General features: G+C 51.5%; 3 protein-coding genes across 8 annotated transcripts in view; 2 read left to right on the top strand and 1 right to left on the bottom strand.

Moving 5' to 3' along the window:
- Positions 1 to 180, top strand: part of RPL8 (ribosomal protein L8) — a 2,695-nt gene extending 2,515 nt beyond the window's left edge. The window contains exon 6 of the mRNA XM_079795903.1: positions 1 to 180. This exon is cut by the window's left edge and continues 14 nt beyond it. Within this exon, the coding sequence (XP_079652029.1) occupies positions 1 to 145 (145 nt within the window). The 3' untranslated portion in view covers positions 146 to 180.
- A 10,445-nt stretch (positions 181 to 10,625) lies between these two features.
- On the bottom strand, positions 10,626 to 30,018 carry LOC307114309 (uncharacterized protein). Of its 5 annotated transcripts, XM_079796619.1 has the most exons (6): positions 19,183 to 19,456; positions 18,376 to 18,525; positions 15,891 to 15,985; positions 15,291 to 15,417; positions 14,984 to 15,097; positions 10,626 to 13,677 (listed from the first exon to the last, which is right to left on the bottom strand). In XM_079796619.1, exons 3-6 carry the CDS (start codon positions 15,930 to 15,932, stop codon positions 12,362 to 12,364), a joined length of 1,599 nt encoding a protein of 532 aa, XP_079652745.1. In that variant the 5' UTR covers positions 15,933 to 15,985; positions 18,376 to 18,525; positions 19,183 to 19,456; the 3' UTR covers positions 10,626 to 12,361. The 5 variants fall into 5 exon arrangements, 2 of the variants coding, with proteins under 2 accessions (XP_079652745.1, XP_079652746.1); XM_079796620.1 differs by lacking the exons at positions 18,376 to 18,525; positions 19,183 to 19,456 and adding an exon at positions 16,867 to 18,367; XR_013814973.1 differs by lacking the exons at positions 10,626 to 13,677; positions 14,984 to 15,097; positions 15,291 to 15,417; positions 15,891 to 15,985; positions 19,183 to 19,456 and adding exons at positions 19,558 to 23,391; positions 26,314 to 26,518; positions 29,745 to 30,018 and having other exon boundaries at positions 18,377 to 18,525.
- A 2,009-nt stretch (positions 30,019 to 32,027) lies between these two features.
- Positions 32,028 to 34,677, top strand: LOC307114001 (UPF0488 protein C8orf33 homolog). Of its 2 annotated transcripts, none has more exons than XM_079796107.1 (6): positions 32,028 to 32,126; positions 32,215 to 32,260; positions 32,364 to 32,539; positions 32,685 to 32,769; positions 32,912 to 33,058; positions 33,345 to 34,677. In XM_079796107.1, exons 1-6 carry the CDS (start codon positions 32,121 to 32,123, stop codon positions 33,479 to 33,481), a joined length of 597 nt encoding a protein of 198 aa, XP_079652233.1. In that variant the 5' UTR covers positions 32,028 to 32,120; the 3' UTR covers positions 33,482 to 34,677. The 2 variants fall into 2 exon arrangements, with proteins under 2 accessions (XP_079652233.1, XP_079652232.1); XM_079796106.1 differs by having other exon boundaries at positions 33,342 to 34,677.
- The last annotated feature ends 34,312 nt before the right edge of the window (positions 34,678 to 68,989 follow it).

The following is a 68,989-nucleotide window of genomic DNA, read 5'->3' as shown; positions in this document are numbered from 1 at the left end:
ATTTGGAGGTGGCAACCATCAGCACATCGGCAAACCCTCCACCATCCGCAGAGATGCCCCTGCTGGCCGAAAAGTGGGTCTCATTGCTGCTCGCCGGACTGGGCGTCTACGGGGAACCAAGACTGTACAGGAGAAAGAGAACTAGGGTGGGGGGGCTCAATAAAGTTTGTTTTCCTGCCACTAAGCTGTTCTGCCTGGGGTTTCAGAGGGAGGTGTTCTGCTGGGAGGACCACTGAGCAGAGGCAGCTGGAGTGGAGGTGGGGGTGCTCAATCCAATCACACCTTCACGTTCCTGGAATCCCACCAGCATCCCAACACATGGACCTGTGTCCTGAGCCCTGGGAGAAAGTAGGTGAGAGTGTGGATGTCTGAAGCCACAGAACTCGAGTTTCTCAGAACAAATGGGCTTCCTGTTTGGCCACAGCTAATGACACCTTTTCCTACATTTTCTGACAGTTTTATCAAAGGTGTCAGAGGCTGCTAAGCAGGCACCAAAGTGAGACCCTAACCCATCAGCCATTAGGACCAGGACACTCCCAAGAATCTTGCCCTTGTGAGCCAGGGAAAAGGGCTGCAGGGCACTAACTGCAGACAGGTGCACTGGCTGGCACTCCATGATGACCACCTACCTGAACACGGTCACCTCAGCCATTCTGTGGGCTGTGCTGCTGGGACCCTCCTGGATGATAAGGCCTTCCTGTGACTGTCAGGTGGCTCCTTGTTCTCATGATCCAATCCATCTTCAGTGTGGACCTTGCCCCCATTTCTCAGCCTTTCCTTCCTTGGCCCTGGGCAGTCACCCAGCAGGGCTAGCATTCTCCTGTGCAGAGACACCTGAAGGGAAGAGCATGAGTCTTGGTTACCTACAGTTAAGTGACCTGCTACAGCGTTACTGCAGGGGCCTTGGCCATCAAGAAGGGATGCTGCAGAAGCTGTCTGGTGCTGGGGGAGGTCCTTTGTCTAGGTAGAGTGGACACGGCCCATTTACAGGGGTTGACTTTGACCCATAAGCCTCCTCTTGAACGTCCTGGGTGATATCGTCCTGGTGACCTGTATGATTCTCTGGCTTCCTCTGTAAAAGAAAGGCCTGGTCTTCTCTTGGTTGTAGCGCCTTTAGCAGCTCCCTAGAGAGTTTCACTGAAAAAGGGTTGCTGTAAAATGTTAGTCTTTTAAATTGGTCCACAAAGCCCCGCTCTGAACACAGGCTCCCAACTGCACCCAGTGGCAGCATCCCGACTTGTTGCACTCCAGTTCCAGTTCCTGGAGGAGTCCAGCCACCGAGATGTTGGAGCCGTTTCCCAGAGCGACCAGGGCGCAGGGGGCGGGGCTTGTATAACTTCCGGCGGGTTTCAATTGGCGGGGCGGGGGGCGGGAGGCGGGCGGTGCCTTCTCTGGCCTCTGCTCCTTGGCTGCGGGGAGGTGAGTGTGGGCCCTACTGGGCTGGGCGGGGGGCGGGCCTCCCTGGTGCGAACCTCCCCTCGCAACCGCCCAGGGGTCGGCCACACCTCCCGCATTTGGCCCCCAAACCCTGACCATCGTCTCCCGGTCCGGCGTCCCCTCTGCGTCCAGGGCTCGCGTCCACCTTGCCGACGTTTACCCGCCCCCAGCGAGGCCGGCCTTCCCCTTGCGAAGCTTCCCCCTCCGCCCGGGTCCTTCAGGGGCAGGGTCTGCGCATTTCCTTCTTCCTTTGGCCTCCAGCTCCGGGCATTTAATGCCAACACACCTCCTGGCCACTGCCACTGCCCTCTGTGCGCCTCCACTGACCCCCATTGCCATGGTCTGGGCGTCTTCGGGGAACCAAGACGCTCCCATTGCCGTGGTCTCCCTACGTCCCTCGTGGGCCCCCACTGCCGCCCGGAGGCAGTCCCCAAGCCCATCTGTGGCACCGCCTCCTCCCGTCCGCCTTGCATCGGGCAGCAACATTCCTGTTTCTCTTCTTTGTTTGCTTCATGGTTTTGAGCATAGATAGATTTATAATTTTAGAGCGAGAAAGGGAGAGGGATGGGGAGAGAAACATCAATGAGCTGCCTCCTTCATGCCCCCTACCTGGGATCAAACCTGCAACTCTTGGTTCATGGGTTGAGTCCAACCACTGAGCCACACCTGCCGAGTGGCTGCTTGTCTTTTAATTTTGTGGTATCTCGTATCGAAGTTTTTTTTTTTTTTTTTGATGGAGTGAAATTGAACATTTCTGTAATGGCTATAAGCATTTTTTGCAAATACTTAGGTCTTCAGCCTGAAATATACTTTTATGTGCCATGGAAGGTAGGGAGCTAATGGTTTTCCTGTGGAAACAATGGTGGCAGCACCATTTGTTGCATGCTACCCAGCTGCTCATGTGGCAAATGTGTCGTTAACGTGCACTCTGCAATGTCCTGTCACCTTCCCCCCAGGCTCACACCCACTCTGTTCCCACAGCCTCAGTAAGTCGTCATGCCTGGAAGGCACACCTCTGACTCCCTTACTGGTTTTTTGGCATTGCTGTGGTTAATCCTGGATCAATACTCTTGTGATACTTAGAGTCATTTTTTTTCAGATGTCCTGTTGCAGTTTTGATTGCACAGAAGTAATAGATTCATTGGAGGAGAGTTGACTTTGTTGTGGTATTGAGTCCTATTTATGAACATTGTCTTTCTCCATAGGTCTTTTTAATGTCCTTCAATAAAGTTTTATAATTTTGTCCATAAAGTCCTTACATATATTTTATTAGTCTTCTTAGGTGCCGGCTAGTAGTGTTTGTGGCTGTTGTCAGTGCAGGTTTCTGGTTTCTGACTATATCAGAGCGGTACTGACATGCTCTCCACTGCTCTCCTATGGGGCAGTCCTGTCGAATCGTTCCAGCCGTGGGTTGAACATCTTGGATATTCTCTATGGATGATCTTATCATTCTCTTAACAATGGGATTTTATCTATTCTCTTCCAGTCCTTATGGCTCAGATTTCTTTTTGGTCTTGGGCCACATTGGGAACCACTGCTGTGTGTGTGGTATGTACTTAGTTCCCATTTCCGTTCTTAAAAGCATTTCTTTTCTTTCTCTGTGGCCCCCAGATCCCCACATTGGCCTTGCCAGATGTTTGTGTATTATTAGCAATTTCAAGGAACCAATGTTGAGATTATTTACTTATTGACATTGTTTTCTTTTCTTTCATCATCTTTTCCTGAATTGCTTTCTTATACTGTGCCTGATTTCTTGTTAAATGTTTAGATCATTTATTTGAGTCTCTCTTGTGTTCAAATTAGTGTGTTAAGGATGCACATTTTTCTTTAGGGAGCCTTTTTTGACATTTCCACCTTATTTTATGTTTTTGTTTTTCTTGGTGGGGGTACTTTTTTAATTATGTATTTCTAGTATAAAAACAGTATGGTCAGAGAATATTTTGCCAAATAATCCAGCCTTTGTAATTTGTTGACACTGTCTTTGTTGTCTGGCATGTGTGTGTTTTTAAATAATAACATGCATCTTGAAAAAATGTGTATTCTTCGTGGTTTAGGTAAAATTGTTAATCCACGGTTTTCTGAGGGAAGTGTGGTAAAATCTCTCATTCTCAGGACGGTTGCCAGCTCCTCTTTGATGCTTCAGTTAGCTTTGGATTTTTACAGTTTGAGCGTTTGTTGGTAGTTACATGTTTGCAATGACAGTTTTGGTTTTTTTTTTCTTTTTTTAATATGCAGTGTTCATTTTTGCACCTGTCCACCACGCCCCAGGTGAGCATCCATCCTCCCTTGGAGGTATGAGGTCTCCACCCAGGGCTTCCCTTTCTGCTCTGCCTCAGCAAGCTCTGTCCAGTGTGTAGGGTCCAGTGTGTGCAGCTAATGACTGAGGAGTTTGGGGGAAGATGTTTATGGGCCAGCACTGCAGCCCTGGAGGCGGCCTCTGCTGAAACCCAGGTCCACTCCATCAGCCTGAGTGTTTCGATGGGATGATTACTGAGCTGAATCTTCTACGTGGGAGAGGAGCAGTGTTGACGGACAAGAAGAGGGAAGGGCATTTTGGTGAACTGTGACCCCTGGGAGCTCTGCTCCCGAGAGCAAGCAGGGTCAGACAGTGCCAGTCACTTCATCACCCCCTGCCTCTGCCAATTCCAGACCATGAAGGGGAGTGCTGAGGGAAGACACATCCCCCCGTCAACAGCTGGCACATGAGCTCCAGCCCTGTCTGGTCCATGTCTGTGCACAGGAGGCTCGGTCACCCAGTTACCGGAAGTGCCCGCAGGGAGGCGCTCTCCACTTCACTGCCATAGACGGTCCTGCCCTTCTTTTTTTAAATATATTTTATTGATTTCTTACAGAGAGGAAAGGAGAGTTATAGAGAGTTAGAAACATTGATGAGAGAGAAACATCGATCAGCTGCCTCCTGCACATTCCCTACTGGGTATGTGCCCGCAACCAAGGTAGATGCCCTTGACCGGAATCCAACCTGGGACCCTTTAGACCACAGGCCGACGCTCTATCCACTGAGCCAAAACCAGTTAGGGGTGGTCCTGCCCTTCTTGATGATGTCCTGGGAAGGAACACCTGGCTCAAAGGACTTGAATTCTCTTATGTAAATGTGTATATTTGAATATAAATACTTACAGAAATGGGACAAACCCTAAATTTATACAGCTCAGTATATATATATATATATTTAAATATGTTTTTATTGATTTCAGAGGGAGGAAGGAAGGGGGAGGGAGAGAGAGATACAAACATCAATGTTGATAGAGAATCATTGATTAGTTGCATCCTGCACACCCCCACTGGGGACCGAGCCCACAACCCAGGCATGTGCCCTGACCAGGAATCAAACTGTGACATCCTGGTTCATAGGTCCCCACTCAACCACTGAGCCACGCAGGCCAGGACAGCTCAGTATATTTTTATAAAAATAACACCCTTGCCCTGGCTGGTTTGGCTCAGTGGATAGAGCGTCAGGCCTCAGACCGAAGAGTCCCAGGTTTGATTCTGGTCAAGGGCACATACCTTGGTTGCAGGCTCATTCCCCAGACCTAGGTCAGGACAAGAGCAGGAGGCAACCAATCAATGTGTTTCTCTCACATTGATGTTTCTCTCTCTCTCCCTTCTTTCCACTCTCTAAAAATCAATGGAAAAATATCCTTAGTTTTTTATTTCACTATTTTTTAAATATACTTTTATTGACTTCAGAAAGGAAGGGAGAAAGAGACAGAAACATTAATGATGAGAAAGAATCATGGATCGGCTGCATCCTGCACACCCTACACTGGGCATCAAGCACGCAACCCAAGCAAGTGCCCTGACTTGGAATGGAACCGTGAACTCCTGGTTCATAGGTCGACACTCAACCACTGAACCACCCTGGCTGGGCAAGAGATGTCTAATTATTTTAAAGAAAATACTGTTGTGCTTGTCATTGCAGCAAAACACCTTTGCTACTGTCACCGTTGCTATTTCCTCAATATGAGAAAATTCGCACTGTAAAGAATTCTACATTTTTATATATTGTAAATGTTAAAAATTAACATCATTCATACTTGTTTTGCGTACCTAATAGAGTGGATGATTGCTTTTCTATTGTGCTAAAGTACATATAACGAAATTTATCATTTTAACCATGTAAGGTGTACAATTCAGTGGTATTAAACACATTCACAATGTTGTGTAACCATTACCACTATCTACAGAACTGTTTTATTATCCCAAACAGAAACTCTGTACCCATTAAACAGTAACTCTCCATCCTCCCCTTGCCCATGCAGCTGGCATCCCTCTATTCTGTTTCTGTCTGTATGAATGTTCTTATTCTAGGTACACATATAAATGGAATCATATAATATTTGCCCTTTATGTCTGTTTTATATCACTTAGCATTATAAATGTTCTCAAGGTTCATCCATGTTGTAGTCTGTATCAGAAAGTTATTTTTTATGGCTGAGTAGTATACCATCCTTTGTAGATACCACATTTTGTTTTTACATTTATATTTACGTACACTGGAGTGTTTCTACCTTTAGGCTAGTGTGCATAATGCTGTGAACATTGGTGTACAAGTATCTGTTTGAATTATTACTTGCAATATATCTGGATATAATCCCAGGAGTGAAAATGATGGATTACATAGTGACTCTATGTTTAACTTTTTTTTTTAAATATATATTTTATTGATTTTTTACAGAGAGGAAGGGAGAGAGAGAAAGAGAGAGTTAGAAACATCGATGAGAGAGAAACATCGATCAGCTGCCTCCCGCATGCCCCCCACTGGGGATGTGCCCGCAACCAAGGTACGTGCCCTTAACCGGAATCGAACCTGGGACCCTTCAGTCCGCAAGCTGACGCTCTATCCACTGAGCCAAACCGGTTTTGGCATATGTTTAACTTTTTGAGTAATAGCCAAACTGTTTTCCACAGTAGCTGTACCAATTTTGAATCTCTACTAACAATGAAGTTTTCAATTTCTCCACATCTTTGCCAACACTTGCTATTATTTTCTTTTTCTTTTTTTTGTATTAGCCGTCTTAAAAGGTTTGAACTGGTACCTCACTGTGGTTTTGGTTTGCATTTTTCTAATGACTTAAGATGTTGGGCATGTTTTCACGTGCTGATTGACCACCATTCATATGTCTATTCAGTTCCTTTGCCCATTTTTGAATTGGGTTATTTTGTTTTTTTGTTGTTGAGTAGTTCTTTATATATTTTGCGTAGTAAGTCCTTATCAGATATATGATTTGCAAATATTTTCCCTCATTCTGTGACTTGTCTGTCTACTCTCTTTTTTTCTGTGTCTACTCTCTCTCTTAAATAACATGCACAGTTGTGTGTGTGTGTTTTAATGGAGGCAGAGTTTATTGAGGGCAGCACTTCTGGAAAAGGTGTATCTGGAGTTCCAGGAGCAGGCCAGTGTCTAGAGTTTCCTTGCCATGTTGAAGTGTACTAGTCCATGTTTAAGTCCCACATGGCCATACGCCACATGGGCACAGGAGATGTGTTCCCCACCACAGTCACGTCAGGAACCATTGTGTGCTGGGGGTAGAGAGAGAGGGGGCCCATAGTTCTTTTTAAAAAAATGTTTTTATTGATCATGAGGGAGAGAGGGAGACAGAAACATCAATGATGAGAATCATTGATTGGCTGCCTCCTGCACTCTCTCTACTGGGGATGGAGTCTGCAACCCAGGCATGTGCCCTAACCAGGAATCGAACCAGTGACCTCTTGGTTCATAGGTCAACACCCAAACACTGAGCACACCAGCTGAGCTCTGTATACTCTCATGATAATGTCCTTTGATGTACAAAAGTTTTTAATTTAATGAAGTTCAATTTATCTATTTTTTTCTTTTGTTGCTTGTGGTTTGTGTATCATATCTAAGAAATCATTGCTAAATCCAAGGTTCTGAAGGTTTCCCCCATGTTTTCCTCGGAGTTTTATAGTTTTATTTATTTATTTATTTCTTAATCGACACCTAAGGATGCTTTTTTTTCCCCATTGATTTTCAGAAAAAAGGGAGAGAAAGAGAGGAGAGAGAAACATCGATGTGAGAAAGACACCTCAATTGGTTGCCTCCTGCACGCACTCCAGACCAGGCTCAGGGATTGAACTTGCAACTCAGGTACATGTCCTTGACTGGGAATCTTTATGCTGGCTTCAGTGGAATCATGCCTGACACTGCTTTGGCCCAGATGGTCTTCCTTCAGATTGTTAAGAACTCCTGCTCTGAGCTTCATACCATCAGTCTGGATGTCCCCTGAGCAAATAGCACCCCAAGTGACTGGCCTCCTTGAAGAGAGCACAAAAACCCTCTATGGGAGGATTGGAGAGGCGGGTGGGCAGCACCATCTGAAGAAGCATATTTAATGATACAGTGTCCCCGGAAGAAGAAAATGCTGGTTGTTTCCATTGTGCAAAACTAGGGAACATGGTTTGACAAGTTTTCTGGTCTGCTTTATTTTGGCTCAACAAGGCATGTAACGTGAGTTGGTGACACTTTCACAAGGGCCAAGATCCAGCCCATCTAGGGAGAGGGCAGCATGGACGAAGGGCCCCATGGATTCCAGATGTTTCCACTGGGCCATCTCAGGCTGTTAGCCCTGGGCATCTGGTGGGCTGACTCCTTGCAGCTGTTCTGTTGCCTCTCGGGTCACAAGAGGGCCTTTGGGAGGGGCAGTGTCTGACAGTGGCTGCCTGTGGACTGGTGATTGTGGATAGCTCTGAGCAGCTGGCAGTGATTCAGATCAGCCGTTGGGTCAGAGGGTCAGACAGCTGAAGCCCTTGGCCCACGTACAGTCAGCATCCCCAGATGAGAGGTGACAGCGCCCATCCCGATGGGCACCATGAGGCCAGGTTGAGTCATGCTCAGTGTGCATGCTTGGTGCCATGACCTAGCATTGTGGCTGACCCTGTGCACATCCTTGGACAGAGACCAAGGCAGGACATCAGATCTGAGCCAGTGTCACTGGGAGCTGTCCTTGGGGCTGGCCCAGTCCGAGTGTACCCCCGAGGCTCTCCTTGAGTCCCCCCCTGGAGGTGGCTGTGTAGCCTGTGCCCCACCCCACTCTGTCCGTTTTCTGCATCCTTCCTTCCTGTAGCTGAGGACTGAGCCTGTCCTAGACCCACTGGGGTTGTGGGATGTTTGGATGCCCGCCTCATAGCAGTGAACGGCTCCCTGGTGGCTGTACCTGTGCAGAGTTCTGTGAGCACACAACACAGTCACACAGAAACTGAGTCCTAGGCAGGTCTTCCTGCTGTGATTTCATGTCATTTATGCAATGAGCCTATGACATGGACGATAACCTGGAGGGAAGTGACTGAAGTCAGAGCAGTTTGAGGCAGGCCTGGGCTCCCCCCCCCCCCCCACTCTTAACCCCCGTGCAAAAAGGGCTAACCTGACCCCAGGAGGGGGCTGGCTTTTTCCTGGTGGTGTTTACTTGTACCCAGGACACAGCCCATCGTTTGCTAGCAGTGTGATTTATGGCTGGACCTCTGGCAGGGCTGGAGTCTGAGGTCAGTCATGCAGGCAGTCAGTAATGTCACCAAGCCAGTAAAAACTCCGGATGCCAAGGATCAAGTAAGCTTCCTTGGGTGGCAATACCCCTTGAACATTGTTACATAAGGGTGCCCAGAAGGAAAAGCTGTGACTTCCCAGGGATAAGACAACAAAATCCCTGCATTTGGTATTTTTCCTGGATTCTCCCCCATGCAATCCCTTGGCTGATCGATTTTAATGTCTGTTCCCTGTAATACACTGTAGTCAGCTTTCAGGGTGAGTTCTGAGTCAATGTTGCAAAAAATTATTGAAATTGAGGGTGATGTTGGCGACCTCTGAACTTTTGATTGGTATTAGAAGTGAGGGCAAGTCTTGGGGAACCCCTGAACTCCACACCATGTCAACTTCATTTCTCAGGTTGAGAACTTTTATGCATGACAAGCATTTCCCATACTCACCTGGGTGGGCGATGGCAGAGACCCCCAGTGTTCCCAGTACCATACCTGTGACCTTCCTCTGCTCTTGGCCAAATCCACGCCTGGGAAAGTTCATCCTGGGCCTCTGCCACCAGGCCCCCTGCATGGAGTGGCCCAGCTTCCCCCGCGTGTCCTCCAGGAGTGCCCGCCTCTTAGGGCCACCTCAGGCTCATCATCTGCTCCAGAAGTGGATCATGCGTTGTGTCCCCACACCTGGTGAGTCTGATTTTATTAGTAACAGTAGCAGCCAGCACCAAAGCACCCCGTCCCCACACCTTCACAGCTCCCTGTGTTACAGGATACATATTCCTAATTGTTTGGAATTGGCACACGAGCCTCTTTCATGTTTTCCTGGCAGTGTTTTCCCTTATTTATAGAAATTCCTTATGCCAGTTACTGTTTTTTCTTCACCCACAAATATATTCTGCTCATTGTTTTTTTATTGGAAGGTATGTCAGGTTATAGTTACACAGAAACAAATTTCAGGTGGACTAAAATGTTCTCCAATAGAAAATCTGAAAAGAACTGTCAAATTCTTGCTAGCTGTAAGGAGAAATACTATAGATTTAAATACATAAAATGTGCAGACTTTGAAATAAGTGTGGAATGCTGCCGACAAGTCAGAGCTGGGAAGTAATGGCTGAGAAGGCAGTTATCAGGGTGAGGGGAACCCCAGATCATTTTGGTCTTTGATGCTAGGGCCACTTCATGACCCAGCAGGTGGTGTGTCACCTCCCACTCCTGGGGCAGAAATGCACAGCCCAGGAGCCTCCCTAGGGGGAGGGCACTGTGCTCACTCCCAGCTCCATGGACATTGAGCCTGATGCTCACCAAGAGGTCCATGGCATCTGATCAAGAAAAGGCATAATGAGCCGAAACCGGTTTGGCTCAGTGGATAGACCATCGGCCTGTGGACTCAAGGGTCCCAGGTTCGATTCCGGTCAAGGGCATGTACCTTGGTTGCGGGCACATCCCCGGTGGGGGGTGTGCAAGAGGCAGCTGATCGATGTTTCTAACTCTCTCTTCCTCTCTGTAAAAAATCAATAAAATATATTAAAAAAGAAAAGAAAAAAGAAAAGGCATAATGGGCTCTAGCCAGTTTGGCTCAGTGGATAGAGCAGTGGACTGGGGGGTCGCAAGTTCGATTCCGGTCAGGGGCACATGCCTGGGTTGCAAGCTCGATCCCCAGTGGGGGCGGGGGGGGGGGGGCGTGCAGGAGGCAGCCGATCAATGAGGCTCTCTCATCATTGATGTTTCTGTCTGTCTCTCCCTCTCTGAAATCAATAAAATATATATATATATATATATATATATTTAAAAGGCATAATGGTATTCTCTACACTGAACAGCACAACGTAACTGAACTTATTCTCATGCTGCCGTCAACATGTCTCGCTCTTAAAAAAATAAAAAAAATAACAAACAAAAAAAACCATGTCTCGCTCTTACTCTAACTCTCCCACAGAATTAGGACTTGTGTCTGAGTAGGGCTCCATGAGGGAGGGCTAGAGCTGCGCTTGGAAGGGCGGATGGTACCATCTGTGATCAGCTCCTCAGGAGGGTCTGCACAGGGGAACGGGCATTGCTATGGACTTAAGGACCGATGGCACAGTGCTTCCTTTCTCCTGAGAAATGGATAAAATTTTAGAGAAAAAACTGTGAAAAATTATTAATAAACCAGATTCATGACAATACATGACAATGGGTAATAAACTCTCTTGGAACCAGGAATAAAAACAATGAAAAACAAAGTCTCTTAAACTTAGGAACAGAAATATTTGATAGGAAAAGGAGCTATTTGAATTTGAGAAGTTTGTTTTAAAAACAGGCACCAAAGAAGTCTTGTCACACCTTTTGGAAACAGCAGTGTGTGGCGGCACTCACTAGGTGCAGCAACTGTGTCTGGGGCTGAGCAGAGCTTCCCACCTCCTCCCAAATGGGGTCCCGACACCCAAGACAGCCCATGATTTCTGGGGCACAGGGTCTGTTGGTCATAAGGATGGGTTTTTGAGAAAAAGATTCATTTTTGAGATGAGATTTTTAATAAAAAGTTAGGATATTTCTGCTGATCTTGAATAAATTTAAAGCCCCAGATAAAGGTTTTCCTAAATTTGTATAATTTCTCACTAATGTTTACTTTTTTTTCTCCATACAAAACAGAAGATTCCACACACTTATGATTTCCAGCCATATTACATGATGCTACTTGGTGACACTTTCTAATATCATTTCATCCAGACACTTAAGTGTTTTAACAGAAAATAGTCCAACATTCTAATTCTAAGTGCAATAATTAGAATAATCATTGTGTTTAGGAAAGGCATGAAATGTTCCAAGAAGAAACCTTTATTTGGGATGTAAGCAAGTTTTATTGACAGTAATCCTTATGCTTTAGTTTCCTTTAGTTTCTCAATTTATTTTATTTTATTATTTTTTAAAACTTATTTTTATTGATTTCAGAGAGTGAGGGAGAGATAGAAACGTCAATAAGAGAAATCATTGATTGGCTGCCTTCTGCACGCCACCCCCACTCCTCCCCTCCTCCTTCTGCACTGGGGATCGAGCCTGCAACCCAGGCATGTGCCCTTGACCGGAATCAAACCTGGGGACCCTTCAGTCCGCAGCTGATGCTCTATCCACTGAGCCAAACCAGCTGGGGCTTAGTTTCTCAATTTAAACAAACTGTCTAATGTTAAAGAATTATGACTGTCTTTACCAAAATCCACTACAACTGTGATTACTCTCCAATATAACTTCAGGATGTTGAAAAAAATAAAATGGGCACCTCTGAAGTTCTTCCCCAGGAGTGATGAGCTCAGTGCTTCTCCCTGGAATTACTGTGACCCTCAGTTACCAAAGGGCTTCCTATGCAGCTGACAGAAGCTTCTCCTGAGCTGGGGGCTTCCCGAGTGTGTGCCCAAGTGTGAGCGACTTGTGGCTGCCGAGGTCACAGCTTCTGGTGCACCTTCTGGTGCTGGATCAGGTGCCCGTGCTGGTTGAAGGCTCGACCGCACTCAGCGCACTCATAGGGCCGCTCGCCGGTGTGGATCCTCTGGTGCTGGATGAGCACAGAGTACTGGCTGAAGGCCTTCCCGCAGCGGCTGCACTCATAGGGCCTCTCGCCCGTGTGCGTCCTCAGGTGCACGATCAGCGTGGCTTTCAGGCTGAACGCCTTGTCGCACTGTGTGCAGCGGAAGGGCCGCTCACCTGTGTGTATCCTCTCGTGCTGGACCAGAGACCTCCGGGCACTGAAGGCGTGCCCGCACTCGCTGCAAACATAGGGCTTCTCTCCGGTGTGCACCCGCTGGTGCTGGATCAGGTGGGAGTGCTGCACGAAGGCCTTGCCGCAGGCGTAGCAGCCGTAGGGCTTCTCCTCCGTGTGGATCCGCTCGTGGTTCATCAGAGTGGAGCGGTGGCTGAAGGCCTTGCCACACTCCCCACACTCGTAGGGCTTCTCGCCCGTGTGCACGTTGTGGTGCTGGATGAGGACCGAGCGGTCACTGAAGGCGCGCCCACACTCGCTGCAGGAGTAAGGCTTCTCCCCGGTGTGCACCCGCTGGTGCTGCAGCAGAGTCCTCTTAACGCTGAAGGCCCGGCCACACTCGGCACACTCGTGGGGCTTTTCCCCCGTGTGCACCCGCTGGTGGCTGCGCAGCACAGTGCTGTGGTTGAAGGCCTTCCCGCACAGTGGGCACACGTAGGGCCGCTCCCCTGTGTGGATCCGCTGGTGCTGAATGAGGTGCGAGAGCTGAGTGAAGGCCTTGCGGCACTCGAGACACTCATGGGGCTTCTCTCCCGTGTGGATCTTGTGATGCTGAGCGAGGTCTGAGCTCACACGGAACGCCTTTCCGCACTCGTTACACTCATAGGGCTTCTCGCCTGTGTGGATCCTCCTGTGTTTGCTGAGGACCGAGCTCTGGCTGAAGGCCTTCCCACAGACCCCACACACGTAGGGCTTCTCCCCGGTGTGGGTCCTCTGATGCTGGAGGAGGTGGGAGCTCCGGCCAAAGCATTTCCCACACTCGATGCACTTGTAAGGTTTCTCCCCCCCGGAAGCAGCCGGCTGCTGATCGAGTGGCTTGCTTGGGCGGGAGACCTGAACTTCAGGGGGGGCCGTGGGACTTGGACTCAGACAGAAGCTCTGTTCAGGTTTGTAGTTTCCTTGATCAATCCACTCTGGGGGAGTTTTCTCCAGAATCACGGATAATTCCTCTGAAGTGAATGGCTTCAAACTACTTTGGTTCCTTCCCTTGTTCTCATATTCTGAAACCACACATCCAAAGGGAAAATGTTAACTCAACTATTAACCCACTCAAATTGCAGCTCAGGTGTACCCCTGAATGTGGCTGCCCAGGGACGGCCACAGAGGTGTGGGGCGCTCGGCTGTGTGGGCGGAGAAGATGGGACTGCACAGTGGTATCAAACAAGAGGTGTCCAGGCTGAAAGGGAACCCTCTAGTCTGAGGTCACTCCTGTGTGAGGTACACGTGCCCATGGCAGCAGGTGACAGCCCAGCGCAGCCTGAGCCCTGCTCTCCCTGGAGTCCTCTGTACGCTGGGCTCCCAGAGGCCATTTGAAGCAGAAATAAATGCAGGATCATCTATGACTTCAGGGAGCCCCGCCGGGCACACAGCAACATACTAGTACATGCACTGCACAGACTAATCCCACAGACACAAGACCACAGACTTGTGCTCGAGGAGCTGTGAGCTCTTAATGTAGATTGTGCTGGGGAGCAAGACCGCAGAGACAAGTCTAGGCCAGAGATGGAGCCTCTGGGGCAGCTGTGAGGACAGCAGAGAAGTTTTATCTCAATAAAACTGGTGAAAATATCACACCTTTGTTGCTGATGAATAAAGTAAAACTGAGTTTGTCCCTAATTGATTGTGAATTCTAATCAACCTTTTTCCAAGTAGACAATCATAAATACCTTTCTTTTTCTTCCCAATTTTTTTTTAGCTTCAGTCTTGTGTGTGTGTGTTTGTGTGTGTGTGTGTGCGCGTGCATCATGTCTTAATGTGGGGGCCCCAGCACAACATTACACAGACATGGGGATGGCGGGTTCCCTTTTCATCACCTCAAAGTGTACTTCAGCCTCACCACAGGGTCAGGTTAACCTCCCTTCCACACTAGGGTGCTTCGCTGTTTTCTTTGTTTTGTTTTTTTAAATATATTTTATTGATTTTTTACAGAGAGGAAGGGAGAGGGAGAGAGAAACATCGATCAGCTGCCTCCTGCACACCCCCTACTGGGGATGTGCCCGCAACCAAGGTACATGCCCTTGACCGGAATCGAATCTGGGACCCTTCAGTCCGCAGGCCGACGCTCTATCCACTGAGCCAAACCGATTAGGGCCGCTCTTTTCTAAATGAACCAGGTAACCTTCACATTCTGCACATCCCATAAGTACGTGCTGGCAGGCAGAATCACAAGTGTGCACTCATCTCTGGCTCAGTCCCGCCAACCCAGACTCCTTTCCTGGGAGAGGCCCCAGGAGGAAGCCATCTGCTTACTCCCAGCCACTGGGACGTGCTCAGCCCTCAGGGCAGGTGCGCCAGCTCCTCACTCACCTGAACTGTCCTTGCCCAGGCCCCGGCTCTCCTTGGCCCCATGCCCGTCCAGGACCCAGGGCTCCTCTCCTCGCTCCAGCTGGCAGATCACATTGGGCTTGGTTCCTGGAAGTCCTGCTCGTGAGGAAGGAAGATCTTTTGTCTAGAGTGTCCCACCCCACCTGAACAGCCTGCAGGTGGGGTAGCACCAACCTCCCTCTGGAGCTGAGCACCCTGAGGAAACGCCAAGGCCCCCTCCCCCCCCGCCCCACACGGCCCCGCCCCCGGGAAGCTCACAGACACAGACTGGCCTGCTGAGGGGCCTTACCCAGGGAAACCACGTTCCCATAGGTCTCCATCATCACGTGTCGGTAAAGGCCCCTCTGAGCAGGGCCCAGCTGGTCCCACTCCTCCTGGGAGAGGAGCACAGCCACATCCTCGAAGGTCACCTTCACCTGAAATGACAGGGGCTGCTGTAGGTCAGGCCAAGCCTCCACGCCTAAGAAAGAGTGGGTGCGCCCTAGCCGGTGTGGCTCAGTGGATAGAGCATTGGCCTGTGGACTGAAGGGTCCCGGGTTCGATTCTGGTCAAGGGCATGTGCCCGGGTTGCGGGCTGGATCCCCAGTAGGGGGCGTGCAGGAGGCAGCTGATCAGTGGTTCTCTCTCATCATTGATGTTTCTCTCTCTCTCCCTTTCTCTCTGAAATCAATAAAAATATATTTTTAAAAAAAGAGTGGGTGCAAGCAACATGTGGTGAGGTATACCCCAAAATTGGGGAAAGCCCTATGACACATGGGGGTACCCTGGGAGCTAATGGGGTGACAGAAAGGGGCCATGGACTTCAGGGAATGTGCTGATGCTCAGGCTGCCACTGGGAGCCCTGGGCAAGAGAGAAAATGCAGCGACACAGGCCTCAGGGGCAGCTCACCTGGGGTCCTGCTGCTGGTGGCAGGAGACTGGCGGCTGCCATCGCCTGGTCCCTGGAGTCTCTTATGAAGGTGGAACTCAAAGAACCCTGTGGGGCTGAGAAAGAGGAGGGAGCACATGAGGAGCCTGGCCTTGCCCTGCAGAGCCTGACTTCTGGGGAGCCCTGCCCTCTGTGAGGTCTGACCTGACTCTTCAAGAGTCAAAGAAACACACCATTCCTGGGAGGTAAAGGCCCTGGGAAGCTGGGCACACTTGTGCACCTGAGGACTGTGGGCATCTGCCCCCGCACCAGGCCCGGCCCACAGTCTGCCGACAAGGGCCTATGCAAGACAGAGAGGTGCCAGTGGTCTTCTGGTCTGGTGTGGGTGCCAGGCCAGGCTGCCCCAGAGACAACCCCCCAAAGAGGAGAGGCTGGGGAGGGATGGCTCTGCTCACGGCCGACACTCCTGCAGGGACCCCACCCCAGGCCCTGCATGCTTGGCTTGACCACGACCCTCCATGGCTACTACTGACACTGCAGCTATGCCTAGTTGTGCCTGGCAGCCTTGGTGCCTCGTGGGAGGTTGGGTTCTGATAAAGCGAGTCTGGAGTGACTCGGGAATTTGGTCTAAGCATCTGCCCCGGAGGCCCAGGCGTAGGCAGGTTCTGGACAAGTGAAGCTGAGATATCCGTCACACTGACGTGCTGGACAAAAGGAGGGACCAGGAGATATCCTGACAGGAATGGGGTTCCCATTTTCTGAGTGCTGACAGGGGTCTGCAACAGACACAGAAGCCCAGCAGGCAGACCACACCAGGAACAGAGGCACCCATCTGGAGAATGCACTCTAGGCCACCTGGAGGGGGCGCCATAACCCTGCTTTCTCTTTAAAACAAGAGCTGTGCGCGCCTGTTTATCCTGACACCTTTCCAGAAGGTACACACTGAACTCACTGCATCCGCCCCTCTATTCACCCAAAATGCCCATTTCCCCCAAACCTGTGTGTATAAGTGCGATGCAACTCTAATGGAATCCAATGACTCTTTTGCAGGATGAATAAGAACACGGACAAGACCTAAAAAGGGGACTGCAGAGAAGCAAAGAGCTTGGAACTTAACTTTTATTATTATTTTGTTTTGTAAGCTAAGCTTTAGGAACCTAACACCCTTGTTGGAATTCATTATTGTCTTTTTTTTTAAAGAGTTTAAAGCAAAAGTGAGTTTATTAGTGAAGCACTGAGGCAGAGCAGCCATTTCTGATGGTCTTGATGCCAGCATGCCTGTCCTTCCAAAGTCACGTGACAAGCTGTGACAGACACCTTCCGAGTCCTGGGCTGGGCTGGGCGGCTCTTAGCACTCCCTTCCTCCCCTTCCCCTCTCAACCCCGTGTTTTCATGCAGGAATGCCTTGCCCCATCATGTCCATGGAGACTGCCTTCCAGGGTGGAAACACCTTCGGAAGAGGCAGCTCTGAGCCGCGTAAGTGACCACAAATAGACATGTGAGCCACTAGATTCCTTACACTAACAACCCATAACAGAAAACATGGCGAAAAGATTCTAGTCACAAAGGGCAAGGAAACATGCTGCTGATCCTGCCCACTGCACCCACAAAGCCTGGGCAAGAGCCAGATGGGCCTGGATGAAGAGGCGGCTCAGAACCGCAGTGCAGGGCCTGTCTAGGATTCGGGTCGCTGTGGGAAGATGATTCAGGACATGGTGCCAGGACAAAGGGCTCAGTGCTCTGAGAAAAATGAAACCACCGTTACACAAAGCTCAACAAATCTCTCAGAAAAACGAGCCAAGGCAAAGAAACAAAAAAATAGGACAAAACAGTTAGGTCATCTCCTACCTTATACGGAAAGTCTATTTCAAATTACATCATAAAATAACTAGAATAAAAACGCAGGTAAGTTTTCATTAATTTCAGTAGGAAGGTCCTTTCTAAATACCCAAAAGAGAATGCCTGGGGTGCAGATCTGCTCGCAAAATAAAAATTTTATGTACATGAAAACCGCCACAAAATCCAGAAATGGGCCCAAAGACATGTAAGAATTTAATACACAATAGCAGTGGTTTTCCAAATCAATGAAAATATGTATTATTCAGTAAGTAGACTTAGAAATAGCATGATTTGGGGGGGGGGGGGGGGCGGGGAGGTTGGTGGAGAATGAAGCTGGATTCCCAGGTCACCCACACCAAAACAAATTCCAGATGGATCCAACATTTTACAAGGATCAGAGAAAAACAAGAGTGTATTGTAAAAATAATTGTGGATTGGGGAGAGCCCTTAAAACAACACAAAGCCTTAAAGGTAAACATTTGACCATTAAAAACCTGAGGTTTTCCATCTCAAAGAACCCCAAACCAGAACAGAACGACCATTTGAGAAGAATGTTTTCAACGTATATGGAAAATATGAACTGGCATATCACAAAGAAAACACAGAGGCCAGAACACACCAAAGTGTCCACCTCATCTACCTCCAGAACGGAAATTAAGACACTGACCTGGCGAGAATGCGGAACGTCGGGGAGGAGGCCCCGGCCTCGACCTTGTCCAGCGCCCAGTCGCTGTGCAGGGAGCCGGGGGTCACAGCCGATCGGGCGGAGAAGGCGGTCTGCAGCAGAGAAAACGCAAGCGCCGCGCGCCGGAGCCTCCTTTTAAATTAAAAACAAAAAAGCGCAGGTATATCCGGAAAGGACACAAAGCACACCAGCCAGGGCCTCCTCCGCGCGCATGGACTTCCACTTTTTATATTTACGGCATGCTTGTATTTTCCGAAAATTATTGCATATTATTGTCTACTACAATATTAAGCAAGTGATAAACAAGGGGGATATCTGCAAACTATGTTAGAAAACGTTGGTCCCATTCATTGAAAAAGGACTCCGTTACAAAGTAACAGGAAAAAGACGGCGTCGGTAGAAAAACGCAGGGAGGGTGTGAGATGCGGCGAGCACTTTCGTTCCGGGCCCCTCAGGCGGTTTCCGGGGAGCCCGGCGCCCCCGAGGCCGACCGCCCTCCCCGCCGGGACCCGCTGCACCCGTCCTACCCCGGCAAGGCCCGCCGTCCGCGGGAGAGGGGGCCGGGGAAGGGCCTGAACGCGCAGGGGAGGGGAGGGGTGCCGGGGCGGGGCCCGCTGGGGTCCGGGGAAGGGAGCGGGCTCCGGCGCGTCCTCGCAGGAGGGGACCGGCGCGAAGGGAGGGGGCAGTGCGCGTTCGCGGGGAAGCGCCGGATTCGTGCGGGGCCGGGCCGGATCCCGCTCCAGTGAGGAAGAAGTCCCGGCTCGCCCGCGCCAATCAGGCCTCACTCACCGTCCACACCGCAGCCCCACACCGAGGGGCGGCCGTCCGCCGCGCTTGGGAACAAAGGGGACGCCCCGCCTCGCACGTGCTTCCACCAATCCCCGGGGGCCCCGCCTCCTAGTCACCGCCCACTCGCCTGGATCACCAATCCTAGAGCGACATCTCCCAGGCCAGACCTCGGCCCCGACTCCCCCTCCCTCCGCCTTTCTCCCAAGTGACAGCGGGGCGCGCGTTCTGGAGCCACCGAGACCGGAGGTCTCTGTGCTGCCTAGAGAGGCCACCCCGCGCGCGGGCCTCGTACTGGCCACACTTCCGACGGCCTCCTAGGAGCTTCCGGTGCCCCCACCCCACCCCGCCCAGCTCCGTCCCGGGGGTCTAAGGTACCTCGCTCGCGCCCGGCTTTCGCCCTCTGCGCTGGCAGGTCTCTACTCCGCTTGTGCGGGTTGCCATTCCCTCCGTGGCGGAGCTTCTGCCCGCTGATCCGGTACCGAGCGAGGGCCTGGCGGTGGCTGTGATGGGTGACAGTGACCGCCTCACCGGTGCTTACGGATTGGGGGTATGTGTGTGAGACGTGCGCCCCGGAGGCGTGGGCGGCACCGCGGTGCCTACACGCACTTGGGAGAGGAGTCCCGAGGGGGACGGTCCTGGCTGCCTGGGAGGAGCCGTGGGCCTGTGACCCTCCATCTGGCACAGGTGGCGTGGGGCTCAGAGGTCTCAGGAGGAACTCAGCAGGTCAGGTCGGTGCTGGAGGGGTTCGGTCTAGCCGAGGCCGAGGCAGGTCAGAGGGAGGACGTGCGCGATTAGGCAGCCGGGGACACCGAGCCAGTGCTGCGTCCTCCTGAGTCGTGAAAGCAGCTTTCTCCAGGGGACTCCGTTTATCAGCCCCCGCCCCGCCGTGGAGCAAGGTCTCTAAGTGGAGCAAGGTCTCTACCGAGGACTGTGAAGCTCGGGGCTAAGGTCGTCCCAGACCCCATTCCCTGCTTTACACTGCCTCATAGTAGACCACTGTGTCATGTCCTCACTCACTAGATGTTAACTCCTCAAGCACAACCATTTCTGTCTGTCCTTTCCTGCTGTATCCCAGTGAGGGCCAGCAAGCACTCGCTGAAAAAAGCAAGGATCGAATTCAGGCAGGAGGAGGAGAAATGGGATACCAGAGAGTGAGCACGTGGGTCAGCAGATTGGAGGCCTCCAGGAGGCAGAGAGACCAAGTGAGTTAGAGGTAACAGGGCAGCATTTTCTAGAGTGCTACCTCGTGAACACGGGTTGGGGGCTGTTGGGGTGAAGAGAACCTGTGTCTCTGAGTGAGCAATGAGGGGCTACTTTTGATGGTCTCTGGGGCAGCCCATTCTGGCCCACGTCCATGTGACTGACCTTTTGCAAGCCTCCTACAACCTCTTTCCTCATTGAAAACAGAAGCCAAACCCTTATTTCCCCACCATAGTTAGAGACGTGACTACACCTATCCATTTCCTCCTCTCCTCCTGGAACAATGCAGGAGGGGCCTGTCCACCCATCTACCCTATGATACCACCAGGTTGAGACCTGGCAGCTGGTGACCAGGGGCGTCCTGGTAGCAAAAATGTTCCTTTTCGATCAAGTCCCCCCTGCTCAGGGAGCGTGAACACAGCTCTGGGAAACTGAGGGCCAGTCTCCACCTAGGGGCACCTAGCAGGTGCTTTATAAATGTCTGGCGATGAATGGACCTGGGGGAAAGCCCGGGAGCTTGTAGGGAGAACAGGTGGGGCAAGGAGAGAGCCGTCCTCTGTGGGGCTGACAGCCAGGATGTAAAGCACAGAACTGGAGGCAGGAAACAGCTGTATGTGTCATTGTACAGTGGCCCTAAGCAGGGGCTTGAGTCACAGCAGAGCCGTGAGGAAAAAGCATGGGGTCAGACTACAGATAGGCACAAAGGAAAGGGAGCAGCAGTGGACAGGAAGGCGAGGGATTGCTGGTATGAGTACACACCACATGGGAGAGGGTGACAGCAGTCAGACCTGACGTACTCTCAACCTGATTTAATGTAAACAGAACATGGATTACAGCCACTGACAAAGGACTCCCTCCTTGTGACTAATTACTAAACAAAAGAATTACCTTGAAGCAAATGCCTACATTTTTGGTTATATTTGATTGCAGTAATAAATTCTTCATAAATATGTAGCCTCTATCATCTTTTCCCTCCCAACAAACATGGCTCATAACATGTAAAGACAAAACGAAAAAGAACCAAAAGGTCACCTCAGGTGGCTGCAATGGCAGGAGGGAGGCAGGAGAAAGTGTGTGAAAAACACCCCCCTGGAGGGTCGCAGACTTTGTGAACAGATTGTGGGTGGAGGGCAGGGAGTGAGCCTCACGGCAAGTCGGGGTGGCTTCACTCCCTGGTGTGGGTCAGCTGGTGCTTGAGCAGCTTTGAGCGCTGGCTGAAGGCCTTCCCACAGGCAGTGCAGTCGTAGGGCTTCACTCCAGTGTGAATCCTCTGGTGCTGGATAAGGACTGAGCGCTGACTGAAGGATTTCCCACACTCGATGCACTTGTAGGGCCTCTCTCCAGTGTGGATGATCTGATGTTGAATGAGATGTGAGCTCTGGCTGAAGCCCTTACCACATTCAATGCATGTGTATGGCTTCTCTCCAGTGTGAACTTTCTGGTGGTGAATGAGGTTTGAGCTTCGGTTGAAGGCTTTACCACACTGGTTGCACTCATGGGGTTTCAATCCATTATGGATTCTCTGATGCTGAATGAGAGTTGAGCTCTGGCTGAAGGTTTTTCCACATTCAGTACATTCATAGGGTTTCTCTCCAGTGTGAACTCGTTGGTGAAGGATAAGGTTAGAGCTGCGGCCAAAGGTCTTCCCACATTCCCGACACTCGTAGGGCTTGTCACCTGTGTGCACACCCTGGTGCTGAATGAGGGCGGAGCTGTGGCTGAAGGCCTTCCCGCAGACACCACACACATAGGGCTTTTCTCCCGTGTGGATTATCTGGTGCTTTCTGAGCACTGAGCTGTAACTAAAGGCTTTTCCACACACATCACACACATGAGGCTTCTCTCCAGTGTGAATTCTCCGATGTTGAATGAGGCTTGAACTCTGACTGAAGGCCTTCCCGCAATCACCACATTTATAGGGCTTCTCTCCTGTGTGAACCCGGTGATGCTTAATGAGGTTGGATACTCGGCTGAATGGCTTGCCGCACTCATTACACTCATAAGGTCTCTCTCCAGTGTGAACCCTCTGGTGCTTCCTCAGATGTGAGCTCTGGCTGAATGCCTTCCCACACTCTTTACACTCAAAAGGCTTCTCACCTGTGTGAATCCTATGGTGTTTGATGAGGTTGGAGCTCCGCCTAAAGGCTTTCCCACAATCGTTGCACACATAAGGCTTCTCCCCAGAATGAATTCTCTGGTGTTGGATAAGGTTTGAGCTCCGCCTAAAAGCCTTCCCACACTCACTGCATTCATAGGGCTTCTTGTTCATGTGAGACTTCTGGTGCTTCTTAAGGCTGGAATTCTGGCTGAAGGCTTTTCCACAGTCACTGCAAACGTAAGGCTTCTCTCCACCATGGGTGACCTGATGCCTAATGAGGTTTGCGTGCACACGGAAGGCTCTTCCACATTCGCTGCACTGGTAGGGCTCGCTCACATGAGATCTCCCATGACTTTTAAGAACTGAATTCTGGCTGAAGGCTTTTCCGCATTCACTGCCTATGCAGGACTTCTGTCCCGTGTGGATGATCTGATGCTGAATGAGATCAGTGTTTCCTCGGAAGGTTTTTCCACACTCATTACATATGAAGGTGCTTTCAGCTGTGTGGGGACCCTCGTGGCTAGTTAGGTCCATGCTGTGTTGGAAGCTTTGGCCACACGTGTACAGATGTGGCCTCTCTTCCACAGAGATTCCTTGAAATGCCGCTGGGTGTGGGCTCCGACTAAAGCCGCTCTCAAAATCATCACAGTACATCTCTCTCTCCCCTACGGGGCTGGTAAGGAGCACTGCCACTGGTGTGAGGTCCTCCTCTCCGCAGAGGGGCTGCACCTGTCTGGTGTCACCAGGGACTCCCCAGTCTCTTTCTAATACGTCCTCACAGAGTTCTCCGAGCTCAGGTGCCAGGGAAACATCACTGGTACAGTTTTCTAATATTTCTGCCTGTGAGTCTAAATCCTCAGAAACTTCTTCCTTCTGAAGAAACTCCTTGCCCTCAATCCTGGTGTCCCAATCTGAAATGACAAAGTAACTTAGAAGGAAAATACAGCCTGTGAGTGTGGGACCCACTGGGGGTGTTAGTCCCAGCTCTCTCGAGGGGACCAGGTAGGGGCAGGGAAGTTCCAAAGGGACAAGGTAGTATGGCAAGTGAACACCAACCTTCAGCCACCTGCCCCAGTACCCACATCTCAGGAAATCACCTGCAGTCTATCTATTGGTTTAGGCCAAGCATGTCAAACTCAAAGGCGAACACAGGCCAAGTAAACAAGGTTTAAGTTTATGTGGGCCGCAAAAAAAACTTCAATTTTCATAGAAACATAGGTTTATTTCGGTAGAGACATGCTGAATACAAAGGGCTGAAATAAATGAGTAATCGTTAACATAAAATAATAGAACATTTTAAGAAAAAATTTTTTTTTCTTGAACATTAACTTACCAGACACTGAATAACTGCACAAATTAATATGCGTAATGCAAATAAACCCCTTTTTCTTGTTCTCCGAAAGCGAAATATTTCCTGTTTCAAACACCAAACAAGTCAGTATAAGACTCATGATGTGGCAATCGGTTGCTAAAATATTTGCTGCTAGCATTAGTGGAGAGAAATGGTGTGCCTGCGCGTAAGGCATATAAGGGAAATGAATGCAACATGATTATAGTAATCAATCATTAATGAACGTTGTAGTTCGCTATTAGTAATTATGTATAGCCTGGCCGACGTGGCTCAGTGGTTGAGCGTTGACCTATGAACCAGGATGTCATGGCTCGATCCCCAGAGGGGGGCGTGAAGGAGGCAGCCGATCCATGATTCTCTCTCATCATGGATGTTTCTCTCTTTCCCTCTCCCTTCCTCTCTGAAATCAATAAAGAAATATGTTTAAAAAAATAATTATGTATAACAGGATATTGTAGAAATTAAGCTATGAAATTTTTATTAAAATGTTCCTTACATACCGTTATATTGGCTGGGCTGCAAAAAATATTCGTTGTGGGCTGCATGCGGCCTGTGGGCCGCAAGTTTGACATGCTTGGTTTAGGCCAAAGTCCCAGATGCCCCTTGCCTGCCCTTCTTCTCACCCACAGCAGGTCATCAGCAAGTCCTGTTGACTGTATCTTGGCATGTGTCCCAAACCCAGGCACTCACCCCTCCCACCTATACAAGGAAAACAGTACATGCCCTGCATGACAATCGGTAAGCATTCTACCCATTTTTCTTTTCCATGATGCACGCTGTAAGCTTCTTGGGCCCATCTGTTGTTCACTGAGTGCTAACTAGTGGCTTCTGGGCTTTGCTGTGGGAAGTCGCTATGGGGGGAGGTGGGCCCAGAGAAGCAAAGTTGGTTCCAACTGTGTGGTGTGGACTCCAGTGCAATGTCAGATTCTGTCCTGCTCAACACAGAGCCTTCAGAGACCGTGTCCTGTCCTGCCAGAGCCACCTTTACCTGCTAAAACCTGCAAATGTGACTGTGTCAGCTGAACACTTTCTTGCCCTGGGACACTGTCTAGGTGGCTGTGTCCATCTTTCTGAAGGTTCCATGGCACATGGCCAGGAGGGTTTGGGCACCTCCCTCTTGTCTCTTCATGCCTGAAGGAACAAGGAAACCCTCGTTCCCCTGAATCTCTCATTTGAATGAAGATCTTGAGTCTCTGTCTCATTCAAATTGTGACACCCAGGCCATACTGCTGCTGTCTTCTCCTGCCTGGACATTGAGCCACACCCCTGGCCTCCCACCTTCCCCCCTGCCCATAGGCAGCCTGGTGAAGGCAGACCACTTCATCCTCCTAGTCCCTCCCCAAACTCACCCCAACTCTGCTCTTGTTGTTTCCCAAGCATGGTAGATACGCTCCCCTAGGGTCTGCCTTGTGTGGAACACACCTCACTGGAAAGGCCTTCTATGACCACCACTCCTTCTTGTTGTCTCCTGCACAGCCCAGACTGTGCCCCAGCAGGGCTCACGTCCCAGGACTGGGGCAACCCCTTGTCTGGCCATAGTCAGCGGTGCTGAGTGGATAGGTAAAGGACACTCCTCTTGTACTTCCCAGCATCCTTGGGCCTGTCACCTTCCAACCTGTCTCTCAATTCAGGTCACCACCACCTGGAACTTTAGGATTTGCTACCACAATAGCACTGTCTCCCTGGCTCGTCTGGATGCTTCTGTTGTTCTCAATGCAGACCTGGCATGGCCACGTGCTCAGCTTGTCTGCCCACCACAGCCATGCGTCATCCAACCCATGGTCCAGACACACTATGCTGCGGCAACCCCAGGTTTGGGAGCCCCGAGGTGTCTAGGGAATGTCCACATGCCACTGGCCCCGCCTCTCCCATCTGACACACACAGGACTGCCCCACACCATCTCTGCCCTTAGCCCAGCCTTCCTTGGCCACAAAGTTTCTGACTAGGGTACTCCGCCCAGATGTCCCAAGTATAACAGTCCCACGTAGGACACAAGAGTGTCCTCTTGCACAACAGCCCTCATCAGGTCCCAGTGAAGAAAGCTAATACTGAGTAACCATCCTGATCACCACTGAGGGCCACAGAAGAGCAAAGCTAGTGAGTGGTTAGGAAGGACTCGGCCAGGCTCTAAAGGGGATGGAAGCAGCTGGGCAGAGTGAAGGAAGACAGAGTGGGCAGGGCCAAGACCTGCAGAGCTCTGAGGGAGGAGGACTATCACCACTGGTGGTTGGGCCAGACAGGGATCAGCTGGCAACCATCACACTACACTCCTCTATGTCAGGCAGGGAAACCAAAGTGCCACACTCAGGACACCAGTGCAGCCGGGGTCCAGGCCAACTTCCTTTGTGGCCTCTAGCGTTGGCCCCTCGAGTTCATGAAGCACTCCACCCCTAATTATACCACAGACAACTAATGGGGATCGCTGGGTGACACAAAGCCCCCTCAGAATGAGGGTTCCAGTGGGGAACTCGGTCCCAGTACCTGGCTGCTGGTGGGGAGGGGGGGTGGTTCCCAGCTCAGTGTCACTGCAGTCGAGTGGGTCACAGAATGCAGATGCAGGGTGGTTCGCGGTGGTAGCATCACTCACACAGGCCTGGGCTGAAGGGGTCCAAGGGGACGGTCCAGGAACCGAGGGCTCCATTTCTGCCTCTTCGGGGCGAGCTCTGAGGCTGGGCATGACTGGGACCTGGAGGCCAGAAAGGACACTGTTGAGTGTGCAGGAGGGCTAGCCCCAGGGACCCATCCTCCACCCCTGCAGCCCAAGGCCTGAGGAGAACCTGATGCTGAGTCTCGGGGATCACCACCACATTCCCTGATCCTGGATCCAAGTAGAGTGTCAGCCAGCCACAGGGACACAGACTCCTGAGCCAGAGCCCCAGGTGGGTAAGGGGGGTACACAATACGCTGTGGGCACACTGTGGAAGACCTCAGGCCTGCCATGACAGGAAGAGAGCAACCCCCACAGAGCCTTCACCCACTGTGGGCCCGCCCTCATTCCTGACAATGCCCTGAGGGTGGACCACCTGGCCCCCTCACAGGACCAGCAGCCCCAGAGTTTGGGTAGCTAGGGGCAGCCTGTGCTGTCATGGTGGCATCCTAGTGGTCAGTTCTGTGCCCTCCCGGCAGCATCCACAGCAGATATCCTCATCTCCTCCCTCCCCTCCTTAGCCATCCTCTCTCTGCACCAGCGGCTCCCTCCAAGGCTCTTCTTCTCCCTCTTCGTGTTGGTGCTCCAGGGTTCACTTCTGTGCCCACACCAACTTCCTCGGTTAATTTGTCCAGGCCCGAGTCATCAGCAACCCTGACCGGTGTGGCTCAGTGGATGGAGCGTTGGCCTGTGGACTGAAGGGTCCCGGGTTCGATTCCGGTCAATGGCACGTACCTTGGTTGCAGGCACATCCCCAGTGGGTGGTGTGCAGGAGGCAGCTGGTCCATGTTTCTCTCTCATCAATATTTCTAACTCTATCCCTCTCCCTTCCTCTCTGTTAAAAATCAATAAAATATATTAAAAACAAACAAACAAAAACAACCCTTATCCTGTAAAGACTCCCAAACTGGGCTCATCTCTCCAGCCCTAACTGTTTTCTCTGAGCAGGAAGACAAAACGTTCCCACCTGGATATACGACAAAGTGTCACACTCAGGACACCAGGGCAGCCAGTCCAGGCCAACTTCCTTTCTGGCCTCTAGCCTTGGTCCCTCAAGTTCATGAAGCACTCTGCCTCTAATTGTAACACAGACAACTAATGGGATCGCAGGGTGACGCAGACCAAGTCCCTCCAGAAGCAGGGCTCCAATGGGGAACTCGGTCCCAGGACCTGGCTGCTGACGTTGAGAGGCGTGGTTCCCAGCTCAGTGTCACTGCATAGAGTGACACTGATCCCCCACCCATCCTAGTGCTCCATCTTTGTGCAAATCCACTTTGTCCAGTGGCTCACCCAGGAGTTGGGTAACACCCCTTCCTTAGCCTCTTTTTCACACTGTACCATCAATAGGTACAATGACCCCTCTACCACTGCCTGCCAAGCTATGGACTGGATTTTTTAAAACTTCTTTTGATTGATTTGAGAGAGGAAGGAAGAAGGGGGGGAGAAACTGTTGTTCCACTTATTTATGCATTCCATTGTTGATTCTTGCATGTGCTTTTACACGAGCCTTTTGTATCAGGACGATGCTCTAATTGAGCTGCCTGGCCAAGTTGGATTTTTCATATTGGAAACATCTTTTCAGTGTTTCCCCAACAACCACCACATGCCAATCAGGACTTGTTCTGGGATGTTGTGTAGCTACAGCAGTGAGAGTGACACTCAGGGACTCAGTGGGGAGACAGATCACAGCAAATGCATCAGTGAGATGGGCACGTGTTCTGGGCAGAGGCAGCAGGGGAGGGGCGGAGCCCTAGGGCTGGGGAGCATTTAAACCAGGCGCAGAGAAGGGTTTTAGGCTAGACCTGCTTAGAAAGGTGGGAGAAGGCATGGGTGCGATGGGGTAGAGGTGTGGATGGGGCTCAGAGGCAGGGTTACCGGGGAGGCAGCCTACAAGAAGCCTTGGCTGTCTATGAAGGTGAGGCACCAGCCACATTTCTGTTACAAAAGAGACAGAACGAACGAACCATGCCAGGAAGATCAGCCTGGTAAAAGTGGTAAGCAGGCGGCACAGACGAAATTCAAAGCAGGGAGAGCACTGACCTAAGGCACCTGTCCACGTGGCAGCAGAACAGAGCAGATGGCGCTTTCATGGTGTGTGTGTGGGGGGAGGTGTGGGGGGGGGTCACGCTCCCTCTCCCGAGGGGAGACTCAGTCATTTGCAATATTCAGGCAGTTCATTTAATTTTAAGATTCTTGAAATCATTATCACTGCCACCAAATGGGCACAACCATATGACTCAAAATTCAAAAGGTAGAAAAGGACTTATGAGGTATCTCCCAGCCAGCCATTCAGCCCCCTTCCCAGTTTCTAATGTAGCCTTCCAGATTATTCTAAGCTACATTTTGTCTTTTCATTATAAAGTGTAACAAACTGTCCTCATTTTAGATCTTGTTCTTCTCATCCCAGTATATGTGGGACCTTGGCCAGGAGGACATAGACCCAATCGGCGGTAGCCAGAACCCCCGTCCCACCCGTGTCCACATCTGAATGCCTGGAATCTGTGGGTATGCTACATTACACAGTAAAACACACTGCAGAGGGAATTGAGGTTATGCGCCTGGGTTAGCCTCCTGAATTCTAAGAAATGACATGTGTTGTCGCTGACTCTGAGACACAGGGGTCACGTGCAAGGACCGGGGCCTCCAGGAGATAAAGGAGTCAGCAAGGAAACATGCACTCGGTGCAACAACCTCAAGAAACTGGATCCTGCCAATGAACCTGGAAGCCAGTTCTCATGGTTCAGGGCTCAACCTGGTGCTGAACAGGGACAAGTGGAAGGACAAGCAGTCACCAGTCCACGGCAGGCATCCACAGGAAGGGCATGACCCACCCCTCACCCCACTCCCAAGAGAGAGCAAACTCCCCCGACTCCCCAGAACCCCTCCACCCGGAGCGCGAATCCACCACGGAGGAGGCCTCCAAGCAGTCAATCCAGTGCTGCGCGACAGCCCCACCTTTCCCCCGGCCCTACGTTCCCACCGAGTTCCTGAGGCCCTTCCTCCCCCCAACCCCACGCTCCAGGACAGCACTCACCGCACAGCTGCCCCGTCACCCTGCTGCAGCTGCGCCCGGCGGCCCCGCGGCCAGGCTCCGGGCAGGAGCAGGTCGGCCCCTGCGGTGCACCATCGGAAAACGCCCCCCGCCCCCCGCCCTTCCCCGCCCCAGGGCTCGGACCTGCCCGGGCTCAGCAGACCCCGCCCCTCCGCCCGCGGTTCCCACGACCCCCCTCCAGTCTGCGCTAGGTAGTCCGGGGCCAGCACCCACCGCGTGGGCACGGACATCACGCGGGAGGGTGGTCGGCAAGGTACAGGTTTCGCCCTCGCGCTCTGGGGTCGCCCAGGGAAGGGGCAATGCTGCAGCCGCTAAGTGGCTCGGCCCGGAGGCGGACTCCGGAAGTCCCGCCCCAACTTCCTGTCGGAGGGCCCAACCGGCCCGGGCCAGCGTAGCCGCTCTAGGTGACTGGAGGCCGCAGCGACTCGGTGGGTCCGCCCAGGACCCCAGCGTAGACGGAGTTCCCAGCCGGATCGCCATAGTTAGAATCGGTCCATGCCACTAACGGGGTGGTAACTAAATAGAAAAAAACAACCGATTAGAAATGCAGGTAGAATTAGATATACCTCTGTGTGGACTTTGATACGCAACTTCTAAAATCTGAACAGACTGTAGCTTGATAAAAAAATAAGACTGCACGTGTAAGACCTGAATCCCCTCAATCAAATGATTACAACCAATAGATGGAAAAACCAATTAGAAGAATTTATACACCTCTAAGTTCATAGCAGCACAATATATATATTATTGATTTCAGAGAGGAAGGGAGAGAGAAATAGAAACATCAATGATGAGAGAAAATCACTGACCGGCTGTCTCCCGCACGCCCCTCATTGGGGACCGAGCCTGCAACCTGGGCATGTGCCCTTGGCCAGAATTGAACACGGGACCCTTCAGTCCAGAGGCCGATGCTTTATCCACTGAGCCAAACCAGCTAGGGCAGCAGCACAAATTTTGATAGCTAGGATCTGGAAACAGCCCAAGTGCCTATCAGCAGATGAGTGGACAAAAAAGCTGTGGTACATTTACACCATGAAATACTATGCAACAGTAAAAAAAAAGAGGGATCTCTTACCCTTTGAAACAGCCTGGAGGAGCCTGGAGAGTATTACGCTAAGCGAAATTGTTGGAAGCTGCCAATTACCTTTGCTAGCAGAAAGGGGTGGACAAGGAGTCCGGAAGGCTGGTCAACCTTGAGGCTCTGGCAGGGGTCAAAGCCAAACACCCACTGTGTGGTGGAGACAAAGGTAGCTGAAGCAACTTCCACCTTTTAGTCTCATGTAAATCCTTCCTGATAGGATAGTTTGCCTGTTACTGGGAATTGCCTGCCTAAGGGCTGTAGGTGGATCCCAAACCCAATAAAAGGGATGGCAAGGCCAGAGCAAAGCATAGTCCTCTCTTGGGCTTCCACCTGGCCCCCAATTCCTAAATTAGTATTTTCTTGTCTTGTCTCTTTCATTTTTGTGCGGCCTCCTCCAGAGCCCGAACCCTGAACCATGCGGGACATGGGGGGTACACTCGCACGAAATAAGCCAGTCAGAGAAAGACAAGTATCACATGATCTCACTCATACGTGAAGTCTAACGAATAAAATAAACTGATGAACAAAATAGATCCAGAGACATAGAAGCCTAGAACAGACTGAGGAAGCTCAGAGGGAAGATGGGGTAGGGTGAGTGGCTGGGAAGAAATCAACCAAAGAACTTGTATGCATATATGCATAACCCATGGACACAGACAACAGGGTGGTGAAGGTCTGAGGAGGGGGGTGTGGGGTAGGGGTAGGCTAGAAGGGGTCAAGGGGGGGAGGAAAGAGGGACATATGTAATACTTTTAATAAAAAAGATTTAAAAAAACAAAACAGGTATTTTTATTGGATTTTGTTAAGTTTTTTATAGGTTTATTTTGAGGAAAATTAATACACTTATAATAGCAAATTTTCCAATACAGTAATATAGAATTTCTCTCCATTCATTCAAATCATCTATTTTTGTTGTTGTTAATCCTCACCCAAGAATATTTTTCCCATTAATTTTTAGAGAGAGTGGGAGGGAGGGCGAGAGAGAGAGATGAAGAGGGAGACATCGATTTCAGACACATAGTTTGCCTCCCCCACGTGCACTAACTGGGGCTTGGGATGGAACCTGCAGCCCAGGTACATGCCCTTGACGGGGAATCGAACCCACGATCCTTGGCTGCACGGACAGATGCTCTAACCATCGAGGGACAGCCCTTCACGTTTGTTCGCCTGCTGTTGCTCCACTGGACACAGAGCTTGGTGAGCTTGGAGAGCCAGCGGGCTCCTCTCCGGCTGTCCTTTCATCCACCACGGCGTCTGCACCTGGCGGGTGCGCGTCAACACGTGTTCCAGGGGGCGTCACGCCTGCAGCCGCCCACCCACCGCACGCCCCGCCCACTTCCACCCCGCCCATCTCATGGGCCCCGCCCACCGCCGCGCAGGTCCCGCCCACCTCACTGACCCCCGCCCACCTCCCGGGCCGCGCTGCGGACCGTTTCTGGAGGAGGAGGAGGAGCGGATCACGCCGCGGACTCCTGCTACGTAGGTTCCGGCGGCAGCGACTGCAGCGCATGGCGGTGAGCGGTGTCGAGAGGATGCGTGGGTGGCGGGGCCTCGGGCCGTGGGCTGCCCCTCGTGAACCTCTTGCTGCCCCCTTTTCTCCAGACCCTGGGACATCCTGCTCGGGAGACACCGGCGGCCCCCGCCCCAGGTACCGCCCGCGCGCCACGCAGTCCCTGGTTCCTCGGGCCGCTCCCCCCCCCCCCCCACCCGGCCTTCCACTGTCCGGTTTCACCCCGTCCGTCCCTGTTCAGGACACCCCGTGTGCAGTGACGACACCCCCAGGGCGCAACCCGTAGGCGGTGAAGGCGGCGCAGCTTCCAGGAAGCAAAAGAAGAAAAGTCGTAAAGGGGCCTCTGTGTCGAATGGAGCCGGGAAGGCTTGCGAAAAGCCGGCCCCAGAGGAACCCCCTCCAAGCCCGGAGGCCCAGGCAAGGACGGCCCTGCGTCGGGGGTGGAGGCCCCGGGTGCATTGTGGGTGCGAGGCCGCCCGGATTTGCGGGAGTTGAGGCAGGGAGGGCGGCGGGGCCTCAGGGCCCTGGTAGCCTCTCACACCCACTGTCTCTGATCTCTCAGGCGGAGCAGCTGGCTCGGGAACTGGCCTGGTGCGTGGAGCAGCTGGAACTGGGCCTCAGGATGCAGAGACCCAGCCCGAAACAGAGTGAGCGGCGCTTTGGTAGAGTTGCGGGGAGGTGAACTGTGACAGGACGGTGTCCTGCAGGTGCTGCCAGGAGTTGGACTTGTTGCTTTTGCGGAGGAGGTGAGGATGGAGGAGGTCTCTAGTCCTTCGTTTTTATCTGCAGAAGAGCAGGCTATTGGGGCAATCCGAACCCTGCGCAGCGAGAGAACCCCTCTGCCCCGGAAGAGGCAGCTGATGCGCTCCTTGTTCGGGGATTACAGGGCGCAGATGGAAGCCGAGTGGCGCGAAGCCCTGCGGGCTCTCAAGACCGGTGAGGAGCTGGGAAGGGGCTGATGGGCTAAAAGCCTAGGGAGCGAAAGGAAGAGGCCCAGAGCAGCGGGGCTGCCGAGGGGAAGCCTGTGCTTCCGGAGACAGAACTCAGGCCTCTCGGAGGGCGGCAAGGGTGGAGAGATTCTGTGCTGCTCAGTGGGGTGGGGTGATGACCCTGTAACTTTGAGAAGTAAATCCGTTAATTTATACAAAGTGGTTCTAGTCGTATGGGCCCAGTTGGCGTTAGCTGCTGTTACCGGCTGACACTCTCCCCTCTCCCACAGCAGCCCATTCCGCCCACGTGCAGCCTGTGGGTGAGGCCGCCAGGAAGAAGAGCCGAAGGGTCTGCAGGCCCCGCCTGGAAAGGGGAACTAAGGCCACCCTGGACATTCCAGATGAAGAGTTTAGGTTCAATTTCTTTTAGCCTCTCCTCCCATCCTGCCCCTGCCCCCTCCTCCCAGGGTGGAGGGGTTTGCCGGGAGTGCACTCAGTCAGAGGGATGTGGGGTGGGTCTGCCCCTGGACGGTCAGTGAACCTGGTCCATGGCGGCTGGGCAGATGTGAGGCCAGCGTAGTGAATACTGTCTGACAAGCACAGACCCCGTTTGTGGGTTTTCAGATGAATGGTGCCTGCTGCTGGAAGACGGAGGTCCATTTAAGAGATTGCTGCAGTAAACTGGTTTCAGCATGTGGCAGGAACATCTTGCTCAGTGTTTAGGGTTAGACTATGGCTGAGGGTGAGGGGGAAGCTGCATAATTGCACATTGGTGCTCACTTAGGAAAGGCATGCTGTTACACCGGATGGTACTTAAGTAAAGAAAAAAATAGTAAAAACAGAAAGAAACAAAACAACAAAAATGGGTGAGAGTGTGTGCGAATTGCCTGTGTTAGAGGAAGCACAGATGAGGCCAGGTCGGGCACTGGAGTCCAGGTTCCTCCCCGCGCTCAGTCCTCTGTGTGGTCCTCCTGGGAGCAGTGTGCCCTGCAGCCAGCCTTTGTTCCTAGTGACCAGGCCGGAGTCCCAGGGCTGGTGCTGCCCTGAACCAGGTTTTGCAGTTTCTCAATCAGTGGCTTTGATGCTGTCTTTGCTGGTGTCTCTCAAATGTGCATCCCATACTGGATAGGTACCTGGAGCCCACCTACCTAGTCAGCATCTCTACTTTGATGTTTGGTAGGCATTTATTTTTTATTTTTTATTTTTTTGGTAGGCATTTCAAACTTGTTCAAAACGTTCAGTTAGCGCCCGGCCGTGGTTGCGCATCAACCTATGAACCAGGAGGTTGCGGTTTGATGCCTGGTCAGGGCACATGCCCAGCTTGCAGGCTGGATCCCCAGTAGGGGGCATGTAGGAGGCAGTCAATCAATGATTCTCATCATTAATGTTTCTATCTCTCCCTCTTCCCGTCTCTGAAATCAATAAAAATATATTTTAAAAAATACTAAAGAACATTCAGTTAGCCCCCAGAGTCTCTGTTTTCTGTCTACCAAAAATGTTTTTTGGAATTTATTGTGGTAATACTGGTTAATGAAATTATACAGCTTTTTAGGTGCACAATTCTGTAACTCATCAGTACAACTGTATTGTTTACCACCCCAAGTCAAATCTCCACCATCATTTATCTCCCCCTCTCCATACTCTTCCACCTTCCTCCATCCCTCCTCGCCCTGGCAATGACCACACGGTTGTCTGTCCAGGAGTTTTTTTTGTTTGTTTTTTTGCTCAATACCACCCACCTCACCCCCCCCCCCCCCAGCCTCCTCCCCATCTCTTTTCTTTTTTTAAAATATATTTTATTGATTTTTACAGGGAGGAAGAGAAAGGGATTGAGAGCTGGAAACATCGATGAGAGAGAAACATCAATCAGCTGCCTCCTGCACACCCCCCACTGTGAATGCGCCCGCAACCAAGGTACATGCCTTTGACTGGAATCGAACCTGGGACTCTTCAGTCCGCAGGCCAATGCTCTGTCCACTGAGCCAAACCGGTCAGGGCATCCTCCCCATCTTTTATCCTGACCGATGCTTGAGCCTCCAAGGTTAGTCCCAACACTCGTGGAGTGATCCTCCTTACGTGTTGGGTACTATTTCTCTCATCAGTCACTTTATTGTGCCCAGGACAATGTGAAGGCTGGTGGGTGAGGCCTCACAGAGGGCCTGCACATTTTTATGCTCCTGGCTGGCTATCTGATGTGGCCCCCTCCCCCTGTTCCATCTTGCTGCTCCTGAAGTAACCACATTAATCCTGCATCAAGGTCTCACTGGCTTCTGGGAGAGTAAACAGCCTTAAGAAAGTAACTGCCCTGGCCAGAGTGGCTCAGTGGTGAGTGCTCGCACACTAAAGGGTGGCTGGTTTGATTGCCAGTCAAGGGCATGTACCTGGGTTTCAGGTTCACCCCAGGCCTTGTAGGGGCCTGTGCTCAGGAAGCAGCCAATCAGTGTCTCACATGGATGTTTTCCTCCCACTCTTACGGAGGACACACAGCTGAGTGCTGTGTCATGCTGCTGGGCTTCACAGAAAGTCCCTGGAGCAGGTTGGACTTGGGAAGCACAACACACTGGGGAAGACGCATTTGAAGACCAGGGATGGGAGTGTGCTGTCTGCCCTCTGAGCCACCATCCAGCTGCCCTATCCATTCTTTTTGTTATATATTTTTCCATTGATTTTTAGAGAGAGTAGAAGAGAGAGGGAAAGACATAAACATTGATGTGAGAGAAACACATCCATTGGTTGCCTCCTGTACAAGCTAGGAGGATAGGGGCTACCCTTCAACACACAGTTCTAAGCACCCCCAGAATCCTGGGCCAGTACACCAGGGAGGTAGGGGCAGGGGAACCTGCAGGCACTCCTGCCATCCCTGGAGCTCTTGGAGCCTCTCTAGGGTTCTCACCACCATCCTTAGTGAGGGCCCTGCCTTAACCAGGGCCGACAGCCGATGAGGGAGGTGGCACCCCGGAAACAGACCAACCAAGGTCACCCCGGGACTCAGCAGGCTAAGCTGCACATCACTTTGTGGACACAGACACAGCCCCCGCCCTGCGCAGGCCAACTTGTGCCACCAACACGTGCCACCAACACACGGCAGCATTGGCCCAAGGCAGACAAGGCATTGCTGTCGTCGCTGAAGGGGAACCAGGGCCCTGAGCCACGGGAGGGGTGCCTCTGCAGGAGGGACTGGGTGTGGAGAGAGCATGGTTTTGGATGCCTGGCCTAGAACCTGGGGTACCTCCAGTCTCCCCAAATGAACTTGGCCCAGGAGGGGCCTGGCTGCTGAGAGCTGGACCCCTAGGCCCTACTGTGTGTGAGCCTGCACCTGTCCAGCTCTGGGGCCTCTCCAGTTTCTGGGAAGGGGCAGGAGGAAGATGCTGCAGATCCCAGAGGAGGGAAGCAGGAATGTGTGTGAGCCGGGATCTGCCTGTTCTCAGAGTTCCACTGAGAGGACCCAGAACCTGGAACGGGAGGGAAGTGGGAGGGGCCCAAACAGACAAAGGGGACTGGACAGCAGGGGAGGGGACAGCAGTGGGGAAGGGGAGGTTCTGCCTCCAGGAAGAGGCTGTTTCAACACTTGCTGCCTGGATTGTGGAAGGGGAGGGTGGTGGTTTGCACGACTGGCTTCAGGGCGCGGTCAGTGTGAGTGTGATAGGGCACGTGTGGATGAGTGTGAGCAAGTAAGCCTGAGCACACATGTGCTTGGGCGGGGGCAGAGTTGGGGGTGTGTAGTCCATAGGGACCAAGAGCCTGACTTCAGTGCAAGCCCGGCCTTCCCAAGGGGCCTGGGACTCCAGGGCCAGCCTGTGAGGACCAGAAGTGTGTGCCTGGACTGCTTCTGGGGCACAAGTCTCAGGTGCCAGTTTAGGTGAGGGATTCCTGTGGGACCACCTTTCCATGAGCACATCCTCTAGACTGGACACGGGACTTAGGAGTGTACAGTTTACGTGAGCATTGCTGGGGCCAACCTCACAGCCTCTCAGGAGCAGAGCTGAATCTTAAGCTTAGGTCTTTCAACAATGACTGGAAGTTATAAACATGATAAGTTTATTAGTAATAAAAGACCCTAAGAGGTTTGTTCCCTGTCCAAAAGAACATTGTTTGTAAATGCATACCCAGCCCAAGATCAGTTTTTGATAATTTCCTCTATCAGAACTGCTGCAATTACGCACGAGGAAGTGCAAATTAGAAAGGGGGTGAATTTGGTTGAAAACGTTTGGAATAATTTCCCCCTCTGAGCGTCAGAGACTGAACTAGGTGACCAAAGAAAAGGCCTCTAGAACCACAATCTGTGTTCTTATGCTTTTTAAACTATTTTTAAACTATTCCATGTTTTCCTCTAGTCCTTTTTTTATAAATTGAAAATAGCTTTTGTTTGTTGCAGTTTACTTAAACTATTCAGAATACTACAATTAACTCAAAATACTAACACAAGAGTTAAAAACTGCTTCAAGTATATAACTTTCCAGACAACTGTACATGCACAGTTCCTTCTAATTTCTGTGGGTTTAATTTACTATTCTCGGTTCTAAGAAGGGTGTAAAACTTGTAAATACAGGCAGTCCTCCGGTTATATCGGGCTCGAGGTACGTCGTTTTGTGGTTACGTCGCCATCTCACATTTATTTATTTAAAAAAACACGTTCTGTCATTTCGATGTATATGCAAATGTGCTTTATGTTTTTTATTATTTATTTACCACAAGTAAAGGTCAGGAATTGTTATATTTCTTTTAATTTTTTTTTTTTACTGTTTCACTTCATTACTGCTGTGTATGTGCTCCATGTGAGTGACGTAGGTGCTTATGTAGGTGGGTTCCGAGTTACGGCGAAAATCGACTTACGTCTCACCGTAGGAACGGATCTCCGACGTAACCCGAAGAATGCCTGTATTCAGCTTGTCTCTTTTCCTAATATGTGCACTTAAGACTGCACATTTTTCTGTAAGTGTTTTAATGTAGTATTTTTATTATAATTCAGTTCTAATTATTTTCTGACTCTTGGGCATCTGTACTGGAGCCCTGCTGACAGAGTGAGGCCTGGGGTCTGTGGTTCAGCTCCTGTGTCTGATGTCTGGAGACTGGTATCTGGTGTCCAGTGTCTGCTTAGGGGCCTGGGTTCCTAAACACAGACCTGAGTTCCGACTGCAGTGTCTGTGGTCTCGGGGTGAATTGTGTTTAGCTCTTTGTCTGGGTTCTGTTTGGGTGTGGCTGGTTTCCTGCGTTCCTGTGTGGGGCCCACGTGCAGCTCTGACATCAGGGCCTGATGGAAGGTGTCCTGTGCCATTCTCTGGCTCCTGGTGTCTGGCATTCATGGCCCAAGTTCTGGCTTAATGTCTGAGGTTTAGCTTTTGGTTCTTGGTCTGCTGTGGGGACCGGGGCCTGTTTCTGGGGCCCCGAGCCTGGCTGTGCTGTCTGGTGTCTGTTAATGATGGTCCTTGTCTTCAGCTCAACGCCAACTGGAGTCCTTGTCATGCCCTGAGGAGCCCTGGGGTCAGGCTGCCCTGAGTGAATTCCCTTTCAAACTATACAATTCAGGTCCACTCTGCTCCTGTGTATGTGTTCTGGTCTGGTCCTGGTATCTCTCTGCTCATTCCAGATGACTTATCAGTCAGTTCAATGTGCAGGTCACTCCCTGAATTGAGGTTTGTATGAGAAGCTCCTGTGTAGAAATGAACAAGAGGTTTTATTTTATTGTTGGTTTTTTTGTGTGTGTGAGTGTGTGTGTGTGTGTGTGTGTGTGTGTGTGTGTGCTAAATTTGAGCTCAGTTATTCATCAGGAGCCCTTTATAGTAGGGATCTTTATTCTTATCATCCATATCTGTCATCTGCTGTGTGAGTTGCACAGAGAGTCCTGGGGTAAGGGACGAGGAAAGAGCTGGAGGCAGATTTTCTATCCTGGCTCAAACCAGCTATGAAGGAGATGAGGGGTGTCTGGGGAAGAACGCAGTAGACCTGTGGCAGTATGTGAGGGGCAGAGCAGGTGTTTGGCTAAGAGGTGAGGAGAGAACTGGAGACAAATATTTACCCCCTTTCCACACACCTTTTGAGGGGGTCATGAGTTAATGGGCAAGGAGAAACCTGCAGGCAAATTCTCCCTCCCTGCTTCAGTCGCTGTGAAGGGCACAGTGGTTGTTGGGTACGTGGCCAGGAAAGACCTTGAGCAGAACTCTGTATCACGGCTCTAGCCAGCCTGTGTGGTTACAGCGCTTGCCTGGCAAAAGGAGAAAGCTCTGGAGCTGAATTTCCATCCCTGCTTTCGCCAGGATGTGATGGGAAAGAGGACACGAGGAAAGGGGCCTGGGACATGAGGGCCAGTGGAGACCTTGAGGTGAATTATGTGTCCCAACTCCAGCCCAGCTCTAATGGGCAGCTGGCGCCTGCGGAAACGGGCGAGGAAAGACCTGGATGCGATGTCTCCGTCCTGGTGCAGGCAGTGTAGGGGTAGAGAGGGTGCCTGAAATAAGGGTCGAGTTTCAGCGAGTGTTTGAGAACCAGAGGGGATGCCTGGGGTGGGGTGCACTGCAGCCAGCTGGAGTCTGTGAGCACTTTCTCCCACTGTTCTCAAGCCAGCGCTTCCTCAGGACCAGTTTCCTGGGGGGCGTCCTCCTGGTTCCAGTTGGACCCCTTTTTGTGATCACCTCCTCCGGACAGGGTTCAGGAGTGCACTGCTTCCCAACAGACACATTTAAAAATAGATACGATTTATTGATTTTTAGGGAGAGAGGAAGGGAGAGGGATAGAGAGACAGAAGCATCAATGAGAGAGAGTCATCGATCAGCTTCCTCCTGCACACTGGGGATCGAGCCTGCAACCTGGGCATGTGCCCTGACCAGGAATCGCATGGTGACCTCCTGGTTCATAGGTCGATGCTCAACCACTGAGCCACACCGGCCGGGCTAAATAGACAAATTAATGAAACAGAATAGAAGTTGTAGTAATAGATTCAATTACAAAGATACATTTTGTATGATAAACATGTCTCCTCAGGTCAATAGAAAAAATGCATTCTATAATAAATGGTGTTTGGACATGAGGCCAGCAGCAGGTCACAGATAAAAGTCCAGCTGCAGCCCTAGCATGTTACTCAGTGGTTAGAGCGTCAGCCCTGGGACTGAAGGGTCACTGGTTCAGTTGTGGTCAAGGTTACCATTCCTGGCCTGGTGGGCTGCAGGTGGGAGGCAACCCATGGATGTGCTTGTCTCCTCTCCCTCCCACTCTCTTTTAAAAAAATCAATGCAGATATCCTCTTTGAGGATTAACAACTAAAAAAAGGCTAAGCCTTGAAGCTTTTTCCTGATGGAGGGGCAGGGCCAGGTTGGAATGAGGGGCTGGCCCAGACTTGAGGTTGGAGCTGGTCTGGTATTTAGTGGCGTGGCCTTGAGTTTAGTGGAAACCTAGAGACCTGTGGGATGTGTGCAAAGTGGGAACTGAGGAGATAGGCGTGTTGAACCTGAGGCAAGTCTGGTGACCCAAGTGCCTGGCGGACCTGAGGTCAGTGGTGGCCTGGGAGCTGTTTGGCTTGGTCTTGTCGCGTGCGGCTAGTGGCTCAAGGAGAGGCCGGCCGGGTAGGACTCAAGAAGAGGCTGAGAGTGGGTGAGCTGCGTGTGCAGGACGTGAGGAGAGCCCCCCAGGTGTGATGCGGGAGGTGACACAGTGTCCTGGACGAGCGGCGGGGCCACAGGTGAGGCCGCTCAGGCTTGGCTCCCCTTTGTGGCTGTGACTTTTATTTCTGAGGAGCCACAGCCACCCCTCAGGCTCTCCTGTGGCTTCTGTGCTGAGCCCTTTGTGTGTCACATTCCCCAGCTTAAATGAACGTTCTCCCAAAAATGATGTGTTTTAGCTGTGACAATGTGGCCACGTGACTCGTAATGCGGCTGTGATCCCAGGTCCGGGTGTTTCCGAGGTTTTGGTATCTTCTCCCTTTCCTCTCTAAAGTCATTGAATATGAAAGGGGGGAAAAGTTGTTGATATTTTAAGCTTGTAAGTTTGCAAAGACTACATAGTTAGCTTCTGGATGTAATACTTTTATGCACCTTTCAAAGGTGTGAAGAAAGAGGACCACAGCTTTGCACTTTGCATGTTGATATTAAACTGTTGTTTAAGTGAAGAAAGAACCTATAGTTCTCCCCCATTTCTTCCTCAGAGATTTCCATGGCGATACCTGGTGTTAGGAAGGCCTCAGCTTTAGGTCTTCCAGCTGCCCACAGGAGCCTGTTGAGCACCCCCACCTGTCCATATGCTATTGCTTGTGGTTTTATTTTTAGAAATTCTGTCACCTGCCAAGTGTGTTGCCCTTTTCCTAAATATCAGCCTGCTTCACCATTTCCCAAAAAGTACGCATTCCAAATACCTAACTGCTTTTTGCATTCATTGTCATGTAAATTAACGGAACAGCATAGAAGTTTTAGTAAATGATCCAAAACCATCCCTAAATTTTGTACGCTTAGGAGGATGTCTCCTTAGATCATTTGCGTCCACATGCCTTGTAAAATAATTGGTTTTGGGACCCTGAGCCACCGTAAGTCACAGGTAAAGGTCAACCAGTATGAATTTTTCCCGATTTCACAGGCGGGGTGGAGATTAGGGAGCCTTTCCTGTGGGACCGACCACTTTTCAGGAGCACGTCCTGCAGCTGAACAGCAGCATCTGGAGCACCACTTCCCTGTCTGGCTACTGAGCTGCGTGGTCCCATCTTACAGTCTCTCTGTAGGCAGAGCCCAGGCGTTGCAGCTGGTTCTGGTCACAATGAATGTTCTAAGTTAGGAACCAGGAATGTGGCCTGGCCGGTGTGGTCATCGGTTAGAGTGTGTGCCTGCATCCGGAAGGTTCCCTTGTGTGATTCCCAGTGAAGAACATGTTTGTGGGTTTCCAGTTTGATCCCCTGAGAGTACGGGAGGCAAGCAATCATGGATGTCTCTCCCTGACATGGATGTTTCTATCTCTGTCTTGGGCGCTTCATCCCTCCCTTCCACTCTCTCTGAAAGATCAAAGAAGAAAATATCCTTGTGTGAAGATTAACCACCAAAAAAAAAAAGAGGGCCGGTGTGTGAATTTTACAATTTATAGAACTAAGACTCCGAGAAGTGTTGTTGAAAAGCAAATAGGCTGTCAATGTAATAGGCAGGCTCAGGTAAATTCCAGAGAGGGACCTAAAGCTCAGGAATCCCCTCTGTCCTAAGTCCTGTGATTGCGCATGAGGAGGCGCAGATGATGAAAATTGCCATTTTGGGGTAACGTATTTCCAAGAGTTTTTCTTGTCTTTGGACTGACAAGAGAGTATGCTTGGATGAGCAAACGTGCAAGGGCGCTGTCAGGCAATTCCTGCGGCAAAGCGATCCTCTGTTGCCCTCTTGTGGCCATTCCAGGAGTAACAGTTTGTCTCTGTCCTTTGTGCTGAAATTTCATGTTCCAAAAAATCTCTTCTGAAGAAAACCAAAACGCAAAACCCTGAAAAATCATGGAGGCTGTCCCGGGTGGCAAGGATTCCGTCTCTGAATGGACTGAAGTCACGGGTGTCGATATGTCCCCTGTTTCCGCTCCAGCGCTGCCAAGGGAGGCCTTGGGGACTGCTACGCTGGCATTGTGACCCAGTGCGTTCAGGATGTGAGCTCTTCCCCTGGAGGCGGCCATTCTTGAGGCATCCAGTCACCTGGAGGCCGCTATGATTGAGGCAGCCAGTTCCTTGGAGGCTTCCATGACTGAAGCAGCCAGCTTATCGAGCTGGAGGCCAGCATTCTGGAGGCAGTTATTTATTTATTTAGTTAGTAACTCCATGATGAGACCATATCTACCGTGGAGACCGCCAATGCAGGGGCAGTCAGTAGTGGGGAAGCTGTGATTCGTGAGGGAGGGTTTTGTTAGATGCAGGCAGTTTTTATCACGGGAAGGTGTTAGTGCCTTGAGGAAAAGATTCTGCTGAATAGGTTGGTGTTGAAACAGAGTGTTTTTTTATTTGAGTAAAAAGTTATTTTATTATTTCCTAAAGGAAGAGAGAGGGAGAGAGAAATATCCATGCTGCAATAGAGTGCACGATAAGGGAGATTTCCCAGAAGTCAGTGTTATGGCTCTGGGTTGTGCACCCCTTCCCTCCCATCGCTGCCAATGAGTTCCCAGAGACTGTTGTATGGAAGTTCCCTATGAGGTGATTGACTGCCACCCTGACCAAGATGCTGATTTTTTGCCCTTTTTTAAGTAAACTAGAGAGTGTTGCGTTGTGTAAGTTGTAAGTTGATGCTGTAACCAGTGAGCACCAGTGGGGTACTGCTCCTATTGACTGTTAAAGAAGTAAAATTCAAACGATTCCCAGCCATCCTGAGTGGAAATAAGCCTGTTGTCCTGTGCTGTTTGCAGCACGTGGCATCCATAGGCATTCCTGTTGAATTTGTCATGCTATTAAGGAGCATTGATGTGTCATTTTCGGCATCCTAAATGTGAATGCGTCATCTTTGAAGATTTTTCTGAATCCTGTGAAGTTCACAGGTCTAATTCACTAAGTGTGTGAAATAAAGTGACGAAAGAGAAGCAATGTGTTGGTTTGCATGGTAGTTTATTTTGTTCCACTCCGTGTTTGAATATTATGGTACAAGCATAAGATTTGTTTTTTTAAGAAGAAAACATCCATTCGTATTGAAAATATGTTCTTTGGAATGGAATGATGGAGGAGAGCAGAGCACCCTACTGTTGCCAACTTCCTCCCAGAACCTTTGTGCGAGCCATTGTGTCACTGTCCGTGGTGCTGAGAGAACTCCAGTTGTAAAGCCCTTGCCCGTGTTTCCCAGCAGGTGGCGCCAAGTCCTCGCTGAGGAGAAATGTTTGCGTATGAGTTTTTGATGGAGAGATTTCCGTGTGATCCATGATGTCAGGGTACTGACCGGACACTGAGGCCAGATGTGCCCCTTTGTAGCGGGTGTGTGAAAAGGGGGATCCTGTGAGCGCCCCCAGGTCAGGTGCTGTTAAGGCAAAAGGTGTGTTGGTATTGGGCACGTACCCTGAGGCACGTGGTGACCCTGTGCATTCTTTTTTTTTTTTTTTTAATATATTTTATTGATTTTTCACAGAGAGGAAGGGAGAGGGATAGAGAGCTAGAAACATCGATGAGATAGAGACATCGACCAGCTGCCTCCTGCACACCCCCCCCCCCCCCAGGGGATGTGCCCACAACCAATGTACATGCCCTTGACCGGAATCGAACCTGGGACCTTCCAGTCCGCAGACCGATGCTCTATCCACTGAGCCAAACCGGTTTCGGCAACCCTGTGCATTCTTTTGTGTAAGTTATGGTTGCTCCCACCCAAGTGTGTTTGAACCGAGCCGAGCATCCCCAAATGCTATCACGAGGTGCTTGTGTGGAGGGTTTCTTTTTTTATTGTAAATGCAAATGGATGATGTGTGTGGCTGCCCGCAGCCACTTGCTGGACCCTTTAGCTGCGCCCAAGCCATGGCTGGTGTCCCTCACACTGGCGTCCCCCAGGGACGCTTCCACTCAGACTGGACAGCTGGTGCCCAGCCACAGGCTGCACTTCTGGATGCCCCCTTCGGACGCCTCTATGTCCGTGTCCATCACCACGCTCGCCGAGCCCAGCTCCACAGGTGAGTCCACTCCACCGGGATCATGAGTTTCTTCACCAGAGGCTGCAGCCATGGGAGGCTGTTGGGGGGGGGGGTGGGCAGGGTGGTGTAGGAAGGGTCAGGGCTTCCGCCTGAACCCTGTGTTTGATTAGACCCAGAACCAGTGAACCTCAAAGAGGCTCTTCGACAAACATCCCAGGTTATAGTTCTCATTTGTTTTATTTGTCAAAGTAAAACATGCACATGAACCAAAATAAGACCGCGAGGAAAGAGCAAAAATGAGATGAAGCAGCTGCCAGCCCTCCACTCTCCACTCGGTGCACTTGCCTACCTGCCAGCACCTGCCGCTACAGCAGAGGGTCGAGCTGGGCATGTGGCCTTGACCGGAATCGGACCCAGGACCTTTCAGTCCACAGGCTGACACTCTATCCACTGAGCCACACCAGCCAGGGCCACAGGGGCTTGTCTTTAAGAGTAAGCAACATTCTGCCTGTCCGGTGTGGCTCAGTGGTTGAACGTCAACCTGTGAACCAGGAGGTCACGGTACGATTCCTGGTCAGGGCACATGCCTGGTTTTCGGGCTTGATCCCCAGTGGGGGGCGTGCAGGATGCTGCTTGTCAATGATTCTTTCATCATTGATGTGTCTCTCCCTCTCCCTTCCTCTGTGAAATCTATTGGAAATATATATATATATATATATATATATATATAGAGAGAGAGAGAGAGAGAGAGAGAGAGAGAGAGAGAGAGAGAGAAGGGGGAGGGAAAGGAGGGAGAGAGGACAATGTTCTGTGAAATAATGTGAGTGGTGAAAGGGGCAAGGTAAGGTTGTGGCACCTCGTACCTCAGTGAAGCCAAAGGTAAAATGACAGTGTCCCGGCCTCACATGGCAGTGGGGTGGTCAGATTCGGGTGCTGAGTCTTGGGCGGGGGACAGTCAGACAAGGCAGCATTGGCCTGTTTTGTCCTCTGGAAGCCTGAAGGTGCCGCTGAGATGAACAGTTGTGTCCAGTCCTTCTTCAGGGAGGGAGACTGCGGGCTGCGGCCAGGCAGGCTGGACACTCCTGTCCTGCAGGTCTTGGCTGTGCTGTGTGAGCTGGGCCCTTCCTCCCGCAGTGGGCTGTGGCCTTTCCTTCATGCAGGGTTCCCTGACCCACTGGGCAGCCACCTCCAGAGCGCCTTCCTGGAGGATGGTCCGGGAACCAGCGTCAGCCAGGCAGGCAGCTTCCTGGTGAGCCAGCCCCCGCCACAGGCTCCGGAATTGGTCCCGCCCCCGAGGTAAGTCTGCGGAGCCCTGGCTCACAGCGTTGGCTGAGCTTGTGCTGATGAAGTCCTTTGCTCACAGGTTTATGGAAACTACAACCGTCCCCTAGCCTGTGTCTCCCGAAGAGAAGAGGGTGGTTTTCGCCCAGACAGAACTCCTGGGAACACGATAGTGGACAGGACATCTGTGCTGTGGACGGTGTTTAGGCCTCTTTCCTGAGATTCCCTGGCACCCAGCAGCCTCTTTCTGGCATTTCCTCTTTCCCAGCTAAAGGCTGTCAGGATTTCGGAGCAGCATAGAGATCCTGGTTTCCTTTGCAGAGTGAAGTTTTAAAGGCCTTGGCAACCTAGGTGCTGTGGAGTGGCTGTGGGCAGGGACAAGGGTCCAGGAGCCTGCACACAGGAGGGACGGATGAATGTGCCGGCGGGGAGGGGGGGGTCTCTGCTAGATGGAATTTCTGAGAGTGACCCGCAGGACTGGGTCCCCAGAGTTTGTGTCTCACTAATCTAGCACTGAAGGCCAGGTGCCAAGTGAGGGCAGAATTATAGGGGGATATGCGAGGGAGGGGCAATCCCAAGTCAGATGGTGGGAGAACCCTGACTGTTCTGCACAGTGACATGGAGTCCAGGACAGACGTGTGCGATTGCCTTTAGGGACCTGCCGACAGGTCTCCCTGGGAGCTGCACCGCCACCGTCCCCGCCACCGACCCCGCCATCCCTCTGCTCCCTTGGTTTGGGTGTAAGGTGCTCTGTCTCCTTCATTCTCCCAGCCCGTCCCTTCTACGTGACCTCGCTGCACGTGTCCTCTGTGAGCCACTCTCTTGCACTACCCACCGAGCCATGTGCTTGTCATGTCCCACAGGCCCTGCTGGGCACTGTGTCCTGAGGGCTCTCAGGGAGGAGATGGGTCTGAGGGTCTGGCACCTGGGGGGCTCCTGGTGCGCAGACACCCTCAGGCATGTTCCCCAAGGAGTGGAAGGGGTGGCTTGGCGCCCACTGGAGACCAGCCCTGTTCTGACGTGGCCTCTTCTACAGCCTCCCGGAGCTGGCTCCTGCCCCGTCGACCTTTCCCGGGCCTGTGCCTGGTGAGGAGCTGAGCGAGCCCCTGCCGCCAAGCCAGGTGAGGCTTTCCTAGGAGGCACTGTGGGTCCCTTACTTACTCCTGGATTCATGCCTGCCTTTAGAATGAACACGTCGGCCAAAGATGAGCTGGGGGAGCCGGGCAGGGACACCTGCATGTGCAATGCTGTGTTGGCTTTCCAGGTGCTGTGGTTTGACAGCCAGGCCTCCAGCGATGCCTTCTGGGTGGCCAGGATGCTCCTGGAGCTTGCAGAGGGCAACCTGGGCTGAGCTGCCCCTGGGAGCCAGGCAGTATCCCAGGGATGACAGATGTGAACATTCGACTGTTCAGTACAAGTTACACAGCCTTCCCTGGGGGCTCAGCTGGGAGGTGTGTGTGCCCCTGGTCCGCGCCCTGTTGGCGCCGTTGTTTGGCAGCTCCCGATGTTGGAGGAAGCGTTTGAGAAATGTTCATGGATCCCAAGTCCGAGGGTGTGTGTTCCACTCAGACCACGGCAGACATTAGGGCAACCCCTGAGCAGTTGTGGGCAGGAGACTGTTCCCCTGCCGACCACCCTCCTGCCCGCCCTGCGCCAGGCCAGACTCCCAGCAGCTAACGTGGTGCATGGTTCGTGGGATCGTGCTGGCACTTCCGTGCCTGTGCGGGTTCTCCAAGCGACGTGGGGTGTCCCAGCAGGTGGCGGGTGCCTTTCACTCTAAGGTTGTAATCCGTTATGTTTGCCACATGTTCTGTTCAATTTCATTAAAGTTCCATGCTCTGGATGCCTCATGCTTATTCACCTAGCTGCACCCTGAGCACTGCCTGTCGCGGTGGCTGGCGATCCCCGACCAGCATTGCACAGCACGGGTGCGCAAACCCAGGCATCACAGACAGTGTGTCTCGTGTCTCCGTGTTACACGCAGGGTTGTGGGGGACATCTCTGCCATCTGCCTGACCTGATGGTGATGTGGGAACAGGAGCTGCCCTGGGGGTGGCAGTGGCCAGACACAAGCACACGGACCCTGGTGCCTTGTGTGTGGTGTACCTCTTAGCACCGGTGACCTCCTTTGCCCAGGTGACTTTGACATTCAAGACTGTCACCTCCAGGAATCGTCCTAAGAGCCTCACCTTCTCTATTGTGCCAGGTGACGTGTGTTGAACAGGTTGTGTGTGTGTTACAGTGAGGAACAAAGGCACATGTGTGCCCCTGGTGCTCATGGGATAGCGGGGGAGATGAGAACAGTAGGTATTCCTGAGTCGTTGCCAGTAGGATGGTGTGAATGAGGGGCAGCTGAGATCCAGGGTGTGTGGAAGCCAGTGCTTGAGTGGCTAGACACTGTGAGCTCCCTGAGCTCAGCCACACAGCTGCAGGGCCCTTGGCCACCTCCTCCACTCTGCCCTGTCAATCTGGGGCCCATCTCATCCCACCCTCATGGCCAAAACCTTCCACCCAGACACATTCATTCACACCCCTCACATTTTTCATTCCCACAAACCACCAACCTTTAATTTCTAAAATCTTACCTAATAATAGAGAAACATGTAAGTTGACCATGCCTCCACTATGCCCACAGCAAATCAGAGTGAGTATGCAAATTAACCCAACAAAGATGGAGGTTAATTTGCATATATACCTGGGTCCCGGCACCTCCTCCATACCCAGGTCACTCCCAGCCGGCCACTGGAGGGCCCGAGCCTGCGATTGGAGTGGCAGGGCGACGGGGTCGGGGAGGGCACTTCCCAAGCCTAAAGCCTGGGGCTTGGGAAGGGGCCGAGCCTGCGACCAAACACAGACCATCTGGAAGTCAGCACTGGGTTGCCCAGCTGCAGCCTGGCGACCCAACACTGACTGCTCAGCTGGCTGAGACCCAGAAAGTGAGTCAGGGTCTGATGTGCTGCCTCAGTGGAAGCTGTTGATCAGTGTACTTACCTCTCTCTTTCTCTTTCTCTCCCTCTTTCTTTCTGATCTTTGCCAGCAGCCAGGCTTTTCTTTCTCTCCTGGCCTTCTCAGGGGCTGCTATTAAGCCCCGCCTCTTTGATCAGGCCCAGAGAAAGGCCTGGAGATGCTGACTGGCATAGGAACCAACCAATCAGAACCAAAGGTGTGTGCTGTGGGGAACCAATGGCTACCTAGGAGGCAGAGCTTCTGATACTGACTAGCATGGGAACTGACCAATGAGAAACAAAGGTGGGTGCTGTGGGGAGCCAATGGCTGCCTAGGAGGCAGAGCTTTTGATGCTGACTGGCATAGGAACCGACCAATCAGAACCAAAGGTGGCTGCTGTGGGGAACCAATGGCTGCCTAGGAGGTGGAGCTTTTGACACTGACTGGCATTGAAACCGGCCAATGAGGATGCTGTGGGGAGCCAATGGCTGTCTAGGAGGCAGACCTTTTGACGCTGACTGGCATAGGAACCAATCAGAACCAAATCTTAGTAAATTCCAATATTGCTTCATACTTTTTCAAGTTACTGCAGTGACATTAGATTATTGAGTTCTTTTTTCTAGTAAATTAGTTGTAAACACATTTTTTTCTGAATAAAAGAATCTAGTTAATACTTTGGTTTTGAAACACATTGATTTTGAAACCTGTTCTTGTAACTCAAAGGGTTCTGCTCAATACCCATGCCTGTCTCTTTCAGATTGAAAGATAAAGTAGTCCTGTAGGAACATGCTAAGACCAAGCATCCTTTATTTTGTGATTTTAAGAATGTAATCATAGAGCAGACTTATACACTGGTTTTATGGGATAAATGTTTATTTTTTTTCTTCAATGAAGTTACTGACTATACTGTACATGTCTATGGATCTATCTATTTATTATGCTAGTCTTTAAGGGACGCTGTCAGCCAATTCCTGCTCAAAAATAATCCTTTGCTGCCCTCCTGTGGCCAATCAAGGAATAACACACAGTGCCTCTGTCCATGGTGCTGCAATTCCAAGTAAAGCCCCGTGAACACGACCAAAATTTCTACCCAGAAAAAACACCCCCAGAAAATCATCGAAGCTGTCCAGGGCAGCAATCATTGTCTAGTCACGGCTCTGTGTTCTTTACCTCTTCCCGCCCCAGCTCTGCAAAGGGAGGCCCCCGTAGACTGCTGCACTGAGGTTCCCCTTATGGTGACCCACCCACCCTGCCTAATATGTTCATTGGTACCTTTGTTAATTAGAGTGGTGAATCCGGTTGAGGCTGGGTCCCGGGTCCGGGCGAGGCCGCACACACCGAGGTCCGGGTGAGGCCACGCGCCCCTGGGTCTGGGAGAGGCCACGCTCCCCTGGGTCCGGGTGAGGCCACGCGCCCCTGGGTCCGGGTGAGGCCACGCGCCCCTGGGTCCGGGTGAGGCCATGTGCCCCTGGGTCCGGGTGAAGCTGGATCCCAGGTCCAGGTGAGGCCATGTGCCCCTGGATCTGGGTGAGGCTGGGTCCCGGTTCCGGGGGAAGCCGCGCGCACCTGGGTCCAGGTGAGGCCACGTGCCCCTGGGTCCGGATGAAGCCGTGCCCCTGGGTCCGGCCGAGACCCAACCAGAGGGAATGGAACCTGCATTACCACCATTTGTCCACCATCCAGAGCAGAGGGGTCAGTGCCGACATGTACACATAAGGAACTGGTGGACATTGATATTGGGTCTCAAAAGAACTGTTGGTCCAGAAAGAAACTCACTACAGACTGATTCATTTGCCTGTCAGCATAACTATTATTGCTCATCTCACATTCAGTTCATATATCTCTAGTGACACATGATCTCGCTCATCTAGGGGAAATGATGAACAACATAGACTGATGAACAAGAACAGAAGCAGAAACAAGGAGGCATCGATCGGACTATCAGGCCTCAGAGGGAGGTTAGGGGAGGGTGGGGGGAGGGGGGAGAGATCAACCAAAGGACTTGTGTGCATGCATATGAGCCTAACCAATGGTTAAGTTCAACAGGGGGTTGGGGCATCCGTGGGGAGGGGTGTGGGATGGGAATGGGGGGATGAGGACAAATATGTGACACCTTAATCAATAAAGAAATTTAAAAAAATTAGAGTGGTGAGTGTATGTCTGACAAGCAAATGCTCTAACCAGTGAGCAACACCAGCTACGAATTGTATGCACTTTTGTTGTTACTATTCTGAATTTATTTTTAACTCTAATTGACATACAGTAATACATTACTTTCAGGTGTACAACATAGTGATTCAACATTTACATTCCTCACAAAGTGATTAAGTCTAGTTCACATCTGTCTCTATTGCCTATGCTGCAGTTACCTCTCCATGACTTATTTCACAACTGGTGTGATGGACTTTTCCAGTTCCAGTGGGGACAACCCAGGGCTGGTGTTGTTCAAGGTGGATAGTGAGCAAGATGGTTGCAGAAGAGCAGCTGGAGGCTAATGTGTTTCAGACGGACGAGGGGTTGTGTCGTGGAGCAGCATGTGTGGCTGCAACACTTCAGGGGCTTAGGCTAAAGAAGCAGTGGCTGTTTGGAGTTGATTGGGGGAAGGAGGTGAGACTCCAAGTGCCCTGCAGCTGCTGTAACAAGACAGGTCCTTCCAGAAGCTCCAGGGAGAACATCCAAGCCTTTTCTATCTCCTGAGATGGGGAGCACCCTGGATTCCCCACAGGTCCCAGTGTGATTGCAGCGGCCCTTATAAGGGGGAGGCAGTAGGGTCAGAATCGGACAGATAGATGAGGCTGTGCTGCTGGCTGTGAAGATGAAGACCAAAGGAGAGGCATGTCTAGGGGGAGGTTCCAGTGTCATTGAGGGCTTGTCCTCCCTGATGCTATGCATCAGGTCCTGCAGGTTCTTGTCGAACATGCGGTTGATATGCCCTCGACCATCTTGAGGGCCCTAACGACAGCGGCTGGCGTGCTGGAGACCCGGGATGCCCGATGCCAGATGGTGTGCAGGGACCCAGGGGCCGCCATTGCTCCCTGTGGAGCACTTCTCCGCCGGCCACCACCGCGAGGCATGCAATCAGGCCAGTCCCTTGGCAAGATCCGCTGGGCAGTCTGCCCACCCCCTCCCTTCCCCTCACACTCCTTCTACTCACTTTTAAAAATATAAATTTGAGGGCAGTCAAGGGTCAGAAGCCAACTCTGGGACTGGGGCTAGGGCTGGGGTTGATGTTAAGGTTTCACGGTGAGGGGTCGGGGTTGGAGTCAGGATCAGAAGTGGAAAAGGTGAATTGTAATTGGAAAGAGAGAATTTTCTTTGCAAAAGATGACTTTGCTTTGCTAAAGATGAATTTGAAGGGAAAAAGGTGAATTTGTGTTGCAAAAAGTGAAATTGTGTTGCAAAATGTGAATGACTCTGTATTTGAGAAGCATCCAAATGAGTCGCTCTTTCCAGGATCATAGTCATATCCAATATCGCTCCATATTTTTTCAAGTTACTTCAGTGACATTAAAGTTATTATTGCTGAGCACTTTTTTATCTTAGAAAATTAGTTGTAAACAAGTTTTTTTTCTGATTAAAATATTCTAGTTAATAGTTTGGTGTTTCAACACAGTCATTTTGAAACGTGTTCGTGTAACTTAGGGGTTTTGCTCCATACCTATGCCTGTCTCTTTCAGAAAGAAAGATAAAATAATCCTGTAGAATTGTGCAAAGAGTAATGACTCCTTATTTTGTGATTTATCAAAATGTAATCATACATCAGGGTTATACACTGGTTTTATAAGATAAATGCTTTCATTTTCTTTCACGTAAGTTACTGATTATACTGTACACGTCTGTCTATGGAACCATATACTTATTCCACTGGACCTCAAAAGGAAGCTGTCAGGCAAAAAACTATCATCTGCTGCCCTCCTGTGGCCACTTCAGGAATAACACTTTGTGCCTCTGTCTCTGGTGCTGAAATTCCAGCTAAAGCCCTGTGAACTCGACCGAAAATTCTACCCAGGAAAAAAACGGTCACAAGATCAGCGAGGCTGTGCAGGGCGGCATTCATTCCGTCCCTGGATGGTCCAAAGTCACAGTTGTGGGTTCTTCACCGCTTCCTGCTCCCTCCCTGTAAAGGGAGGCCTCGACTGCTGCGCTGACATCATGAACCCTTTGGAAACCTATAGCCACCATCATTGAGGCAGCAGGTCCGAACAGAGAGGTGCTGAGTCCCGCAAGACGCAGCCTTCGCGTGAGAAGCCGCCTTGATTGACACATGCCGCACGCTGCAGGCCGCCATTACTGAGACGTTCCATGCGGCAGAGGCCTCCGCTCACGAGGCAGGCAATCCGGGGCACGGGGCCTCTACACTGGCAGGCAGCCAGGTGCAGGCCGCCTGTACAGAGGCCGCCAGGAGATTGGAGGCCAACGTCCTCGAGGCAGGCAGTTATACAGAGCCTGCTGGGTTGTGGCACTGTGTACCGTGCAGGCCGCCATTATTGAGGCACCCAGTCCATACAGCGAGGTGCTGAGTTCCACAAGACGCAGCATGCTCGCGAGAGGCCGCCTTAATTGGCGCTAGCCATACGCTGCAGGCCGCCATGACAGAGACCTTCCAGACGGCGGAGGCACCCAGCTATGGAGGCAGCCAGTATGGGGCCTGGAGCCTTTACCCTGGCAGGCTGGCAGGCGCAGGCCGACCCTACTGAGGCAGACAGGGTATTGGAAGCCGCCGTCCTCTTGGCAGGGAGTTATACAGAGCCCGCTCGGGCTGCAGCAGTGGGTACATTGCAGGCCGCCATTGTTGAGGTTACCAGTCCATACAGCGAGGTTCTGAGTCCCGCAAGACGGAGCGTTCTCGCGAGAGGCAGCATTTATTGACGCCAGCCTTATGCTGCAGGCTGCCAAGACAGACACCATCTGAACAGCGGAGGCCCCAGCTATGGAAGCAGCCTGTATGGGGCCAGGGGCCTTTACCATGGCAGACAGGGTATTGGAGGCCGCCGTCCTCTTGGCAGGGAGTTAGTTATACGGAGCTTTACTATCCTTTGCTTTCCTCTTGTAGCTTTTTAAGAAATAACATGCTTTGCTCTGTCCCTGGTGCTGAAATTCCAGCTAAAGCCCTGTGAACTGGACCAAAAATTCTACCCAGGAAAAAGGGGTTATAAGATCAGAGAGGCTGTGCAGGGCGGCATTCATTCTGTCCCTAGAAGGACCGAAGTCACAGTTGAGGGTTCTTCACCTCTTCCTGCTCCATCCCTGCAAAAGAAGACCTCGGCTGCTGCGCTTACATCATGAACCCTTTGGAAACCTAGAATCCACCAATATGGAGGCAGCCAGTCCGAACAGTGAGGTCCTGAGACCCGCGAAATGCGGCGTGGATGCGAGAGGCCGCCTGAATTGACTCATGCTATTCGCTGCAGGCTGCCACTACTGAGACCTTCCCTGTGGCAGAGACCCCGCTATTCAGGCAGCCAGTACGGGGCACAGGGCCTTTACCTGGCAGGTATGCAGCTGCAGGCCGCCTCTACTGCGGAGGCCAGGAGGATGGACACCGCCATCCTCGAGGCAGGCAGTTATACGGAGCCCGCTCGGGCTGTGGTAGTGAGTCCGGTACAGGTCGCCATTGTTGAGTCTACCAGTCCATACAGCGAGGTGCTGAGTGCCGCTAGACTTAGTGTGCTCGCGAGTGGCCGCCTTAATTGATGCAAGCCATACGCTGCAGGCCTCCATGACAGAGACATTCCGTACGGCGGAGGCCCCCAGCTATGGAGGCAGCTTGTATGGGGCCCAAGGCCTTTCCCCTGGCAGGCCGGCAGGCACAGGCCGACCCTACTGAGGCAGTGAGGAGGTTGGAGGCTGCAGTCCTTGAGGTAGGCATTTATACGAAGGCCGCTCTGGTTTTGCCAGTGGGTATCGTGCAGGCTTCCATAACTGAGGCAGCCAGTTCCCTTTAATGGCTGTGTCATTAGCGGTGGGCCCCTGCCGTAGGGAAGGTCTCAGTAATGTCGGCCTGCAGCATTGGGCCTGCCTCAATAATGCCGGCCTCTCGCGAGGACAGTGCTTCTCGTGGTACTCAACACCTTGCTGTATGAACTGGGTGACTCAATTATGGCGCCTGCACGATACCCACGGCCAAAACCAGAGCGGGCTTCATATAACTGCCTGCCTCGAGGACTACAGCCTCCAAACTCCTGGCTGCCTCAGTAGAGGCGGCCTGCACCTGCCTGCCTGCAAGGGTAAAGGCCCCGTGCCCCGTAATGGCTGCCTTGTTAGCAGGGGTTTCTGCTGTACGGAAGGTCTCAGTAATGTCGGCCTGCAGCCTAAGGCCTGCCTCAATATAGGAGGCCACTTGCAAGGACAGTGAGTCTCGAGGTACTCAGGACCTCACTCTTCAGACTTGCTGCCTCAATATTGGCGTCCTGCTGGGTGCCACTGCCGCAACCCAAGAAAAGTCCATATGCCTTGAGGCCTGTACTCTCAAAACTCCTGGCAACCTCAGTATACGCTGCCTGCACCTGCCTGCGTGCCAGTGTAAAGACCACGTGCCCAGAACCGGCTGCCTTTTTAGCAGGGGCCTCTGCTGTATGGAAGGTCTCAGTAATGTCGGCCTACAGAATACAGCCTGCCTCAATAATGGTAGCCTCTCGTGAGGACTCTGTATCTCGCAGTACTCAGCACCTCGCTGCACGGACTAGCTTCCTCAACAATGGCGGCGTGTACCGTACCCACTGCCGCAGCCCGAGCGGGCTCCGTAAAACTGCCTGCCACGAGGACTGCGGCCTCCAACCCCCTGGCTGCATGAGTAGAGGAGGCCTGCACCTGCCTGCCTGCCAGGGTAAAGGCCCTGTGCCCAGTACTGGCTGCCTGGATGGCGGTGGCCTGGGCCGTACGGAAGGTCTGTCATGGCGGTCTGCAGCGAATAGCTTGAGTAAATTAACGCGGCCTCTCGATCCACGCTGCATTTCGGGGGTCTCATCACCTCTCTGTTCGGACTGGCTGCCTCCATATTGGTGGCTTCTAGGTTTCCAAAGGGTTCATGAGGTCAGCGCAGTAGCCGAGGCCTCCCTTTGCAGGGAGGGAACAGGAAGCGGTGAAGAACCCACAACTGTGACTTTGGTCCATCCAGGGACGGGATGAATGCCGCCCTGCCCAGCCTCTCTGATCTTGTGACCCTTTTTTCCTGGGTAGAATTTTCGGTCGAGTTCACAGGGCTTTAGCTGGAATTTCAGCACCAGAGACAGAGGCACAACGTGTTATTCCTGAAGTGGCCACAGGAGAGCAGCAGATGATAGTTTTTTGCCTGACAGTTTCCTTTTGAGGTCCAGTGGAATAAGTATATGGTTCCATAGACAGACGTGTACAGTATAATCAGTAACTTACTTGAAAGAAAATGAAAACATTTATCATAGGTGTGTGCAAGAGCACCCCTCCTCACCATTTTCACTGCCATGAGCTGCCCCTGCCTTGTGAGTCCTGCAAGCCTGGTTTCTGGGGTGCTTTTTTGCCCTTGAAGTATCACGTCATTCCAGTTTGCAACATGGGACCTTCTGCTACTGGAGTATGCACATCATAATCCTTCCAGAATCTGGAGTTGGATGTGCTGTGCCAGATTCTAGCAGCATTTGTGATGGCAGCAGCCTCTTACTCCCTCCATGAGAGTCGCATCCCAGCATCTGTTGTGTCCTGATCCTTGGCTGCGTCATCATGTATACCTTCTACCTCCCAACAGTGTTGTTGCAGGACACCTGCAACATGTGACTTTTTTTCAAGAGTCCTGTAGTTCAACTTTTCCATTGCCCCTTGCTAATGACTTCTGGTCATGTCCTTGCACCTCTGCTACCAGTACCTATGTTCCATTGACAGGCTAATATCCTTTTAAAAATCACTGCTTTTCCCAGTTGTATGGTATGGGCCTGGTGATTTCTGCTATGTTTCTGCATCACTAGTGTGTTATCATAAACCTTGTACAGAATTCAAATCTCATGGTAGAATTCTTTTGTTGCTCATCCATGTGCCATCTGAGTACTCCGTGTTGGCCTTCCCCAGGTGTTAGTGTAAACTTGGCGCAGTTGCTGTGATGTTTTACCTGTGTGGTGTCCGTGTGCTGCCATATCCTAGCCTAGTCCCTCACCCGCACTGCCACCTCTGGGGTACCATTTCCTGCCGCTGAGATGAGTGGCAAGGATGGCCTCCTGTCTGTTTCTCCAGCCTAGAGATGGGACATGTTCATCTCCATGGGCTTATCGTTGCTGTGTCGTTGCAGGGGAAGCTGGTGATAGTAATGCAGCTTGTCCCCTTCCTTTTTCAGTCTGTCAAGGTGTGCTGCCGACCCTCACCATTTTCCTAGTCTTGTGGTATCACTGGTACTGCTGTCTAGTGACTCTTGCAAATCTTGTCCTTGGACTGCTTTTCATCTGTCAATTATACCGTCACAGTGTGCAGTTTAGCCCGTGGGTAGCTGCTGCTATTGGAGTATGCAGACCGAAATCAGAAGCAGCCCAGAAACTGCAGTAAGATGTGCATTGGCATGTTATTGCAGTAGTTGTGCTGGCAGCAGTGTCTTCCTCAGAGCTGTATGCCTGCAGCATGTGTGGTGTCCTCATCCTCATCTGCACCATCATGCCCCTCCCCACCCCTAAACGCTGTTGTGGGACACCTGTACCATGTCACTTAGTTTTAGCAGCCTCACAGTCCCTCCACCTTTCCATCATCTCTCACCCCCAGGGTGACTCACCTTGGATTGTGTCCCTGCCTGTGCATCACCATGCAGAGCGTCTGCACTCACTATGATTTTGCAAAAGGATGTGAAACATCCCAAAAGCATTGCTAGTTCTAGTTGCATGATGCAGGGTGTTCCTGGTATGATTCTGCATTGAATGTATGAATATGGCGGTTTTCTTTTTGGGTTAATGCTTATGTTGTTGGTCATCCCCACTTGTTAGTATGCGTATGGTGCATTTGCTGTGCTATCCAATCTGGGGCTGGCAAGTGGGATGCTGTATCCCAATTTCCTGCCTGACCCCCTCCTTAAATCCCAACCCAAGCTGTGGACTGCTCTGCTGCTTTTCCTGCACCTGTCATGGCTGGAAAGTGTGCTTGACTCCTGGTTCATCTGCTAGCACCCAGATGCCACATCATGGGCTGTGTATGATTGTGCAGCTGCATGGAAAGCCTGTGGTATTAAATGTACCTTGTACCCTTCATAGGTGTGTGTGTGTGTGTAAGGGCACACCCCTCCTCTCCTCCACCAGCATTGTTCCATTCACCTATCACTGCTGCCCCTGCCCTGTGAGTCATGCAGGATTGGTCTTTGGACTGCTTTTCATCCCTCAGGTTTCCTGCCATGGTCTGTGCTGTCATGGGGAGCTTCTGCTGCTGTTGTACTATGCAGGCTGGATTGAGGGCAGAATCTGGTGTTGCATGTCCTCTGCTGTAGCGGTATCCTGTGGTAGCAGCAGTCTCTTCTTCCCCTCCCTGAAGAGTTGGATGCCAGAAGCATCTGCAGTGTCCTCATCCTTGTCTGCATCAAGTCTGTACCCCCTTCAGCAATGCTGTTGGTGGACGCCTGTATCATGTGATTTATCTTTAACCACTTTGCAGTCCCTCCCCTTTTCTGCCATCCCTCGTCCCTGGTACTGACTTCTGATTCTGCCCCCCTTTTTCTGATGCCAGTCCCCATCATCCAATGAAAGGACGCCATTCTAAGTAGCATTGCTTGTTCCCGTTTTTTGGTCTTGGATATTTCCAATAGATTTTTGCATCCACAGTGTATGATCCTGAACTTGTGTATGATCCCATACTTGATATGCATGCTGCAGGTATTGCTTTGATTGTCTGCTATGTTCCTGAGTCTTTAGTTGTTGTCCGTTCCTGGTCTATTGGTTTTATCCCAATGGATCCAAGTACAACATGTGCAATGCCTGTGGCAGTAGTTCATTGCTTTTTTTTGGCTGGACCCAGGTGTCTTCATATGCTTGGTGCAATTGCTGTGATGTTGCAGCTGTGGTGTGTCAGGTCAGGGCCATACTGCGTCTCAGTGTAAGTCCGCATCCCCAGTGCAGCCTCTGGGCTCCTGTGTTCCTTCCCTTGCATCTGAGATGATTGCAAACTGTGCCTGGCTTCTGCCCCAGCACACAAATGGTCTGTATTTTCAGGGCCTGCCAGTTGCTGTGTATCCGTTCCCCTTCATAGCTGGAGTAAGCACTCCCTTCCTCCCAATTTTCTGGTTGCAGGATGTGTCATCTTCCCTAGCATTTGTGTGTATTCTGGTGATGTGTGCGTCTTCTGAGCCACCTTTACCTGCCCTGGGGATCTATGTGCCTTGGTGTCATCCTTTCCTAACTATGAACTGGTGACGTCAGGACAGCACTGCTCTTGGTTATATTCATCTCTGTGATAAAGCTATACAGCTTGCAGTATTTTCAAGTGTTGGGGTGTTGCAGCTAAGCAAGTGTGTGGATTTCTGGAAGTCTGTGTGGCTGATTTGTGGAATCAGAGTGTAACCTGCTCCTCTCCACCTCTTTTGTCCCCTCACCCCTCCGTTGGACCTAATTCACTGCATCACAGTGCTGTGTGCTTAGTGACAGGTTATTGTGTGTGCCAGCTGAGAATCTGTGAGTGCTGAGTAGTATGTCAAGGTGCTGCATGCCCTTTCAATTGGTGCTTCCTTTTCCCATTCTGTGGTCGCCCCTTGTGTTTGTATGTGAATGTGTCAGGCACATGTGCTAGCAAAGCCCCCCCCCCCCCCCCCCCGGCCTACAGCCTATGGACCTTTTGCTGATTCTTTTTTCCTTTCCTCCCCTCTTGCAACATTCCTCAAGTGCTCCCATGAATGTGTTTTATCCCACTTCCTGGGTGCTTTTTAAAGGATGTGCGAGCACCCCTGTGGGTCGACCAACCTCTTGTCTGACCATGTCTATCCTCATGGCCTCTGTTTTGTGTGGATGCCATAGTAGCGTGTAAGTGTCATGTCTGTCTGAGTGAGCATGCTTGATTTGTTCCCCAAGTGCTACTGCATTCACAGGCAATACCGGCCTGGTATTCTGAGTCCTGGAAGTCTCCTTCCCACTTCTCAACACTCAGTGTCCGTGATCCAACACTCCCCAAACACCTTATTCCACGGTCCTATGGGAGCAGCAGATACTGCATGATGTGATGAGAATCACCACACATCCTGGAGAAAGACATGCCGCATGATGCTGAAGCAGGTCTGGCTTGATGTCTCAGCGTTCTTCAACCCACTTTCCCTCAATGACTTTTCCAACCCTGCTGCCTTTGCCAGCGCTCATATGGTCATGTTTGTGACCCACATCATGTTGTCCCCCACCCTTAACCCCAATACAGTTGTGTGACGCCTGCAGAGCATGTTTGTCCTCCACTTTTCCATCATTGCTCTCCCATGGTAATGATTTTTAATTATGCCTCTGCCTCTCCAGTGCTAGTCCCCATGTTCTACTGAAAGGATGATGTTCTAAAAAGCAGTTTATGGTCCTGGACATTTCTGCCGTGATTGTGCATGTGTGGTGTGTCATCATGTATGCAATCCTTCTCACATGCTGCAAGTGTTCCTTTGTTGCTCATTTATCTCCCACCTCAGTCTTCATTTTCTTGTCAGTGGTCATCTGTTCCTGTTGTACCGTCACACCTGTCTTGTTGCTTTCTGTATGCCAATTGAATGTATTGGACAATGTAGTGTCCGTGCCAGCAATTTTTTTTTTGGGCAATCGCAGGTGTTAGTGTATGCTTCGTGCAGTTGCTGTGCTGTTCTGTGTGGTGTCTGTCCCCAATCGTGTCCTAGCCTCGTTTCCCTCTGCCCCCCCCCTGCAGCCCTCTGGGCTGCCGTTGCCCTTTCCATGGTGCTGAGCTGAATGGCAGGTATGCTTGCCTAATGCCTGCTTTCCCAGTACATGGAGATGGTGCTTACATATGGGCTTCCTTTTGCTTTGCACCTGCAAGGGAAGCTTTTGATGCTAAATCCAGCTTGTCCCTTTCCTTAGTGCAGCAAAGTGCATTCCCCTCCACCCTAATTATTTTTATGGTCTTGAGGTATTGCTGGTGTTCTTGTCCTGAGTTCTGCATGCCTTATGTTTCCACTGCTTTTTATCCTTCCCGTGTTGTGCTGTTGCAGTTTCTCCCAGGGGGACCTGCTGCTACTGCATTTTGCAGAGCAGAATCAACTCTGAATATGCATCGTGATGTGCAGTGAAGATCATTGTGCCCCTATTATTCCCACCTGTATAATTGCCTACTGGCAGCATTTGTTTTGTCGTCCCTCATGTCCATCCACTTTCCTTGCAGTGTGAGCAAGCAGAGCTACCTGAAAGGGGTCTTGCATAGTATATCCCATTCCTTTGTGCGCATTCTGGCCACGTGTCCATCTTGTGAACCGCCTTTACCTGCCCTTGGGATTCCATGTGCTGGGGCCCCATCCTTCCCTATTCCTCCACTTGATGTACCCAGGAGCTCGTCATTGAAGCTCTCATGTTTGCATCGCAATTCTCGCAACTGTCAGTACTTTCATTTTTTGGTTGTTTTTGATTAGTGTTTACGTTCTTACTGGGGGTTTGTGCTGCTGAGCTGTGGAATCAGCACCCACCCTGTGGACATCCTCCTCCTAACCCCCTGTAGTCCTTCACCCCTTCCTCAGCCCTTAATTTTATGGCACTGCCGTGTGCTTGTCATGGGTATCTTTTTTTGAGCTGGTGACCCTTGAATGCATTCTCTATGTTAACGTGGTGTTTGCTGTTGCAATTGGTCTGCTTTCATGTTTCTATTCCTTGTCTGCCCATTGCCTTTCCATCGCTGAGGTATGTGTGGTCACAACTTCAAGCCCCCCCAACTTCACTGCATCCGTGTTTCCGCTGTGCAGGTTTACCTCGTTTTTTCTGTTCCCTTTCCCGAGTGCTACCATGAGTGTGGTAGCCCTCCCCTCCACCACCCTCCCCCCCCGTCTCCCCGGTTGCTCTCCAAAGGTTGTGCCTGCACCCTTTTTGTCATAGAAACTAGCTTGTGGTGATCTCTATTCCCATGGACCTCCCTCAGACCTGGGCATCTTCAGAAAGTCTGTGGGCAAGAAGTGCATTCTCTGTTTGCGCAGTAGGGGAGCAAAGCCCTCCACCTCCCCAGCCCTGATGGATGGCTGTATAGCAGCTGAAATCTTGGCACAGCTTTGTTGGATTATCCCCCACCCATGGAGGCTTTGTGTTCCAAGCACCCCACCATTTTGCCTAAAGGGGTGCAGAGGCAGTGGTAGTTAGTGCTCGCTGTATATCATGGCAGTAAAGCCAGACCTCTTAGTTCCTGCCAGTTCTCCTGCAGTACTGCTGCCCATCAGGCCCCCACCCTTGGTGGCACTGCTGCCACCCACAGGTCCTGCTGTGGGAACCATCTGTATTCTTGCATTGCTTGCGTGTGCCTGCTGACATAGGTCAGTGATATTTGCTGCCCTGTCAGTTATGTCCACTGTTTAGTGCCTTGCAAACTGTGATTGTGTCTGCATGTGTCCTGTGTGCTACCGGACAGTCCTGAGTGTGCCGCCCTGCCCTGGTGAAAGGAGCCACTTTCAACAGCATTGATCCCTGTGAAGACAAGTGCCAGGGCTGTTCTAAACAGCTTTTCATATTCAGTGTTGACTGGGTTTGCATAAGAGGGGTATTTTGCCCGTTTCTGTTATCCCATCCTTGCATGAATGATTTTTGCCACTCCCCCCCACCTCGGGTTATTCCCCCAATTCCTCCCTCAGTGTATTTTCCCCCCCGCTCCCCATGGAATTTCATGTAAGCGTGTGCTTGCTGTTACTGCTTGTGTCATAACTGTGTATTCCAATAAGTATGCAAGTAAATGTGTGCAAGGTGATTGAGTCAAGTTGTATCTGTGCCTTCATCCTTTACCTCACAATTGTCTGCAGACTGTGGTGAGCCAGAAGGCACCCTTTTTTCGTCATGCAGTCTTCCTGTGTTCTCTGCCAGGGTGCCCTTGACATGACTGTTTTCGCTTTTCCTGGCGTCATCCCTGAGCTCTCCAGCTGTTTGCCTCTGTGTGTGCAGTCCTTCCCAAGGCAAACTCCCAAGCACTCTTCCCACCCTGCCACAAACCCAGAGATATGTCATCAGGGAGTCCAGTGTTGGTGTCCCGCTCCCTGTAGGGTGACTCTTGCTGTGTGTGTTTAATGAGTGTTCCTTTTTGTTAGCAGCGATCTGCTACCTTTTTGTTATGATCCAACCCGTGTTCTCCTTGGTCTTGCCTGAGAGCTATTGCTTTTGTCTGATTCCTTTGCCCACTCACCACGTGTGCCCCTGCCTCCCCCCAAAACATGCACTGCATTCCCAAGCCCTCCCACGACAGTGTAGAATCCCCTCCTTTTGGGTGCCTTTAAAAGGATGTGGGAGTACCCCTGTGGGTTGAGCAACCTGCTGTCTGACCTTCCCTATACTAACGTCCTTTGAGTTGTGCGGGTGCCACACTAGTGTGTGTCATATCTGGCTGAATGACTATGCTCTCCATTTGTCCCCCAATTGCTGCTGCAATCATTATCAATAACGGCCCTGTATTCTCAGTCCTGGAAGTCTCCCTGCCACTCCTCAAAACTCAGTCTCCATCACCCAACACCCCTCAAACCCCTACTCCATGGTTCTATGGGAACAGCAGGCACGATGATGGCAGGAGAATCAGCACACATATTATGGAGGAAGACATGCAGTATCAGGCTGAAGCAGGTCTTGGCTGATGCCTCAGCGTTCTTCAAACCCTTCTCCCCCAATGAGTTTTCCCACAGTACTGACTTTGGCAGCACCCACAGGCTCCTCTCTGTGACCCACATCATGTTGTCCCTCACCCTTAACTGCACAGTTGTGCGACAGCGATACAATACTTTGTTCTCCAGTTTTCTAGCGTTGCTCACCCATGGGAACGACTTTTGATTGTGCCCCTGCCTCTCCAATGTTCCACTGAAAGGATGCTGTCCTCAAAAGCACTTTGTTGCTCATTTATCTCCCATTGTCAACTGCACAGATTGGAGAGTGTAGTGTCTGTGGTGGCAGTTTTTTGGTGGGGCAGCACCAGGTGTTTCTGTATGCTTGCTGTAGGTGCGGTACTATTGCAGCTGTGGTGTCATTCGCCTACCTTGTCCTAGCCAAGTTTCCCGCCCCCCACTCCAACCCTCTGGGATGCTGTGCCCCTTTCCATGTTGCTGAGATGAATGTCAAGCATGGTTGCATACTGTCTGCTTGCCCAGTATCCGCAGATGGTGTATCTTCACGTGCTTCTGTTTGCTCTGCGCTTGCAGGGAAAGCTTTTGGCACTAAATCCAGCTTGTTCCCTTCCTCAGTGTGCCCAAATGCATTAGCCCCAACCCATTTTACTAGTCTTGATCAGTCTTGCCCTTGTTATGAGTCCTGCAAGCCTTATCTTTGGACTGATTTTCACCCTTCAAGTATCCTGCCCTTGCAGTTTTTCCAAGGTGGACCTTCTGCTACTGCATTTATCAGACCAGAGTCAACTGTGAATCTGCAATGCCATGTGTAGTGCAAGATCATTTCACCACTCTCACTCCCACCTGTAGAATTAGCTAGTGGCAGCATTTGTGTCCTACTTCTTCTGCACCCACTTTCTTTGCAGTATGAGCAAGCAGAGGTACATAAGAGGCCTGTTGCATTGCATGTCCCTTTCCTTTGTGCACATTATGGCCATGTGTGCATCTTGTGAGCCACCTTTATCTTCCCTTGTGATTCCATGTGTTGTGACCCCATCCTTCCCTATTCCACCATGTGATTCACACAGGAGCTCGTCATGGAAGCTCTCCTGTTTGCATCACAAGTCTCACAACTGTCAGTACTGTCATTCTTTTTGGTGTTCCCGATTAGTGTCTAGATTCTTCTTGAGTTTTGGTAGCTGAGCTGTGGAATCAGAGCCCACTCTGTGGACATCCTGGTCCTAAGCACCTGTATTCCTTCACCCCCTTCCCTATTGACTCCCTGACAATGTTTTCGTGCTCAGTATGGGTATCTTTGTCAGCTGGGGACCCATGAGTAAGGATGGCTATGTCAAGGTGGTGTTTGTTGCTGCAAGTGGTGTGTTTTCCTGTTTCTATTCCTTGTCTGCCCATTGTCTTTGGATGTCTGCCTGAGGTCTGTGTGCAAGCACCTCTAACCCCTGCCCTTACGTGTATCTGTGTTTCTGCTGTGCAGTTTTCCCTTGTTCCTTTTCCTGAGTGCTCCCATCAGTGTAGTGGCTTCTCCCTCCCCACCCCCGCCTCCGCCTCCCTGCTTGGTTTTCCAAACTTGTGCCGGCACCCTTGTGGTCACAGCAACCAGATTTTGCTGGCCTTTGTTCTCATGGGCTCCTCAGGTCTGGGCAGCTGCAGGAAGTCTGTGGGCAAGAAGTGCATTCTCTGTTTGCACAGTAGGGGACCCCAGCCCTGCACCTCCCCAGCCATGATTGATGGCTGCTCTTGCTGCTGTCCAGCAGGTGAAATCCTGGCACTGCTTTCTTCCATTATCCCACACCCATGGAGGCTTTGTTCCAAGCACCCTACCTTTATGCCTAAGGTGTGTAGAGGCAGTGGGAGTGTTCGCTGCATGTTATGGCAGTAAAGCCAGACCTCCCAATCACGCCAGGCTTTTAACAGTAGTGTTTCCCCTCCTGCCCCTACCCTTGGTGGCACTGCTGCCACCTACAGGTGCTTCTGTTGGAACCATACCATATACCTGTGTTGCTTGCCCGTGCTTGCTGTGGTAGGTTGCTGATATTTCAGTGATCTGTTATGTCCAATGTCTACTAACCTGGAAACTGTGATTGTCTGCATGTGTGCTGCCCTCCTCTGGCGAAAGGAGCCACTTCTAAGAGCATTGATCATTGTGAAGACGAGTGGCAGTGCTGTTCTAACCTTGTTTTTTACGTTCACAGTGCTGACCTAGTTTGCAGAAGAGGGGCTATTCTGCCCTTTCATTTGTGCCCATCTGTGCAGGAATGTTTCTGCCACTTCACCCCCCCCCCCCCGTTGTTCCTGCAATACATCCCCTCAGTGTATCTTTCCCCCCAGACCCCCATGGACTTTGGTCTGAGCGTGTGCACGCTGTTGTTTACTGCGTGTGTCATGTCCGCGCATTCAAATACATGTGTACATGCATGTGTGCAAGATGATTGACTCAGGTTTTCTGAGTGCCCTCAACCTTCACCTCATCACTGCCCGCACAGTGGGGAGTCACCAGGCACCTTTTTTCATTATGCAGTCTTCCTGGGTTCCGATACAAACTCCCAAGTACTCTTCTCACCCTGTCACAAATCTAGAGACATGTCATCAGGGAGTAGAGTGTTGGTGTCCCACTCCCTGTAGGGTGACTCTTGCTGTGTGTTTCAGGAGTGTTCCCTTTTTGCTAGCAGAGAGCTGCCACCTTTTTGTTATGATCCAACCCCTCTTATACTGGGTCTTGCCCAGGAGCTATTGCTTTTGTCTGATTCCTTTGCCCACTCACCACGTGTGCCCCTGCCTCCCCCCAAAACACGCGCTTCATTCCCTTACTTTTTTGGCTGCAGTAGCTCCCTGTTTCCTCCCAGTGTCCACCCTGTCACATGACATGTCCCCCTCCCCTCTCCATGTTGCTCGGAGTCGCTCATACACAAAGAAATCATTGACACCACACCAGGGTGCTGGGGCCGGGGACAGGGGGACAGAAGAGCACTTGTGGCGCAAGGTGGTGTGAGGGGGGCATGGAAGGGAAGGTCATGCAGCGCTAGGGATTGTGGAGAGGCTGGGCAGGGTGAATGGGTCCTTTTTTGTCCATGTGGTTTGCTGAGCTCTTGAGCGGGCGGGTATTGTGTATGAGCTCTTTGGATTCCGTGCCTTCAGTTGGATGTTGGCGCGTGCTGCTGTCTGTCCGTGTGTATGCCCCTGCAGTCAGGTTGGCCGGCCGTGATGGTTGTGGTGTCCGAGCAGGGTGTGATTCCACAGCCCATCCTCCAGTCATTTGTCCCCAGCAGCAGCAGCAGCAGCAGCAGCAGCAGCAGCATGGTCTCCTGTCTTTCTTTTCCCTGTGTAGTGGGTGAGCGTTTCATGAATATCAGTGATTCATGGCAATGCCACTCAGGTTTTCTCTGAGGGGCTCACCTTCATCTCACCCACAGTCTGCCTTCCTTTTCCCATCATTGTTTTCTTGTTTCCCAGGGAGACAAAGGGTATTTTTCTGCTGGATGGAGAGTATCTTGGTCCACCTGTGTGCTTTGTTTGCCTAGCGCCCCTAGCTGTACACCTGGATACTTTCAGCCCCACCCTCCCCCCAGCTAGGAGCAGAGCTCTTTGTCTGTCTCCTGCCCTGAGGGCATGCTTCCGCTCTGTCCTTACAGCCCGCTACCCTCCCCCACCGGCAGGCAGACCTGGGCACATGTTCTTTTGTGCTTCCCCAGAGGCACTCACCTCTTAGCTCTGCAGCTCCTTTTGCTGCACGGGGATTTCACCTTCTGCTGCCTCTGCAGATAGTATTGACACTGAAGCCATTCCATGTGCGCTGTAGGCATGTCTTTCTTGCTCTTCTCGGTGATATCAGCCTGTGAAAACGAAAAGGCAGCATTGTCCATGTGTCTCTGAAAGGAATGGCTTTGCAATTTCCCTGCTTGTTCATGGGTCAAAGGAAGGATTGTCTGCACTGGCCACTCCAGGTTATGGCATTGCCCTGGGAACATGGCCTATTCTTACCTCCCGTCCCTCTGAGTAAAGGCTGCGCCCTCAGTGTAGCTGCTGCGCTTCCCCACTCACATTTCTCAGACTTAGTCTCCCCATCTCCCTTCACATCGTTAGGCAGCATCATTACAGCAGACATTGAGGGTGTAGGAAATTAGGGGGATGGGTGCAGTGACTTGGAGAGAGCACAAGGAATTCCCGGCAGAAGAGAGCGCAGGTGGAGAGCACAAGGTGGGGCCCTGGGGTTTGTTGTCACTTACTCGTTTCCGAAACCTTTCCTCGGTGTCACACACTCCCGTGGATCTTCTCGGTGTTCCTCAGGGCTGGAGTGCTTCCCAACAAGCTGGAGCCTCCAATTTTTTCTCTTCACCAAGGAGCGTTTTTGTGTTCTTGAAAGACTCCCTGCCTTTCACATAGCACTTTGAATTCATGTGTGTCCTGCCTTTTCACTGTTGCACTTTCAAGGGTGTCTACTTTGGGAATGGATCCACAGGTATCATTCCTGGGGCAACATTAAAGGTCTTTCATATTTCCTCTGTTCTGTTTATTGCTAACCTTATCGCTATTACTTTTTCCCGGGGTTCACTGCATTCTGTCTATATTTCCAAGGGTTGCCATGGCGTGCTATCAACAGTGTGCTGCTTCAGGGTTGAGCTCCGGGAGGCTTTTGCCCCTCACGTCGCCATTCAGCCCTGGTACTTGCCTTGTGTTCTCGGGCAGCTGTGTGAAACCGCCACCCTGTCTGCTGGAGCTGGCCTCATGGGCCTTATTTGCGCTCCTCATGGTCAGACAGTCACCAATACCTCACGAGAAGGGCCATCCCAGGATAGGGCCATGTGCGTCCTCCTTTAGGCCTGGCCCTTCACTCCCTCCCTCCCAGAGGTTCCCTGTTCCCCATGGGCACGCGGGAGTCGCCCACGAGGGAGGATGTGGTCTTTCCTCCTTCGGAGCTGACCTCTTTCAGCCCTTATTTTTTTGGGCTCTCACTGCTTTCCCTGCTCCCACTATCACCGTTTCATTCCCATTTCTCTGTTACCATTCAATCACAGCCACCCATGTCTCCTCCACATTGGCCTTGCTTCGGTTTCCCCTCCCTCTTCCTCTTACTGGTGCCCCGAGTCATTATCTAGCGTTTAGCCTGATTACAGGGAATGCTGACATTCGAGCGAAAGAACGGAATGTCCTGCCTCACACAGGCAACTCACCCAGGTGCATCGCAGGCGGCCGACGGGCAGACCGCGGGGCGCAATCGGCCCCTGGCTGGATCCTAGCTCCGAGTCCCGCGGCGCACGATGTTCCCGGGTGAGCTGCTGCGTATTCCTCCCTCTGCTGTCAGGAGTTTGGTGAATGCAAGGTCTTTGCTGATTTTCCTGATTTTGCATCCCTGAGTGAGTGCTTGGTGCTGGTTCTGTTCACATGTGCACGTAAGGTGGATTGAGGATTTGCGCCACTGGGAGAGGAAGGGCAGTTCGCGCGGCTCGCTTATATCTTCTCCTCCAAATGAGG

This window comes from Cnephaeus nilssonii, assembly GCF_951640355.1.
Source record: "Cnephaeus nilssonii genome assembly, chromosome: 18".
NCBI lineage: Eukaryota > Metazoa > Chordata > Mammalia > Chiroptera > Vespertilionidae > Cnephaeus > Cnephaeus nilssonii.
The sequence above is the reverse complement of the archived record's forward strand: the minus strand, read 5'-3'. Positions and strand labels throughout refer to the sequence as shown.

Coding starts and splice junctions, on each gene's coding strand:
- LOC307114309 (XM_079796619.1), bottom strand. CDS start 15,932: ATGGCAGCCGCCAGTCTCCTGCCACCAGCAGCAGGACCCCAG. Junction 15,098..15,290: donor TGGGAACGTGGTTTCCCTGG/GTAAGGCCCCTC, acceptor CCTCACGAGCAG/GACTTCCAGGAACCAAGCCC. Junction 13,678..14,983: donor CCTGGGCAAGGACAGTTCAG/GTGAGTGAGGAG, acceptor GTGTGGTTTCAG/AATATGAGAACAAGGGAAGG.
- LOC307114001 (XM_079796106.1), top strand. Junction 32,261..32,363: donor ACCGGCGGCCCCCGCCCCAG/GTACCGCCCGCG, acceptor GTCCCTGTTCAG/GACACCCCGTGTGCAGTGAC. Junction 32,540..32,684: donor CTCCAAGCCCGGAGGCCCAG/GCAAGGACGGCC, acceptor CTGATCTCTCAG/GCGGAGCAGCTGGCTCGGGA.